This window comes from Elephas maximus, chromosome 8 (assembly GCF_024166365.1).
Source record: "Elephas maximus indicus isolate mEleMax1 chromosome 8, mEleMax1 primary haplotype, whole genome shotgun sequence".
Classification (NCBI taxonomy): domain Eukaryota; kingdom Metazoa; phylum Chordata; class Mammalia; order Proboscidea; family Elephantidae; genus Elephas; species Elephas maximus.
In genome coordinates this window covers 118,535,004-118,607,092 of record NC_064826.1, presented here as the reverse complement: position 1 = coordinate 118,607,092, position 72,089 = coordinate 118,535,004, and the positions used below count along the sequence as shown (strand labels likewise).

The following is a 72,089-nucleotide window of genomic DNA, read 5'->3' as shown; positions in this document are numbered from 1 at the left end:
CGTGGAATGTGGCTGTAACAGCTAGAGCTCCAGCAGCTGCTGTGGTACATGGGGAGCCCCTGAATGTACAGAAAGAGAGGTGCTTGGGCCCTTGGGGGTCCCATAGGAGAATGTGACTGCCTTCAGAATCCCTCCAGAATTCTTCCACTTGACAGAGAATTAAGCATCTGCCTTGCTGAGCCACTCATAGTTCAAGGTTTCTCTGAAAACAAGATTACTGATTGATACAGCCAGTTAGTTAATCCTTTAATGATTTTGTATACCAATAGCCAAAAGAAAATATCTATACAGAAACAAGCTAAGGGCATGCAAATAAAATTAAAAAAAAACATAAATTGTCAAAATATGAAAGGTGTTAATCCATTCATAACTAAAAAATTCAATTTAAAGCAAAATTGTTTTAAATTGAGTGTGCAAATTCATGTTTATGTAACAGGGCTATTATGGAGAAACTGTCCTGATGTAAATGCTCAAGAAGGCAGTTTTCAATACCAAACCACTCAAATTTGTTTCCCCTCTCATTTAATAATTTCATTTTTCTAGTAGTATATCCTAAGGATGTAATTTATAAATGTATTATGAGCACAATGCTCATATGTGGGGAAGAACTAAAAAAAAAAAAAAACAAAAACTGAAAAGGAAACAGCTACATGTTTGGTTTGCTCACTCAGTAAAATATTACGCAGGAATTACACATCTGTAGAGGGGCAATCAATGAAATAGGAAGACTTTTTTTTATTAGCAAGTATTTTTAATTTTTTTTTTGTACTTTAAGTGAAGGTTTACAGAACAAACTAGTTTCTCATTTAACAGTGTTTATTGACATTGGTTAACAACCCTAAGACATGTCAACTCTCTCCCTTCTCAACCTTGGGCTCCCTATCACCAGCTTTCCTGTCTCCTTCTGCCCTCTAGTCCCTGCCCCAGAGTTGGTGAGTCCCTTTAGTCATGTTTTGTTCCACGGGCCTGTTCAATCTTTGGCTGAAGGGTGAACCTCAGGATCGACCTCATTACTGAGCTGAAAGGGTGTCCAGGGGCCATACTCTCAGGGTTTCTCCAGTCTCTGTCAGGTCAGAAAGTATGATCTTTCTTTTTGAGTTACAGTTTTGTTCACATTTTTCCCCAGCTCTGTCCCATACCCTCTATTGTGATCCCTGTCCGAACAGTCAATGGTGGTAGCCTGGCACCATCTAGTTGTATTGGACTCAGCCTGGTCGAGGCCATGGTAGATGTAGTCTATTAGTCCTTTGGACTAATCTTTCCCTTGTGTCTTTAGTTTTCTTCCTTTTTCCTTGCTCCTGAAGGGGTGAGACCAGTGGAGTATCCTAGACGGCTGCTCACAGGCTTTTAAGACTCCAGACACTACTCATTAAAGTAGAATGTAGAACATTTTCTTTATAGGCTATGTTATTCCAATTGAGTTAGATGTTCACTGAGACCATGATCCCCACAGCCCTCAGCCCAGCTATTCAGTCCCTCAGGGAGTTTGGATGTACCTATGGAGCTTCTATGACTTTACCTTGTACTGAATTGTGCTGGCTTCACCAGTATTGTGTATTGTCTTACTCTCCAACAAACTTATCACTTATCTATGCAAGACATGTTTTGAAGGAGAAAAATGAAGGCTAAAAACATGAAGTTCTCATGTTTGTAACTTCTGTTTAAATAGAAAGATGATTAATCCCCCTTTTTGATACTACATGCCATGGTCTCTATGCCTGTCTCTCTCTTTTCATCCTTTTATAGACGAAGTTACTGAAATAATTTCCTATGCTCATTGTTTCTGTTTCCTTACATCTCGTTATACCTCAGGCTACTGCAATCTGAACTGTGTTCCCAACACTGCACTGAAAATGTCCCTGTCCTCAGGAATCTTCTGATAGATAGTTTCTCTTCCTATTTATCTTGATTGACCAACTGTCGTTTGAAATCTCTGGCCACTGATTCATCCTTGAGCTCTGACTGACCCTACTTGCCACTCACAGATCATCAAGCCTTGGATCAATTTGATCCTCTTCCTGGGATAACTTCCTATACCTCAACTTAATTCAAATAAAGATCACTTGTCTGGAAATACTTAGATCTGGAGGCTGCTCAGATGTGTGAGAGGAAGTTCAGCTTTCAGGCCAGTAACAGAAACAGGACCTGTAAGAAGGCAATGGGTTCAATTTTGGATGCATGTTTGATGGAGATCTAAGTAGAAACCTCCACAAGCAACTAGAGTTCAGATTCTTGAGCTCTGAGTAAAGGTTAAGATTGGAGATGTAAGTCAGATATAAGGTTTACATAAGTTACAGTAAACGGTGGGGATAAAGGTCCAAGAAAGATGAGGGCTAAGAACAGAACCTGGAGAGCACATCCGTCTAGGAATGAACTGAAAGAGGGATGGAGGGATGGAAAAAGAAAAATGCAGGAATGTAGTGTTGTGACAAAGGAAAAGAAGGAAAGCTATGGAGACAGAGAGTAGTTCATAGTAACAGTGGTTATGAACTCGAGGAGCAGAAAAGCTTGGAAGAAGACTTTGGGTGTGGTGATTTTCAAGAGCAGATGTAGGATGGTTCATATCGCTCAGGACCACATTGAATGTACTGAAAGGTGCATGCTGGTTGGCCCACCCTGTAGATGCTGAAAGGTTAAAATGCATAGTATAAGCATCTTATGAGACAATTGAAAAATCAATTTCATAAGTGTTTGGGAATGTCTGGCAAATGTTCCAACTATTTCATCCACCCATGTCCTACCACCAAATTTTTCCTATGTGATTGAAAACATCTGAGCCATAAATTCCAATGTAAAATAACAGGCATATAAAGCAAATGAGTAATTATAATAATTATACTCTTCTGTAGCCAAGAAAACTTACAGTGTTCATACGTTTTCTGGTTTTTTGTTTTGTTTTAAGTGGAAACCAAAAATTACCATCTTTAATCTAAATTGCCCCAAAATCAAACCCTTTATTGTCCAGTCAATTCCAACTCGTAACAACCTTATATGACAGAGTAGAACTGCCCCAGAAGGTTACCAAGGCTGTAATCTTTAAGGAAGAAGACTGTCACATCTTTCTCCCATGGACTGGCTAGCGGGTTCGAACTGTTCACTTTTCAGTTAGCAGCCGAATGCTTAACCATTGTGCCACAAGGGCTCTTTTTAATTTGCACCAGAGAAGGAAAATATCTAGTCATAGAGCCTGGGGGTCTGTGTCCCCAATCTGGCTCTAGTGTTTACAGAAAAAATTTTGATATACTGGGCAAACTACCTACAAAATCTGTTTTCCTGTGTATAAAATGGGGATATAAACAGACTCCTGCTTACTTAAATGGTTTTTTGTTATAATCGAATGAGCTAAGGAATATGAAAGAGCTTTGCAAACTGTTAAAATATTCTTCAGAAACTCTTGCAATCTAAGAAAATCAGGAAGGACCTTTCTAGTGCTGACATTTTTGATATTTTGGGGGAGGGATGGTTTAGGAGATATGAGGGAAGAGAACTTTCCTCAAATCATACAATGAATTATTTTTCTGCATTGAGATCTTGCTTGAATACCAATAGAACATGCATGAGGCATGGTTAGGACAGTGTTCCAGTTAGAGGACTCCTAAAAGGAAGCCAGTGGTAGAGAGGGAAGGTCCCAGTGGACTCCTGTGCTGGAGCCTGTCTGCCTGGTGCCAACTGTTTGTTCCCAGTGGCAAGAAAAGGTACAGAAATTGAAAGTGTTTAGAAATGTTCACAGCAAATTGACACAGTGTTTTATAAAAATATTAGCTTTCCTTAAACTGGAAATAAAAGAAGAACTGGTCTTTTGTTACAGATAATTTGTAAGCACTGTGTCAGGAAAGAAAGCTATATATATATATATATATATATATATATGAGATAGTATTTTATTGTGTTTTTGGTGGAAGCACACACAGCAAACAGGTTCCCATTCAACAATTTCTATACCTATTGTTCAGTGACATTGGTTACATTCTTCACATTGTATCAACATTCCCATTATTTCCATTCTAGTTGTTCTGTTCCCATTGGCTCACACCCCCCCACCCTTCTCATCTATGCTTCCGAGAATTTGTTGACTATTGGATCTCATATAGATGATTTTTCACAAGAGCACAGCACTCAAGAGTGATGTTCATTACTTTATCAATTAGCTTGCTATTTAGCTAAAAGGTGACTTGAGGGGATAGTTTTAGCTCAAGGCTTAAAGAATATTTCAGGGCAACAGTCTCAGGGATTCCTCTGGTCTTAGCAAATTCAGTTAAGTCTGGATTTTTTGAGAATTTGAAGTTCTGTCCCACATTTTTCTACGTTTCTATAAGGGTCCATCTATTGTAGTCCTGATGGGAAATTATGGTAGTTGTACCCACACACCATCTAGATATTCTGGTCTCATGGTAGAGAAGGCCGTGGTTCACATAGATAATTAGTCCTGTAGGCTGGTTCCTTCTCTAAATCTTGGTTTTCTTTCTCTTTTGCTCCAGAAGAGTAGATACCAATAGTTGTATCTTAGATGGCCACTCGCAAGCTTTTAAGACCTCAGGCTCTACTTATCAGAATATGATGTAGACCAGGCTTTATGAACTATATTATGCCAATTATCCAAGTTGTCCCATGACACTATGACCCTAAGTCTTCAAAAACGAGAAAACTAATTCCTTGAGGTGTTTGATTATGTCTAAGAAGCATCAAATTCTGTGACCCCTTTGTTTTATTTTATATGTACATATATTCATATATGTATATACACATATACATACAAAGGAAACCCTGGTGGCATAGTGGTTAAGTGCTACGGCTGCTAAGCAAAGGGTCGGCAGTTCGAATCCGACAGGTGCTCCGTGGAAACTTTATGGGGCAGTTCTACTCCATCCTATAGGGTCGCTATGAGTCAGAATCGACTCGAAGGCACTAGGTTTTACACATACAAACACATATACATACATAGATACACCTTCCTATATACACTCATTTCTATTGCCATCAAGTCGATTCTGACTCATGGTAGACCTGCCCCATGGGGTTTCCAAGGAGCGGCTGGTAGATTTGAACTGCCAGCCTTTTGGTTAGCAGCCGAGCTCTTAACCACTGAACCACCAGGGAACCTCCTACATATACACATGTATGTATTTTAGTTGTTATTGTTGCAAAATTGTATATAAACATTTACCAAAACATCCTTTATTTTAAATTTTTAAATTTTATTGTGTTTTAGGTGAAAGTTTACTGCTCAAATTAGTTTCTCATTCAAAAATTTATACACAAGTTGTTTTGTGAAATTGGTTGCAATCTCCGCAAATGTGTCAACACTCTCTCCCTTTCCCTTTACACACTGGATTCCCCCTGCCCATCTTCCAGTTTTCCTGTCCTTTCCTGCCATCTCCTCTTTGCTTTTGGGCAGGCATTGCTCATTTGGTCTTGTATACTGGATTGAACTAAGAAGCACGTTCCTCGTGTATATTATTGTTGTTTTATGGCCTGTCTAATCTTTTGCTAAAAGGTGGACTTCGGGAGTGGCTTCAGTTAGTAGGGTGTCTGGGGCCCATAGTCTTGGAGGTTTCTCTACTTTTTCAGACCTGTAAGTCTGGTCTTTTTTTGTAATAATTTTGTTCTACATTTTTCTCCCACTCTCTCCAAAACCCTCCATTGTGATCCCTGTCTGAGTGGTCAATGGTGATAGCCAGGCACCGTCCTGTTCTTCTGGGCTCATGCTGGTGGAGGCTGTGGTTCATGCAGTTCATGTAGTACATTTTCTTTATTATCCTTTGCTCTGGATGGAATGGGACCAACAGATGTATCTAAGATGGCCACTCAAAAGCTTTTAAGACCCCAGATGCTACTCACCAAAGTAGGGTGTAGAACATTTTCTTTATGAACTCTATTATGCCAATTGACCTAGAAGTCTCTGAGACCATGACCTCCAGGCCTCAGCCCCAGTAGCGTGGTCCCTCAAGGTACTTGGGTGAGTCTAGGCAGCATCTGTGACTTTGCTTTGGTCCAGTGTGTGCTGACTTCCCCCATACTGTGTGTTGTGTTTTCCTTCACCAAAATTAACACTTGACTAATCTCTAATTTGGAAACCCTAGTGGTGTAGTGGTTAAGAGCTGTGGCTGCTAACCAAAAGGGTGGCAGTTCAAATCCACCAGGCACTCCTTGGAAACTGTATGGAGCAGTTCTACTCTTTCCTATAGGGTCGTTATCAGTCAAAATCGACTCGAAGGCAATGGGTTTTTGGTTATTCTCTAATTAGCGATTTCCTCTTCCTATCCCTCCACTCCCTCATAACCATCAAATATATATATATATATATATTTTTTTTTTTCTCACCTGTGTGGAGACTTTTTCTTGGGTTTTATAATAATGGTCTCGTTGACATTTGTCCTGTTGTGATTGACTTATTTCATTCAACAGAAGGTCCTCCAGATTTATCCATGCTGTGAGAAGTTTCTCGGGTTCATCATTGTTCTTTATCATTGCTTAGTATGCCATTGTGTATATGCACCATAATTTATTTATCCATTCGTCTGCTGATGGGCACTTAGGTTGTTTCCATCTTTTTGCTATTGTGAAAAATGCTTCAATGAACATGGGTGTGCACATGTCTCTTTGGATAATGGCTCTTATTTCTCTAGTATGTATTCCTAGGAGTGGTATTGAAGGATCATATGGTATTTCGATTTCTAGTTTTCTTAAGGAGGTGCCATATTGTTTTCCATGGTGGTCGTACCATTTTCCATTCGTACCAGCAGTGTATAAGTGTTCCAAACTCCCCTCAACCTCTCCAACATTTGTTATTTTCTGTTTTTTTAATTCATGCCAGAAATGTTGGGATGAGATAGTCTCATTGCAGTTTTGATTTACATTTCTCTAATGGTGAGTGATCAAAGCATTTCCTCATGTGTTTGTTTGCTGCCTGAATGTCTTCTTTGGTGAAGTGTCTGTTCCTATGCTTTGCCCATTTCTTATTGGATTATTTGCCTTTTTTGTTATTGAGGGGCTGAAGTATTCTATAGATTTTAGCAGTGAGACTGTTGTGAGATAAATCATAGCCATAAATTTTTTCCCAGCCAGTAGGTTCTCTTTTCACTCTTTTGGTGAAGTCTTCTGATGAGCATAAGTTTTTAATTTTTAGGGGCTCACAGTTACCTAGTTTGTCATCTGGTGTTTGCGAGTTGTTAGTTGTGGTTCTTATTATGCCATGTATTCGGGCTTGTAGAGCTGTCCCTATTTTTTCTTCCATAACCTTTATCATGTTATTTAGGTCTTTGATCCATTTTGAGCTAGTTTTTGCATATGCTATGATGTATGGTTCCTGTTTCATTTTTTTTTTTTACCGATGAACATCCAGTTTTGCCAGCATAAATTGTTTAAAAGATTATCTTCTCTCTATTTAATGGACTTTGGCCCTTTGTCAAAGATCAGCTCACCATAAGTGGATGGATTTACATTGCAGTTCTCAATTCTGTTTCGCTGGTTTATGTGTCTGTCCTTGTACCAGTGCCAGGCCATTAGTGCAAGGCCTCCTACTTTGTTCTTTTTCTTCAATAATGCTTTATTTACCCCAGGCCTCTTTCCTTTCCATGAAAAGTTGGTGATCAGTTTTTCCATCCCATTAAAGAATGCCGTTGGTATTTGGATCAATACTAACAATCAATACCAATACCAAAAAAAGATTGCTTTGAGTGGAATTGATATTTTCACAATTTTGAGTCTACCTATCCACAAGCATGATATACATATTTTTTCCATTTATGTAGGTCTCTTGGTTTCTTGCAATAGTATTTTGTAGTTTTCTTTGCATAGGACTTTTATGTCCCTGCTTAGATTTATTCCTAAGTATTTTATCTTTGTAGGGGCTGTTATAAATGGTATTGTTTTGCTGGTTTCCTTTTCAAAGTTCTCATTGTTCGTGTATAGGAATCCAACTTATTTTTGTATGTGGATCTTGTACCCTGCTACTCTGTTGAATCCTTCTATTAGTTCCAATAGTATTTTTCTGGAATCTTTGGGGTCCTCAATGTAGAGGGTCATATCATCAATGAATAGGAATACTTTTACTTCTTCCTTTCCTATTTGGATGCCCTTTATTTCTTTTTCTTGTCTTGTTGCTCTAGCTAGGTCTTCCAGCACAATGTTAAATAAGAGTGGTGATAATGGGCCTCCTTGTCTTGCTTTCAGCTTCTCTCTCCATTAAGAATGATGTTGCTGTTGGTTTTGTATAGATGCTCTTTATTATGTGGAGGAGCTTCCTTTCTATTCCTATTTTATTGAGAGTTTTTGTTAGGAATGAGTGTTGTACTTTATCAAATGTCTTTTCTGCACTGATTGAGATGATCATGTGATTCTTTTCTTTTGATCTATTTATGTGGTGGATTATGCTGATTGATTTTCTAATGTTGAACCATCCTTGCATACCTGGTATGAATCCCACCTAATTGTGGTGTATTTTTTGTTGTTGTTGTATGATTCTGAATTCTAATGGCTAGAATTTTGTTGAGAATTTTTACATCTGTATTCATGAGAGCTATTGGTCTATTATTATTTTTTTTCTTTTTTGTAGTGTTTTTGCCTGGTTCCAGTATCAGGGCTATAATGGCCTCACAGAATGAATTGAAGAATATTCCTTCTATTTCTATGTTCTGAAATAGTTTAAGTAGTACTGTTGTGAGTGATTTTCTAAATGTTTGTAGAATTGTCCAGTGAAGCCATCAGGGCCAGGGCTTTTTTTGGGGGGAGGGCGGGGGAGTTTTTTTTTTTTTTTTTTTTTAACCTCTTCAGTTCCTTCTCTTCTTTTGGGTCTGTTCAGATTTTCTATCTCCTTCTGTGTTAGTTTAGGCAGGTAGTGTGTTTCTAGAAATTTCTCCATTTCCTCTTGGTTCTCGAATTTGTTGGAGTGTAATTTTTCATAGTATTTTATTATGATTCTTTTTATTTCAGTTGAGTGTGTTGTAATATCCCCCATAAATCATTATTATGTGGATTATTTGCCTGCTTTCCTGTTTTTCTTTTGTCAGTTTGGCTATTCGTTTGTCAATTTTGTTGATCTTTTCAAAGAACTAACTTTGATCCTGTTGATTTTTTTAAATTGTTTTTCTGTTCTCTATTTCATTTATTTCTGCTTTAACCTTTATTATTTCCTTTCTTCTGTGGTCGTGGGCTTCTTTTGTTGTTCTCTTTCTACGTGTTTGAGTTGTAGGGATAACATTTTGATTTGGGCCTGTTCTCTTTTGATAAGTGCATTTATTGTTATGAATTGACCTCTGAGTACTGCTTTTGCTGTGTTACAAAGGTTTTGGTATGATGTGGTTTCATTCTTATTTGATTCTAGGAATTTTTGGATTCTCTCTTTGATTTCTTCTATTACCCAGTTGTTTTTAATCAAGATGTTATTCAGTTTCCAAGTAACTGATTTTGTTTTTGCTTGATCTTCTTGTTACTGATTTCTACTTTTATGGTGTTGTGATTAGAGAGAATGCTTTGTATCATTTTGATGTTTTGGATTTTATTGAAAGTTGCTTTGTGACCTAAAGTGAACATAGGTGTATCATTTATATTAGGTCTCTAGGGTAGATACCTAGGAGTGGGATTACTGGATCATAAGTTAGCTCTATTTCTAATTTTTTGAGGAATCATCATACCATTTCTCATAGTGGTTTTACCATTTTACAATCTCGTCAACAATGGGTATGGATTCCAATCTTACCCCGTCTTCGCCAATATTTGTTATCTTTTTTTTTTTTTTTAATCAGTGCTATTTAAGCCAGGGTGTTGTGGTATCTCATTGTAGTTTTGATTCGCTCTGTCTAATGGCTAATGACAAAGAACATCTTTTCATGTGTTTGTTGGCTGCTTGAATGTCCTCTTTGGTGACTGTCTTTTTATGTCCTTTGCCCATTTTTAATTGGGTTATTTGCTTTTTTATTGTTGAGTTGTTAAAATTTTATATGTATTTTGAAAATTAGACCCATATTGGATATGTTGTTCCTGAAGACTTTTTTTCCAATCTTTAGGTTGTATTTTCACTCTTTTGATAAAGTGTTTTGATGAGCATAAGTATTTAGTTTTTATGAGTTCCCAGTTATCTAATTTGTCTTTTGGTGTTTGTGCGTTTGTAGTTGAGTTTGATAATCTGTCTTTATAAAAAAATTAGGTCTTTATGTTCTCTTACAAGAACTTATAGTTTTAACTTTAACATTTAGGCCTTTGATCCATCTTGAGTTAGTTTTTATGTATAGTCTGAGGTATGGGTCCTGTTTCATTTTTCAGCAAGTGGCTATCCAGTTTTCCCAGAACCATTTGTTGAAGAGACTGTTTCTTCCCCATTGAATGGAGTTCGATTCCTTGTCAAAAAACAGTTGTCCATAGGTGGATGGAGTTAGTTCTTAATTCTCAATTCTATTCCACCGGTCTGTGTGTCTATCATTGAACCAGTACCAGGCCATTTTGATTACTGTAGCTGTAGAATATGCTTTGAGATCAAGGAATGTGAGACATCTTAATTTGTTCTACTTCTTCAATATTTCTCTATTTGGCACCAATAATAAATGTTATTTTAAAATCCACCAGAAAATTAGAACATCTGTGTGACATACGTGCAGTAGAATTGTATATTTTTCAACATTGAAGCAATAAAAAATGGCATTTTTATTTTATGCATTTGACTCTACACACACACACAGAGAATTTTCCTTAGAATTTGTGGTTGAGGCTTCCTCTTGCTTACTTTGAAAAGACCAATCAGGAAAGACCAATTGCTAGAACAGGACATCATATCTGGTAAAGTAGAGGGTCAAAGGAAACTTTGTGTTGCTTACATTTGGAGAGACAATCAGGAAAACCAATTGCTAGAATAAGACGTAATGTTTGGTAAAGTAGAAGATCAGAGAAAATGAAGGAAACCCTCAATCAGGTGGATTGACACAATGGCAGCAACAACGGACTCAAACACTATTATGAAGTTGGTGTAGGACTCAGCAATGTTTTGTTCTGTTATACACAAGGTTACCACGAGTTGGAGCCAACTGATGGCAACTAGCAGCAATATATATTTTGTTAAATAAATATTAAACTGAAATATATAGGAAAACACCCTTGTATAAAGGATATTCTGATTAAAAAAAGACAAGTAGAATACAATTACAAAACTGAGTAGAGAATATTATAACTTCAAGAAACAGCCTGGCAAAGGCTATGGGTTGATTATTCTGACAAAGAAAGCACAGTTTATTTACACAAAATAATAAATTATTGATAAGATTTAAATAAACATAAATATATTAAAATATTGGCTTATACTTCAAAATGTAAAAAATAAAACAGTGTTGTGAAGCTGTGGTGAAGTTTGTAAACTTCAGAAAGGCTTAGCATTTTTAACTTATATGTCTTTTTGATTAAGTAAAAAACAAAACAAAACAAAAAACTCATTGTCTACCTTTAAATCTAATATATCCCTCCAACTATGTGGTAAGAAATGCTTTTAATGTTACCACTTTTTGAAAAAATATTTCCACCAAATAAGCAGTTTTAATTAAACTGTTTTTTCAAATTATATTAAAACTGTCATTTCTACACTCTAATCATAAATTACACTGTATCAAATATTATATTTTGAATTTCATTTTTCCTGACAAACATAAACACATACAAACACTGGATTCATTGTGAGATTTAGAAATGGGAAAGATATTTTGAAGAATAATCTATATAAGGAGTCCTAAAGGAGTTCCTGTGTTATACAAGCAGTCAAGGGCTAGATTACTAGCCAAAAGTTGGCTGTTTGAACCAGAGAAGCTTTGAAAGACAGGCCTGGCAACCTTCTTCTGATAGGTGACAACCTTGAGAACCTCATGGAGCAGTTCTACTCTGAACACATGGGTAGCCATGAGTAGGAGTCAACTCAGTGGCAACTAACAACAGCAAGTCCTGAAAGTATTAATACATTTTGATTCAAAAGACATTAATTTTATACAAATAATAGAAGATTTTTAAAAAGCTAATTGGAGGTGGATGTTTTTATCAGCAGCCTGAAACTGGAAATATTCTAAGCTCATTCTGAGCAAAGAATTGTATGTAAATTACTGTAAATATATTAATAGAATAGTATGCAGCACAAAACAATTATTTAAAAGTTCCTTCTTTTTTTTTCTGAATCTCCCCATTATTATTTCTTCATCAGACAAAACCCCAAAGCATATTGTAAGATCTATGACAAATGCCATTTCTATTTGGGAAGCCTTTCACAGGTTAGCTGTTTCTGACTCTGCAATTCCGTGTTGCTTAACCCTGGCTGCATAGTGGTTACGAGTTTGGCTGCTAATCAAAATGTTGGCAGTTTGACTCTACCAGGCACTCCTTAGAAACCCTATGGGGCAGTTCTACTCTTTCCTATACTGCCGCTATGATTCGGAGTTGACTCAATTGCAAAGGGTTTGGTTTTTTGGTGGCATGTACTTCTATTGTTAGTCACTGGAAGACTTATTTTGTCAGTATTGGTTGAACATGTATTAGCATCTTCCAATGCAGTGGTACCCAGAAAAAAAAAGTCACTAAATTTTGCTCCTTTTTTCTTTTCCCTTTATCCTTTCCTTTGCTTTCTTTCTTTCCTTTTAATCTCTTCCCACTCTCCCTTTGATTCTTCCTTCTTTTAATTTCCTTTTACTTCATGGTGACCAGTGGTCCCTTAAGATATTTTAAATACATGGTTCTGCACACATAGAGGACTTATATAAACAACCTTTTCAAGCTTCTTAGGGCTATATCAATATAAAACAAAGACAATGTCATAAAACTGATAATTATGCCAATAAAGGATTTAAACTACAGTGTTAAAATGATAAATTATATCTGGGCAATAGAGTTGTTAGTGACCTTTACTTTTTTTGTTTATCTGCATTTTCTAAAATTACTAAAACTAAGATTTTCTATTTTAGCCATAAGAAAATTGTTTATAAAAAATCACTCAAACACATTTACTGTGGCTGTTCGTTGTTGATTTTTGCTGAGACACACACCAAACATATTCCGTGTTACTAAAATAACAGTTGTGCTAACCTGGCATTTGGATGAGTGTAGACACAAAGTCAGTTGATGCATATTCTTAAAAAGAAGGCTGTGCTTGTTAAAAATCTACTACTTGAGCATAGCATGATATCTGGAACAATTACTTAGATGGTAGGATCCTTGACGTTCTCTAAAACAACGTGGGGTCTATTACCTCCTCTATGTAGCCTTATGGAAAGGCTGATGCATACACAAATTTGCTGCAGATAGCTGTGTAGTCCCTGACAATATTCATAGATACTAATCACTTTTCAAAGCAGAAAAAAGAGCCATCTTCTAAAGGCCTAGATGGGGGTGAAGGAGCAAAGGGCAGAAGAGCTCGGAACCAGTCAGTCTGGTTTTAGGTCTTTACATCTTAGTCCACCAACTGGAATATTGAGAGTAACTCTGAGCTATGAATCAGAATTGACTCGAAGGCACACAACAACAACAAGCTAAGTGGATACTTTCACCTCAATAAGAGTATGAGAATTTACTTATTAACACAGCAAATTACCTTAATTTGACTTCAAATCATCTTGGGAAATTTGCCTCCTCTTTTTATATTTGAAAACCATCCATTGGCTATTTTTTTTCCATTAAACAAAAATTGAGTTAGAAACTAATTTGTTCCTATAACTACAATCTTAATTTGTTCATTATACAATGTTTCATATGTAAAAAAAAAAAAAAAGTATCGCCTTCTAGTGTAGAGAGAGTTAGAGAACTGAAAAGAGTGTTATTCCCAGCTTTTACAACAGGAAAAAACTTGGAAAAACTGCAAACTAATGACTTTTCTTGAACCCGTGGAAGAACTGAGACCACAGGTCAACAATGAACATGAAATGTGGAGGGAGACAGTCATCTGTAGGGAGAAATAGGACCTGAACATTTGCTTACTTGGGTCACAAAACAAAATAAAACAAAACCCATTGCTGCTGGATTGATTCTGACCCAAAGCGATCCTAAAGGACAGAGTAGAACTGCCACATGGGGTTTTCAATGAATGCCTGGTGGATTTGAACTGCCAGCCTTTTGGTTAGAAGCCATAGCTCTTAACCACTAAGCCACCAGGGTTTCCTTGGATCAAAGGCTACCACATACCATATAAGACAGTTAGGAGGCTGAACTAGAATTTTTTAATGAAGTGCTAAATACGGAATATGGGATAGCATGAGAATGTTAAGTCCCTGGGAGTCTCTGATACCGGCGAGTTTACCCCCCTGCCCTGTATGCTTTTACTCCAGGCAACTAAAAAAAATGGTCAAGGGGAAGATCAAGGGAACCCTGAGAAAGGTGACCATGGGGTGCTCCCTAGTAGAGGAAGCCACAGCCACTGACAAACTCCACAAAGACCCATCTCTCCTATCTCCCTTCAGGACCACAGGAAAAGAGCAGCAGAACTGTAGTCTGTGGACACTGTTGGAAACACATTCATCTGGGGGTGAAGAACAGAAAAAGAAAGAAAGAAAAGAAACTCTGGATGTGGGTCAGGAATACAGGATAGGCCCAGCATCACATCTGGACTGGGCTACACGAGAGACTCAGGTACACAGTGCCTGCCTTACGCTGAGACTTAATCAGAGAATGCCCCCACTCTTCCCTAGCTCTAGTACTACACTAGCAAGCCCTGAGTGAAAATAACAGTGTAATAGAGCTGGGACTGTCGCAAGAGTCAACTTCTCCCTTGGTAGATGTGCAAAGGGGGACCCCAAAGCAAAGCAGCGATAAGACTTAAAATGCAGCCCAACTCGAATAGAATCATATAAATTTACACATGAGAAGCCTAGAAGTCTAGAAGATGAAAAAATTTGCTCATCTACAAGCACCAAAAATACTTATTTCCATATCTACTGTCCTAAACCCATATTATAGAGGATATATACAAAGCAAGAAAAAATAGCCTGAAGAAACAAAGCTGTCATTAGAACCAGACTAGAATGTAGAACTGTAAGAAGAGAAATTTAAAGTAACTGTAAGAAGAGAAATTTAAAATAACTGTAATTAGTATGTTACAGGTTCATAGAAAGTGGACTTCAAAGCAGAATGATTACCAGGGATAAAGAGGGACATTACATACTGATAACAAGTTAATTTCTCAAGAAGACATAGCAATTCTAAATGTGTATGCACTTGTGCTTCAAATTACATGAGACAAAATTGATGAAACAAAAAGGAGAAATATATACATCCACAATTATAGCTGGGGACCTCAACACTAATCTCTCAATAATTGATAGACCAAAACCAAACCAAAACCTCAACCTGTCACCCTCCAGTCGATTGGCAGAAAATCACTAAGGGTACAGATGACTTGAAGACTGCCATCAACCAAGATGATCTAATTGACTTTATTAAACAATAAGACTTTGACAATCAAAGATATTAACTATTTATTGAGAGTGGGAGAGAAAGAGAGACGTTTGCACATGGACAGTCTTTTAGAGATACAGGTCTTGATAAAAAGATATTTTAGGTTAAACATCTACCATCTGTTACTTCAAAGTGAGCTGGGTCCTTGGGAAAACAATAAGGGACATTACTGAGGGATTAAAGAGGCTGGCTTTCTGGGGTATATTTAATGCTAAGACACCCAGAAGCCTTGGAGCATTTTCCAGGTTTCTGGGGGGATGTTTAATTTTAAAAATCTTCTCCCTTTTGATCATGAACCTATCTAGGATCTGTGATCAACCTCATCATTGGTCCAGGCGCCACCTGGTTGTTCATGTCTCAATATATTGGAACAGTAATCTGATATGGCACATGCATCAGGGAGAAAAAAAAAAAAAAAAAGACCTAGATGCCTTACAGCAAAAGGCAAAGTAGAGAATAGAAAAGAGGCTCAGGCCAATTGTTTGGAACCCCTGTCAAAACCATATGCGTATATTATTTAATCAAGAAAAAGATCCTAATGAAGGTTAGGATTAAGTTAGGTGGCATCAGCTGTGGCCCTTGCATAGGCCTCAGCTAACAACATCTTGATACATTTCAGATTGAGTGTCACTGATATGCATATAACATTGATTATCAATCATGGCAAAGATAGAACTTTGAAAGAATCCAAAGCTTACCTGTAAAATCATTTCATGTAAAATTTGCAATTTTCAGATGGTCATCATAAAAAACCTGAAAAGGTCATCATAGCAAATGTTAATGGTTGTACTGAAACCCGTGCAGGAATACCAAAGAAGAATTGACGCCTTTGAATTATGATGCTGACGAAGAATATTGAATATACCACTGACTGCCAGAAAAAAGAACAAATTTGTTTTGGAAGAAGTATAGCCAGAATGCTCCTTCGAAGCAAGGATGGCAAGACTTTGTCTATGTACTATGGACTTGTTATCAGGAGGGATCAGTCCTGGAGAAGGATGTCATGTGTGGTAAAATAGATGGTCAACAAAAAAGAGGAAAACCCTCAAGGAGATGGATTGACATAGTAATTGCAACAGTGGGCTCAAACACAGAAAGGATTGTGAGCATGGCACAGGACCGGGCAGTGTTTTGTTCTATTGTACATGCGGTTGCTATGAGTTGGAACCAATTTGACAGCACCTAACAACAACTGAATCCTGTAATTCTAAATCAATTTTTTACCTAATAATTTTTCTAATACATGACGTATTAATAAAAAAAAAATAGTACCAGGTAAAAAAGAATGGATCTTACAATTGAGCATCCAAATAGGGTTTGTTCACTTAAGGGACCTTTAGCATTAAGGGCCAAAATCTACAGACAAAATAATGTCTTTTTAAAGCAAAGAAATGATTAATATTAAAGTTTGTAGAAAGAAAAATAGTTTGATACCATAATTCAGAATACATTCGAAATGGGGCTGTGACACCATCTAAATTTTAGAGGCTTTATCAATTTAGTTCCATTAAGTCAGCTGTTACCTTCATGGGAAGAAATGGCTTGAAGGGTTATTTGATCATTCCACATTAAAGTTAGAAAAGTATCTCTAAAGAGGAATAAACCCAGTATGCGGTGCTTATATTCTGAAAATAATAACTATTTTATATGTAAATTAGACACTGACTAGTCTGTATTTTATATTCATTAGTCTGATTGCAACTAAAACATTGATGTTCTTGAGTAGGTATATCTATGTCATAATATCAATCATTAGGAACCCTGAGTCTAAAAGAAGTATTCCAAAAAGGGGAGGCAAGTTGTAAAAGGCAAGGTCATGGAAGCTACATAGACACATCCAAATTCACTGAGGGACTGAACTGCTGGGCTGAGGGCTGTGGGGACCGTGGTCTCTGGGAACATCTAGTTCTACTTTGGTGAGTAGCATCCAGGGTCTTAAAAGCCTGTGAGTGGCCATCTAGGATACTCCACTGGTCTTATCCCTTCAGGAGCAAGGAATAATGAAGAAAACTAAAGACATAAAGAGAAAGATTGGTCCAAAAGACTAATGGACCACATCTACCATGGTCTCCACCAGACTGAGCCTAGTACAACTAGATGGTGCCTGGCTACCACCACTGACTGCTCTGACAGGGATCACTATAGAGGGTCCTGGACAGAGCTGGAGAAAAATGTAGAACAAAGTTCTAACTCAAAAAGAAAGGCCTGACGGAGTCTGGAGAATCCTTGAAAGTATGGCCCCTGGACACCCTTTCAGCTCAATAATGAAGTCACTTCTGAGGTTCACACTTAAGCCAAAGATTGGACAGGCCCATAAAACAAAATAAGACTAAAGGGGCACACCAGCCTTGGGGCAAGTACTAGAATGCAGGAGGGGACAGGAAAGCTGATAATAGGGAACCCAAGGTTTAGAAAGGAGAGTGTTGACTTGTCATGGGGTTTTTAACCAATGCCATAAAACAATATGTGTACTAAATATTTAATAAGAAAATAGTTTGTTCGGTAAACCTTCATTTAAAGTACAATTTAAAAAAAAAAAAAAGGGAGGTATGGAGACCACCTGAATGAATATATTGTATGGTAATGGTCTTTTTTTTTTCTTCTAATGTCAAGGGAAAACTTGCAAAGAAATTCCAGTTTGAGGACTAAGTAAAGTCTTAACATATACATAACAATTAGTCTGATCTGTTTGCTTAGGCATATAATAAGTTAAAGAAGTAAAAGTATTTAGTTATGAAGTAAAATAAGTCTAAGAGTCTGGTGGGGCCCTTTATAGTTGAGAAATAGAGACCCAGGTTCAATTCCTTGAAGCTTGATTGCTTGGTATGCTGAGGAAAACTTGGAATGGTCCTTTTCAATAAGGTTCAAGTGTATGTTTGCTAAAATGCCTATCATGGATTGAATTGTGCCCCCTAAAAATATGTGTCAACTTGGCTAGGCTATGATTCCCAGTGTTGTGTGATTGTCCTCCATTTTGTGATGTGATGTAATCTTCCTATGTATTATAAATCCTAATCTCTGCCTGTGGTTAACGAGGCAATTTTTGGTTATGTTAAGGAAGATTAGGGTGGGATGCAACATCCTTACTCAAGTTACATACCTGATTTCAATATAAGGAGAGTTTTCCTGGAGTGTGGCCTGCATCACCTTTTATCTTACAAGAGATAAAAGCCTGTAGAGAGATAGACACCTCACGCCACCAAGAAAGAAGAGCCAGGAGTCCTTTGGACTCAGGGTCTCTGTGATGAGAAGCTCCTAGACTCAGGGGAAGATCGATGGCAAGGACCTTCCCCCAGAGCCGACAGACAGAGAAAGGTTTCCCTTGAGGTGACACCCTGAATTCAGACTTCTAGCCTCCTAGACTGTGAAAGAATAAATTTCTGTTTGTTAAAGTCATCCGTTTGTGGTATTTCTGTTATAATAGCACTAGATAACTAAGATAGTGCCTCTTTTAGCAAAGCCAGTTTCTTGATTCTAATTTATGGCCTGAGAAGGGATGGAGGGTGTCAGCAAAGGTGTCTTGAATCTGTAAAAGTTATCTTCTTGTATATATCATTAGAGGTTTACAACATAGAAATATATCATGATTTTTAATAGTATAATTTCTAGAAGACTGATCAAGTAATGGCATAGGCCTTTTGGTCCCACCCTTATGTGTGTCCTCAATTATTTTTGGAACCATGCCTTTACTGTTCAAGCAACACAGTCCCTCCCATTTTTACTTTTTTCACCCTGTCTTTATTATTGCAGCTGTGACTATGTTGTTGCTCAGGTATTTTGGCAAGGTGGTTATGAGCGCATTTTAGAGAGGGACTTTAAGGTCTCTTCCAGGTCACTCAGCAAAAGCACTCCTGCGGGGCTTATTTATTTATTTCTTTTGTAGTTTTAATTCTTTTTTGCGCTGGTTGTTACAAGGTATTTTTAGCTCTGCCTAGTGGCTGGGGATTGCTCCCTTAGAACTTGAATTCCTTAGTTTTGGTAACTAAAATCCTTTTGCTTTGCACGTTGATCCCACTTCTTTTTTTTGTTTGTTTACCCTTTTGGCCTTTTGGGTGAGGATTCCCATTGCTGGGTTTCCATTCCTCCAGGCCTGTGTCAGTAGAAATGTCTGACACCATCTTGCTTTTTCTATTCCAAGGTGAAACTTTGCAGTGGAGTTTTTTTATTGCCTCTCTCATTGTCAGACCAGGAGCTAACGACAATGACATGGAGATTTTCTACTGAGGAGGGTCCTGCCCTCTAGTTCTGTCTGTAACAGAATAATATCAACATCACCAGATGGTGCAACAGGGCCAAATGCCAGGTGTCTATGGCCTTTACCTAGAGTGCCCTGATGGCTTTTCAATCTGTTTGGAACACAGTTCTCAGGTCTTCAACAATCTAAACAAAGAGCAGCTGAGAAACTCTCACATTAAACAAAGGCACCAGCAGGTTGCAGGAGATTCCCCCGACTTCTGCTCACACCTGTCCTTCAGTTTAGACCCCATTCAGTAGTTTTATTTTTTAGCGTCATTGAGTCTGCAAATAGCCTGGTCTGAATGGAGCTCCCTGCATGGTAGCTCCATATTCCCCTAAGTGTCATCTCTGAGACCTGATACATCCTGAGAAAAGGTGGGAAGTACGGGAGCATGAGAGTAGCCCTTGTCTTTAACCACCTTACCAGTTCATCCTTGCTAGAGAGAGATTATTGTCATTCCATTTATTCCCATTTTGCCGGAGGGAAGCCAGTGCTATTCCCAGTTTATCTCTCCTAGGAGAGCTGGCATCATCCTGGAATGAGTAAACCTACCAGCCCTGTATTTCCATCATGCCATAGTGTCTTTCTGGTGACCCTGTTTACTAGTTGTTTTCCCCTCTAAGGATAGGGGCCTTTCTGGTGAACATTCATATAAGAAACAAAAGCTTAACTGGAGCAAACTAATTTTTATCCAGATGTCTCAACCCTGTAGGGGCTTGCTTTGTATTCTAGCCTGAAGCTTGTAAGTGGCCAGATCAAATGGCCAGGCTGTTAGCTATAGCGCAAGTCACAGTTCCCCATGAGCCCCATTACAAATGGCCCTAACTATAGCGATTACCATCAGGGCTTGGAAACAAAGGTTTAAAGAGGTGTATGTTAGTATATCAACATCATAAATACATACAATAGAGATTTGTAGGGGCCCCAAAAGGACTTCTCCATAGCTCGGCTTGGGCAAGGCTACCAGTGGCAGTGATCTCAGACCCAAAAGAAAGCAGAAAGCATTATCTGTTTTTTCCTCATCTTGGCATCAGGTGTAAAAGAGATCACAGCTACCTGTCCACCAATATCTAAAAGCCCAAGAAATTCCATTCTTTCTATTTCCTCACTGAACTTTAATTTGGGAATAGTCAAACATCTTAACACAAAACTGTTTTTTCATAAAAACTTATTACCAGTTAATTTGCCTTTCTTTTGCCTTTTAGATAATGCTAACATATTTTCTTTTCAACATATTTAATAAAATTTTTAAAAGATATTTTCTTTTAGTACTTTAAAATATCCTGTGTCAGTTTTGCAGTTGTCTTTAATAATTTGGTGTTTTTTGGCTGCAATTGACTCATGTTTATTTTTATGTTTGCTTTTCTTTTTTAAAAGATTATTATAATTTGGGAGCCACAAATAGCATAAAACCTGCTTTGAATTAAAAATGTTTTCTTGTTCCTGCTGTCAGACCAATGTGCCAAGATGAAGAAATTCATAGGAGAGGCACTGTTAACAGAATAATTTGGCCCTCAGAATGTGCAATGTACGAACATGTTTTCTTAAAGATGTGCAAGCATCAACAAGAAAGCTTAAAAATGTCAGTATTTTGGTATAACAGAATGGACAATGCATTAGAAAGGTGTCTTAAATATTTTATCACCTATTTCCATAGCTGTTGTTCTGTCTCTAGTAATCACACTGCTCAGAGTCACCCTGAGTTTAACAGCATAAACAATCTGAAGCTGCTAACCTTACTAGGTTTTAACTTCATGTTGTAGACATTTATTTTGTGAGGCAGAATCTGGGTCCTGATTTTCGTGTGTTATTAAATCTTTCACTTTAATAACTGCATTCTGACTCCGATTCTGCCACTTTCATGGCTCTTCTCTTTCATTCTTTATCAATTTATTTTAACTCTTTTGATTAATTTTTACTTTAGCTATATTTCATCTTTTCTTTATTCATGCAGACCTTCTTTCAAGTTATCTGCTCTGTCAGCTATTTATATAGAGCTTCCTTTATTTATAATCTCCTTTTTGCCTCTCTGTCTCCAGTTCTCCCTGAAATGTAAAAACAATTTTTTCCTGTTTCTCCTTAAATTTTTCTTCTTCTCTTTTTTTGACCTTGAATATAAGTTTGGAAAAACTAGAGTTTAGCAGGAGTTAGCAAATAATCCTAAAACTTTGGAGACTGTCTTATCTTCTAGCCTGTCAGCCCTGGAGTTTACAGACTCTTCATTTGATTTATTTTTACTTTTCTTGGAAACCCTGGTGGCGTAGTGGTTAAGTGCTGCGGCTGCTAACCAAGAGGTCAGCAGTTCAAATCTGCCAGGTGCTCCTTGGAAACTCTATGGGGCAGTTGTACTCTGTCCTATAGGGTTGCTATGAGTCAGAATCGACTCAATGGCAGTGGGTTTGGTTTTTTGGCTTTTGTCTATGTTTTTACATTTTATTTATTAGGAAATTAAACAATTTTAAAATAAGGTAACTTTTAAAGCTGAATGCTTTTAACTAGTTTGTAAACAAATATAACTTTTCATTTTATTATACCTTTTTTTAAAGCCTTCTTTTTTCAGCTCTCAGTTTCTTTTTCTCACCTTTAAAGGTCTGCTCAAAATGTTAGCTAGCTGAAGTGTTCCCTTTAAGTTTATCTTTGTTTTTATAAATGGGCTGTTAGATCTTTTTCATAACCCAAAACTGTTTCATTTTCATTTTTTTGTTGTTGAAAAGATTAGATATTTAGCTGCTAATATTTCAGTTTTTCATTTGCTTTCTGTAAATAGTCTTTTTTAAGGAGGCTATTTTAATTTTTTTAATTTTAAATTTATTAAATTTTTGTGATCTCGGAATACCATTTGAAATAAGCCTCCCAATGGGGCTGTTTAGTTTTAGTACTGTGATTTTTTTTTTTCTGATTTGCCCATAAATAAACATCCTTATCTAAAAAGAAAGAGCTTTACTGAGGCTGTTGCAGTTCCAAATCTTTCTTAATGAAGTCAGTCCAGAGATTTTTAAAGAAACTGTGGGCCTGAGGACCACATATATTTGCAGGTGTCCCAGTTAAAAGGATGGGGGAAGCTTCTAATCATGGTCTCTAAGACAAGGACCAACCCATTTAATTAACCTGCTGGAGGGACAAGTAGCCACTCATTCTTAGAATTCATGGATCCCATTATCTTGAGTAGTTCAAATTTTGAAATTGGGACTGGTGAAATCTAGTTCCACTTTTGACTGATTACAATAACCCCAGTGCCAGACCTGGTCTGGGAAAAAGACTCCCAAGACCTAGTCTGGGAGAAAAAGTTCATCTCTGGACCCAGTCTGGGAGAAAGACCTCAGTTGGATGTGGTTCAGGAGAAAGAGTTTTTGCTGGACCTAGTCCAGGAGAAAGACAGTGTAAACAATTGATCCCCAGTGAGCTGCAACATGAAAAGAGCAGAGCTCAGCCCTGAAGTTCACTTACCACAAGGACCCCAGATATCTGGGGAAAACAACTGAAAATAGTTCACAGAATCCTTGCCTGTTACCAATGGGCTGGGGTCTTCAAGGCAAGGAACTCCAAATCCCACTCTGATGCCAACACTGTTAAAAAAAAAATAAAACTTTGACAATTAAAGAGATCAACTATTTATTAAGAGTTAGAAAGAGGGAGAGGTTTGCAAATTGTTAGTGAGTTCTAGAGATCTTCTGTGACTGTTGCAAAGCAGTGTTTTGCTTACATGCCACCTACAATTTGGTGATAAAAGAATGTACAACTGTTTCTTTGAAAGTTATACAGTAGTGTGGAAGAACAAGTCACATGGAATACAAAAATCCTAGAAACACAGATCTTGGGAAAAAGAAGCTTTTAGGTTAAACCTCTACCATCTGTTACTTCAAAGTGAGCAAAGCCTTTGGAAAACAAGAAGGGACATTCTTGAGGGACTAATGAGGTTGGTTTGCAGGGGTATATTCAATGAAGAGATACCGAGATGCCTCAGACCATTGTCCAGGTTTCTGGGGAATTGTTTAATTTTAACTACTTTTACAAAACACGTCATTGAACAGCAGTGTAATAGACATTCTTCTCAATTATCCGTGGAACATTTACCAAGATAGAGCACATTCTGGGCCATAAAACACACCGTAACAAATTTAAAAGAATAAAAATTATGTAAAGTATGTCCTCAGGCCACAAGAGAATTAAACTGTAAATCAATAACAAAAAGATATCTGGAATATCCCAATTACCTTAAAAATGAGAAATACACTTCCAAATTACCCATGTGTCAAAGAAGAAGGCTCAAGAGAAATTTTTAAAAATTACATGAAAATGAAGATATTCAATACCAAAATACTGATGAAAGATGTCAAAGAAAAGCTAGATAAATTGAAAACATACTATGTTCATGAACTGGAAGGCTCAACATTATTAAGATGTTATTTTCCCCCAATATGCTCTACAGATTCAATGTTATACAAAAATTTTTCTAGTAAGTTATTATGTATAAATTGATAAGTTGAGTCTAAAATTTATATAAAAAGACAAAGAAAGGATAACAGTCAAAACAATTCTGAAAAAGAAATAACACATTTGAAGAACTCACAGAACCCATTTTCGAGGCTTACTTTAAAGATGCAGCAATCAAAACAATGTGGTAATTGCAAAAAGATGGAGACATAAATCAGTGAAAGAGAACAGAGCATCCAGAATATACACACACAGATATAATCAACTGACTTTTCCCCATATACCAGTAAAACAAAATAAAATAACCTTGATGCATGCCTCACATCTTACACAAAAAGTAACTCAAAATGCATTATTAACTTAGATGTTAAAGTTACGAAATATCTACAAGAAAACAGGAGAAAATATACATGAACTTGGGTTTGGTAATGAGTTTTTAGATATGACATCAGAAACACAATCCATAAAAAATAATAACGTGTACTTTCTTAAAATTAAAAATATTTGTTCCTAAAAATAAGCTACTGAAAGAATGAAAAGAGAAACTGAAGACTGGGAGAAAATATCTGCAAACAACATATGTGATAATGAACGTGTTTCCTGAAAATATAAAGAACACTTAAAACTCAGTAAGTAAACAAACAAAAAAACAGACAGTAAGAAATGGGAAAAAGATCTTAACACACACTTTAACACAGAGGATATACAGATGGCATATCAGTGTAGGAAAAGATGCTCAACATCATTAGTTATTGAGGAAATTCAAATTAATGCCACATTAAAATAACACTACATAAAGTAATGCTACAAACTTTCAAGACCTTCATTTGCTCATGTGGCATGACTCAAAATGGGAAGAAAAAACTGAAAACTTCCATTAATAATAGGAATGTGGAATGTACAAAATATGAGCCTAGAAATATTGGAAACCATCAAAAATGAAATGGATCACACAAACATGGGTATCCTAGACATTAGTGAGCTGAAATGGACAGGTATTGACCATTTTGAATTGGGCAATCATATAGTCTACAAGATATCTCCTTAAAGACTAAGGTGCATGTGACCCAAGCCATGCTGTTTTCAATCGCTTCATATGCATGTGAAAACTAGACAATGAATAAGGAAGACCAAGGAAGAATTGACAGCTTTGAATTTTGGTGTTGGCGAAGAATATTGAATATGCCACGGACTGCCAAAAGAACAAACAAATCTGTCTTGGAAGAAGTATAACCAGCAAGCCCCTTAAAAGTAAAGATGATGAGACTGTGTCTCACATACTTTGGACATGTAATCAGGAAGGGTCAGTCCCTGGAGAAGAACATCATGCTTGGTAAAGTAAAGGGTCAGCAAAAAAACGGAAAACCCTCAACTAGATCGATTCACACAATGGCTGCAACAATGGGCTCAAGCATAACAACAATTGTGAAGATGAGGCAGGACAGAAAGTGTTTCCTTCTGTTGCACATAGGGTTGCTGTGGGTCGGAACAAACTCAACAGTACTTAACAACAACAACAACATGGTCTACTATGCCAGGAATAACAAATTGAAGAGTAACGGCATCACATTCTTCATCAAAAACAGGATTTCAAGATCTAACCTGATGTACAATGCTGTTAGGGATAATATCCATATGTCTACAAAGAAAACCAGTTAATACGACTATTATTCAATTTGAGACACCAACCACTGAGGCCAAAGATGAAGAAACTGAATATTTTACCAAGTTCTGCAGTCTGAAATTGATCAAACATGCACTCAAGATGCATTGATAGATAATTACTGGTGATTGGAATGTGAAAGTTAGAAACAAATAAGAAGGGTTGGTGTTTGGAAAATACGGCCTTGGTGATAGAAATGATGCCTGAGATCACATGATAGAATTTGGCAAGACCAATGACTTCTTCATTGCATAGACCCTTTTTCATCAACATAAATGGCGACTACTTGGACTTCGCTGGATGGGATACACAGGAATCAAATTGACTACATCTGTGCAAAGATATGATGGTAAAGGTCAATGTCATCAGTCAGAACCAGGTTAAGGGCCGACTGCGGAACAGACTATCAATTGTTCATATGAAAGTTCAAGTTGAAGTTCATGAAAATTAGAACAAGTCCACGAGAGCTAAAGTACATGCTTGAGTATATACCTCTTGAGTTTAGAGACCGTCTCAAGAATAGATTTGTATTGAACACTAATGACTGAAGACCAGACAATTTATGGAATGAAATCAAGGACATCAAACATGATGAAAGCAAGAGGTCATTAAAAAGACAGGAAAGAAAGAAAGGATCAAAATGTATATCAGAAGAGACTCTGAAACTTGATCTCGAATGTTATTGTTGTTGTTGTTAGGTGTCATTGAATCAGTTCTGACTCATAGAGACCCTACACACAACGGAAAGAAACACTGTCCAGTCCTGAGCCATCCTTACAATCGTTGCTGTGCTTGTGCTCATTGTTGCAGACACTGCGTCGATCCACCTCGTTGAGGGCCTTCCTCTTTTCTGCTGACTGTGTACTCTGCCAAGCATGTTGTCCTTCTCCAGGGACTGATCCCTCCTGACAACATGTCCAAAGTATGTAAGACACAGTCTCGCCATCCTTGCTTTAAGGAGCATTCTGGTTGTACTTCTTCTAAGACAGATTTGTTTGTTCTTTTGGCAGTCCATGGTATATTCAATACTCTTCGCCAACACCACAATTCAAAGGCATCAATTCTTCTTCGGTTTTCCTTATTCATTGTCCAGCTTTCACATGCATGTGATGCAATTAAAAATACCATGGCTTGGATCAGGAGCACCTTAGTCTTCAAGGTGACATCTTTGCTTTTTAACACCTTAAAGAGGTCCTTTGCAGCAGATTTACCTAATGGGAAGTATCTTTTGATTTCTTGACTGCTGCTTCCATGGCTGTTGATTGTGGATCCAAGTAAAATGACATCCTTGACAACTTCATTCTTTTCTCCATTTATCATGATATTGCTCATTGGTCCACTTGTGAGGACTTTTGTTTTCCTTATGTTGAGGTGCAGTCCAAACTGAAGGCTGTGGTCTTTGATCTTCATTAGTAAGTGCTTCAATCCTCTTCACTTTCAGCAAGCAAGGTTGTGACATCTGCATAACGCAGGTTGTTAACGAGTCTTCCTTCAATCCTGATGCCCCGTTCTTCTTCATATAGTCCAGCTTCTCGGATTATTTGCTCAGCACAAAGATTGAATAGGTATGGTGAAAGAATACAACCCTGACGCACACCTTTCCTGACTTTAAACCAATCAGTATCCCCTTGTTCTGTGCGAACAGCCGCCTCTTGATCTATGTAAAGGTTCCTCATGAGCACAATTAAGTGTTCTGGAATTCCCATTCTTCACAGTGTTATCCATAATTTGTTATGATCCACACAGTCGAATGCCTTTGCCTAGTTGATGAAACAGAGGTAAACATCCTTCTGGTATTCTCTGCTTTCAGCTAGGATCCATCTGACATCAGCAATGATATCCCTGGTTCCATGTCCTCTTCTGAAACCAGCCTGAATTTCTGACAGTTCCCAGTCAATACACTGCTGCAGCCATTTTGGAATGATCTTCAGCAAAATTTTGCTTGTGTGCAATATTAATGATATTGTCCTATAATTTCCACGTTCGGTTGGATCACCTTGCTTGGGAATAGGCATAAATATGGATCTCTTCCAGTCAGTTGGCCAGGAAGCTGTCTTCCATATTTCTTGGCATAGATGACTGAGCACCTCCAGCATTACATCTGTTTGTTGAAACATCTCAATTGATATTCCATCAATTCCTGGAGGCTTGTTTTTTGCCAGTGCCTTCAGAGCAGCTTGGACTTCCTCCTTCAGTACCATCGATTCCTGATCATATGCCACCACTTGAAATGGTTGAACATCGACTAATTCTTTTTGTTATAATGACTCTGTGTATTCCTTCCATCTTCTTTTGATGCTTCCTGCATCATTTAATATTTTCCCCGTGGAATCCTTCACTATTGCAACTAGGGGCTTGAATTTTTCCTTCAATTCTTTCAGTTTGAGAAACGCCGAGCATGTTCTTCCGTTTTGGTTTTCCATCTCCAGCTCTTTGCACGTGTCATTATAATACTTTACTTTGTCTTCTTGAGATGCCCTTTGAAATCTTCTGTTCAATTCCCCTACTTCATCAATTCTTCCTTTTGCTTTAGCTGCTTGACGTTCGAGAGCAAGTTTCAGAGTCTCCTCTGACATCCATCTTGGTCTTTTCTTTCTTTCCTGTCTTTTCAGTGACCTCTTGCTTTCTTCATGGATGATGTACTTGATGTCATTCCACAACTCGTCTGGTCTGAGCTTACTAGTGTTCAATGTGTCAAGTCCATTCTTCAAATGGTCTCTAAATTCAGGTGGCATATATTCAAGGTCATGTTTTGGCTCTCGTGGACTTGCTCTGATCTTCTTCAGTTTCAGCTTGAACTTGGATATGAGAAATTGATGGTCTGTTCCACAGTTGGCCCCTGGCCTTGTTCTGCTGATGATATTGAGCTTTTCCATTATCTCTTTCCACAGATGTAGTCAATTTGATTTCTGTGCATTCCATCTGGTGAGGTCCATGTGTATATTCACTGTGTATGTTGGTGAAAGAAGATATTTGCAATGAAGAAGTCGTTGGTCTTGCAAAATTCTATCATTCGATCTCCGGCATTGTTTCTAGCACCAAGGCCGTATTTTCCAACTACTGATCCTTCTTCTTTGTTTCCAACTTTTGCATTCCAATTACCAGTAACTATCACTGCATCTTGATTGCATGTTTGATCAATTTCACACTGCAGCAACTGATAAAAATCTTCTATTTCTTCATCTTTGGCTCTAGTGGTTGGTGCTTAAATTTGAATAATAGTCATATTAACTGGTCTTCCTTGTAGGCGTGTGGATATTATCCTATCACTGACAGCGTTATACTTCAGGATACATCTTGAAACGTTCTTTTTGACGATGAATGTAACACCATTCCTCTTCAAGTTGTCATTCCCAGCATAGTAGACTGTATGATTGTCCGATTTAAAATGGCCAATACCAGTCCATTTCAGCTCACTAATCCCTAGGGTATTGATGTTTATGTGTTCTACTTCATTTTTGACGATTTCCAATTTTCCTAGATTCATACATTGTACATTCCAGGTTCCGATTATTAATGGATGTTTGCAGCTGTTTCTTCTCATTTTGAGTCGTGCCACATCAGCAAATGAAGGTCCCGAAAGCTTTACTTCATCCACTTCATTATGGATGACTCTACTTTGAGGAGGCAGCTCTTCCCCTGTCATCTTTTGATTGCCTTCCCACCTGGGGGGCTCATCTTCCAGCACTATATCAGACAATGTTCTGCTGCTATTCATAAAGTTTTCACTGGCTAATGCTTTTCAGAAGTAGACTGCTGGGTCCTTCTTCCTAGTCTGTCTTAGCCTGGAAGCTCAGCTGAAACCTGTCGTCCATGGGTGACCCTGCTGGTATCTGAATACTGGTGGCATAGCTACTAGCTTCACAGCAACACACAAGCCCCCACAGTATGATGAACTGGCAGACACGTGGAGGATCTTGAATGTAGAGTAGCTAAAGTGAATGGAAGAAATGATGAAGTAAAAGAGCTAAACAAGATATCAAAGGGTGGCTTGAGAAGACAAAGTAAAAAAATTATAATGAAATGTACAATGTCTTGAAGTTAGAAAACCAAAAGGGAAGAACACAATTGGCATTTATCAAGCTGAAAGAAATGAAAAAAAAAAAATCCAAGCTCTGATGCAATATTGAAGAATTCTACGGGGAAAATATTAAACAATGCAGGAAGTATCAAATAGATAAATAAAGATGGAAGGTATACACGAGTCACTGTACCAAGTAGGATTGTTCAATGCTCAGCCATTTCAGGGAGGCAGTATACGATCGTAAATCCTGGTGGCATAGTGGTTAAGTGCTATAGCTGCTAACCAAGACGTTGGCAGTTCAAATCCACCAGGCGCTCCTTGGAAACTCTATTGGGCAATTCTACTCTGTCCTATAGGGTCACTATGAGTGGAAATCAACTTGACGGCAGTGGGTGGGTGGGTATATGATCAAGAACTGATGGTGCTGAAGGAAGAAGTACAAGCTGCACTGAAGGGAATGGAGAACAACAAGTTTCCAGAAATTGACAGAATACCAATTGCGATGTTTCAACAGATGGATGCAGCACTTTGCCAAGAAACTTGGAAGACAGCTATCTGACCAACTGACTGGAAGTGATCCATGGTTGTACCTATTCCAGAGAAAGGTGACCCAACAGAATGTGGAAATTATGAAATAATATCATTAATATCACATACAAGTAAAATTATACTGAAGATCATTCAAAAGTGGCTGCAGCAGTACATCGACAGGGAACTGCCAGAAATTCAAGCCTGATTCGGAAGAGGACATGGAACAAGGGATATCATTGCTGAAGATGGATGTGTCTTGGCTGAAAGCAGACAATAGCAGAAAGATGTGTGCCTGTGTTTTATTGACTGTGCAAAAACATTGAACTGTGTGGATCATAACAAATTATGGATAACATTGCAAAGAATGAGAATTCCAGAACACTTAGTCATGCTCATGAGGAATCTGTACATAGACCAAGAGGGAGTTGTTTGGCCAGAAGAAGGGGACAATGTGTGGGTTAAAGTCAAGAAAAGTGTGCAACAGGGTTGTATCCTTTCATCATATTTATTCAATTTGTATGCTGAGCAAATAATCCGAGAAGCTGGACTATATGAAGAAGAACACGACATTAGGATTGGAGAAAGGCTCATTAACAACCTGCAATATGCAGATGACACACCTTGCTTGCTGAAAGTGAAGAGAACTTGAAGCACTTACTAATGATCAAACATGACAGCCTTCAGTATGGATTATACTGCATCATAAAAGAAACAAAAACCCTCACAGCTGGACCAATAGGCAACATCATGATAAATATATAAAAGAGTGAAGTTGTCAAGCGTTTCATTTTACTTGGATCCACAAGCAATGCTCATGGAAGCAGCAGTCAAGATATCAAATGATGCATTGCATTGGGCAAATCTGCTACAAAAGACCTCTTTGCAGTGTTAAAAAGCAAAGATGTCACTTTAAGGACTAAGGTGTGCCTGATCCAAACCATGGCGTTTTCAATTCCCTCACATGCACGTGAAAGCTGGACAATGATTATGGAAGACTGAAGAATTAATGTCTTTGAATTACTGTGTTGGCAAAGAAAGAACAAATCCATTTTGGAAGAAATACAGCCAGAATGGCCCTTTGAAGCAAGGATGGCTAGACTTTGTCTCACATACTTTGGACATGGTATCAGAATGGGCTAGTCCTGGAGAAGGACATCATGTTTGGTAAAGTAGGCATTCATTGAAAAAGAGGAAGACCTTTGATGAAATAGAATGACACAGTCACTACAACAATGGGCTCAAGCATAACAATGATTGTGAGAACGGCGCTGGACTGGGCAATGTTTCTTTCTGTAGTACATAGGGTCACTATGAGTCGCAACCAGCTCTATGGCACCTAACACCAACAACACATATCTATTAGATTTGCTAAAATAATTAAAAAAAAAATGACAGTGTCACATGTTGACAAGGTTATAGAGCAACAGGAATTTTCATTCTTTGCTAGAATGAATGCAATGTGGTACAGCCACTTTGCGAAACTATTTTTCAGTTTCTTGTAAATTTAAGCACACATTCATTGTATAGCCCAACACCTAGGTATTTATCCAGAAGAAACAAAAACTTATCCTTTGCACAAAAACTTGTACCTAAATATGTGTAAAAGCTTTATTTACAATCAACAAAAACTGGAAAAAATCTAAATATCCTCTGACAAGTGATTGAATAAATAAACTTGGTGTATACATAGAATAATATTCAACAGTAAGGAACAGCTATTATTTCATGCAACAACGTGGATGAATTTTAAGCGCTAAGTGAAAGAATCCAGGTGCAAAGGCTGTGTGTTGTATGATTCCACTTGCATGGCATTCTGAAAAGTATCTCCAAGTATCCACAGATCTAAACATTCATTTAATGATTGCATATGATATTATTTGACTAATGACATATGTCTTAATTTGTTAACTTCTATTGAAAGAAATTTAGACTTAAAAAAAAATTTAAGCTATTAGCACACATCACTGCAAGAAACATTTTTGGATCTTTATCTCTGTACTCATGCTATTATTTCCAGAGGCTAGATATATAGGTGTGAATAAGGTGTTCTCATGGTTTCTATGGGCTCAAGCATAACAACTACTGTAAGGATGGTGCAGGACCAGGCAGTGTTTCCTTCTGTTGTGCATAGAGTTGCTATGAGTTGGAACCGGTGGCACCTAACAACAACAACATGGTTTCTACATTTTACATATTAATCCTGAATGAAAATTATTCTCCAATTCATAAATTCAGTTAGCACCAAAGTGTAACAATTACTGTGTTTTTCCAATTCATTTATGGTACTATTACAAGTCTTGCTCATTTCGTCCAATATAGTAGGTAGTGAATGGAATTTATTTCTATAGTTAGTGAAGTCGAGTATCTTTTAAAGTGTTTTTTCAGCCATTTGCATTTCTGTCCTGTGCATTGTTTATTTGCATCTTTCCCAGTTTAATAGAGTTTTGTACGTCAAGAAAGGCTAGAGTATTCTGTAGTAACAAAGAACCCCAAATTCTTGTGTCTTAACCTTGCTTTTTTCTTTCTTTTTTTTTTAACATCAACTCACTTTCCATTGTCCAAAGTAAGTCACACATTCATATCTAACTACAAAGAGTGAAAAATAGGAAATGATATCTGAAGCTTAGAAAATGAAAAGTTAAAAATATCAAGTGAACTGACAAATTATTATTACAGGATATCTGGTGGATTCGAACTGCTGAACTTTTGGTGAGCAGCCAAGCAAGGTCCTAACCACTACATCACAAGGGCTCTACTTGATTTTAGATACATTAAACTTTTGTTTTATGCATTACACATGTGTATATATGTGCTGTGTGTGTGTACATTTTATACTTATGTATGTATATATACATATATAAACCGTTGCATAAATTGACTTGCCTATCATCTTAACTTTTTTTTATATTGGTATTATTTAATTTTTTATACCTTTATAACTTTTACATTTTGATATAGGTGCTGTGTTCATGAGGTTTTACATGGTTCTATATTTTCTTTGGAGCCCTGATGGTGCAAAGGTTAAGCATTAGGCTGCTAACCGAAAGATCAGCAGTTAGAATCACCAGCCATTCCTTGGAAACCCTGTGGAGCAGTTCTACTCTGTCCTATAGGGTCACTATGAGTGGGTTTTATATTTACTTTTTTAAGTTGAGCTTTATATACATTGTTTAACAGAATATGTTGTATATCTTGTGTCATGAAGGAAAATAACTTCTTTTTCCAAATGTATAGTCAAGTGTTGTGGCACATTTATTAAATAACCCATCCCTTTTTACCTTATTTGGAATATTATCTTTATTATTATCTATATTATTTATATATATTTATTATTATCTATATTTTTTAATGTATTTCTGTACTTTCTATATTGTTATTGTGTTCAAGATCTCACTTCTTGTGTAAAAAACACATTGAATTTATGGTAATGTTATTTGGCAAGTATCCTCTTATTATTCTTTATTTTATAAAAACTCGTTAATTTTGGACTTTGAATTTTTCATGTGAAGGTTAGAGTTAACTCATCTAATTTCAAAAATTGACACTTTTGGAATTTTTAATCAATTGAATTATATTTATGTTATCATGTGGAAAAGTTACCAATTGATGAGACATACCTTCCTACTGAAGGAATGATTTTCATTTATTCAGATTTTCTATGTCCTTTAGTTCTTTTTTTTTTTTTTTTAGTTCTAAAACAAAACCAAAAAAAAAGTGTTCTCATAGTAGTATGAGAAGCATTGTCCCCACACAGGGCTAATCACGCTGGTCCTACATGCCTAGGGATGAACAAATAAATGTAGATTACAGGATCCAGGATTCTCATTGTCAGATATATGTTACAAATAAGCCATGAGGAAGGGCTAGAATGAAAACTATCTTGCTGGTTTAGAGTCAGAAACATCAGTATAAGCTAATAATTAATATATATCTTACATTAATATATTTATAAATATATTTCATATTAATATATGTATATATTAATTATATATGTGCATATATACATATGGAGACCCTGGTGGAGTAGTGGTTAAGTGCTATGGCTGCTAACCAAAAGCTTGGCAGTTCGAATCCACCAGGCACTCCTTGGAAACTCTATGGGGCAGTCCTACTCTGTCCTATAAGGTGACTATGAGTCGGAATCCACTCGATGGCAATGGGTTTGGTTTTTGGTTACATATACATACACACAGAAGTAAAATCAAACATAAATAGATGTCTAAACATGGGTTTGAATACATGTATATGTCTCCTAGCTCTGTCCACTGAGGTGGCCTAGAAACAATAATATCACATTCGCAATGAGAACACCGAAGACTATACCTTACCTTCTATTGACATCTTGGAAACCCTGGCGGCATACTGCTTAAGTGCTACAGTTGCTAATCAAAGGGTCGGCAGTTGGAATCCGCCAGGATCTTAAACTCTGTAGGGCAGTTCTACTCTGTTCTTTAGGGCTGCTATGAGTCGGAATGGACTCGACTTGGCACTGGGTTTGGGTTTGGTTTTTACTGGCATCTTGCTTTTTTATATATATATTTTCCAATCAGCTTTCCCCTCTATAGATGTGTTTTTGAGTTTGATATATTTAAATGTACTTTTATTCATAAGCATTTTATATTTCTTCATTTTTTCATGTTTACCATCTGTGACAATGCTTTATGATAGTCTAACAAATGTACTGCAAATCTTTCAAAAATGTATCCCTAGGTATGGCTTTTTTTGTTTGCTATTCTAGTTAGTATATGACTGTTATTTTTTGTTCATGACTTGCTGGGGTACAGAAATGTATTTTACTTTTGTATATAAAATATCTATTAGCAACCGCGTTAAATACTCTCATAAAACTATAATTATGCTATATAAACTATTTTGCATTTCCTGTGTAGACTATCATATCATGTGCAAATAATGGCAGTGTTGTTTCTTCCTTTCTAACCCTTATATATTTATTATCTTATTTCACTGGCTAAAACCATTATTAAAATGTTGAATAACAGTGGTAATAATAGAATAAATTGTACTATATTTGGGAAAAATATGAGACAATTTTTTTTGACAAAACTCCAAAATTTCTAGTCAGTTAACTAAAATATTTTTCATGTAATCATATCGATATTGTTTAAAGCTATTTTAAAATTTACTCTCTGGAAGACTTCTGTATCATATTCTTAATATTATTAAGATAGAAATTGTCCCCAAATTTATTTATACATTCAATGTGGTCCCTATGAAAACACAAACTGGCTTTTTTGCTGAGATTTGCAAGCTGATCACAATAATCTTGAGTCTTTAGATCAATAAGTATGGACTGTCTATTTAGATAGTTTTAAATTTCTTTCAGCAATTTTTTAAAATAGTTTTTAAATTGTTAATTGTTAATATAAAGAATCACAACTGATTTTATACACAGTTATTTTGTCTTGGGACCTTGTGGAAATTATTTATTAGTTCTACTAGTATATTTTATAGATTTCTCAGGATTTAATACATACAGGATCATGCTATTGGTGAATAAAGACAGTTTTAAGTCTTCTTAATTTTAATTGTGCTTTAAGTGAAAGTTTACAAATCAAGTCAGTGTCTCACATAAAAACTTATATACACCTTGCTAAAAAAAACAAACAAAAAAATATACACCTTGCTACATACTCCCAATTATCCTCCCCCTAATGAGGCAGTCCTCTCCCTCCCTCCACTCTCTTTTTGTATCCATTTTGCCAGCTTCTAACCCCCTCTACCTTCTCATTTGTCAAATGCCTTTTCTGCATCAATTGATAAGATCATGTGGTTTTTGTCTTTTGTTTTATTTATGTGGTGGATTACATTAATGGTTTTTCTGATATTAAACCAGCCTTGCATACCTGGTATAAATCCTACTTGATCGTGGTGAATTATTTTTTTGATATGTTGTTGAATTCTATTGGCTAGAATTTTGTTGAGGATTTTTGCATCTATGTTCATGAGGGATATAGGTCTGTAATATTCTTCTTTTGTAATGTCTTTACCTGGTTTTGGTATCAGGGAGATGGTGGCTTCATAGAATGAGTTGGGTAGTATTCCGTCATTTTCTATGCTTTGAAATACCTTTAGTAGTAGTGGTGTTAACTCTTCTCTCAAAGTTTGGTAGAACTCTGCAGTGAAGCCATCCGGGCCAGGGCCTTTTTTTTGGTGGGGGGGGAGTTTTTTGATTGCCGTTTCAATCTCTTTTTTTGTTATGGGTCTATTTAGTTGTTCTACTTCTGAATGTGTTAGTTTAGGTAGGTAGTGTTTTTCCAGGAATTCATCCATTTCTTCTAGGTTTGCAAATTTGTTAGAGTACAATTTTTCGTAATAATCTGATATGATTCTTTTAATTTCAGTTGGGTCTGTTGTGATGTGGCCCTTCTCATTTCTTATTCGGGTTATTTGTTTCCTTTCCTGTATTTCTTTAGTCAGTCTAGCCAATTGTTTATCAATTTTGTTAATTTTTTCAAAGAACCAGCTTTTGGCTTTGTTAATTCTTTCAATTGTTTTTCTGTTCTCTAATTCATTTAGTTTAGCTCTAATTTTTAGTATTTGTTTTCTTCTGGTGCCTGATGGATTCTTTTGTTGCTCACTTTCTATTTGTTCAAGTTGTAGGGACAGTTCTCTGCTTTTGGCTCTTTCTTCTTTTCATATGTGTGCATTTATCGATATAAATTGGCCTCTGAGTACTGCTTTTGCTGTGTCCCAGAGGTTTTGATAGGAAGTATTTTCCTTGTCGTTGCATTCTACGAATTTCTTTATTCCCTCCTTGATATCTTCTATAACCCAGTCTTTTTTCAGGAGGGTATTGTTCAGTTTCCAAGTATTTGATTTCTTTTCCCTAGTTTTTCTGTTATTGATTTCTACTTTTATTGCCTTGTGGTCTGAGAAGATGCTTTGTAATATTTCGATGTTTTGGATTCTGCAAAGGTTTGTTTTATGACCTAATATGTGATCTATTCTAGAGAATGTTCCATGTGCACTAGAAAAAAAGGTATACTTTTTAGCAGTTGGATGGAGAGTTCTGTTTACGTCAATGAGGTCAAGTTGGTTGATTGTTGTAAGTAGGTCTTCCGTGTCTCTATTGAGCTTCTTACTGGATGTCCTGTCCTTCTCCGAAAGTGGTGTGTTGAAGTCTCCTACTATAATTGTGGAGGTGTCTATCTCACTTTTCAGTTCTGTTAAAATTTGATTTATGTATCTTGCAGCCCTGTCATTGGGTGCATAAATATTTAATATGGTTATGTTTTCCTGATCAATTGTCCCTTTTATCATTATATAGTGTCCTTCTTTATCCTTTGTGGTGGATTTAAGTCTAAAGTCTATTTTGTCAGAAATTAATATTGCTACTCCTCTTCTTTTTTGCTTATTGTTTGCTTGATGTATTTTTTCCATCCTTTGAGTTTTAGTTTGTTTGTGTCTCTAAGTCTAAGGTGTGTCTCTTGTAGGCAGCATAGAGACGGATCGTGTTTCTTTATCCAGTCCGAGACTCTCTGTCTCTTTATTGGTGCATTTAGTCCATTTACATTCAGCGTAATTATAGATAAATAAGTGTTTAGTGTTGTCATTTTGATGCCTTTTTATGTGTGTTGTTGACAATTTCATTTTTCCACTTACTGTTTTGTTCTGAGACGGTTTTCTTAGTAAATTGTGAGATCCTCATTTTCGTAGTGTTAGACTTTATGTTTGTTGAGTCGTTATGTTTTTCTTGGCTTTTATCTTGAGTTATGGAGTTGCTATACCTCTTTGTGGTTACCTTAATATTTACCCCTATTTTTCTAAGTAAAAACCTAACTTGTATTGTCCTATATCGCCTTGTATCACTCTCCATATGGCAGTTCTATGCCACCTGTATTTAGTCCCTCTTTTTGATTATTGTGATCTTTTACGTATTGACTTCAATGATTCCGTGTTATGAGCATTTTTTTTTAATTAATCTTAATTTGTTTTTGTGATTTCCCTATATGAGTTAATATCAGGATGTTCTGTTTTGTGACCTTGTGTTGTGCTGGTATCTGATATTATGGGTTTTCTGACCAAATAATTTCCTTTAGTATTTCTTGTAGCTTTAGTTTGGTTTTTGCAAATTCTCTAAACTTGTGTTTATGTGTAAATATCTTAATTTCGCCTTCATATTTCAGAGAGAGTTTTGCTGGATATATGATCCTTGGCTGGCAGTTTTTCTCCTTCAGTGCTCTGTATATGTCATCCCATTGCCTTCTTGCCTGCATGGTTTCTGCTGAGTAGTCTGAACTTATTGATTCTCCCTTGAAGGAGACCTTTCTTTTCTCCCTGGCTGCTTTTAAAATTTTCTCTTTATCTTTGGTTTTGGCAAGTTTGATGATAATATGTCTTCGTGTTTTTCTTTTTGGATCAATCTTAAATGGGGTTCAATGGGCATCTTGGATAGATATCCTTTCGTCTTTCATGATGTCAGGGAAGTTTTCTGTCAGGAGATCTTCAACTATTTTCTCTGTGTTTTCTGTCCTCCCTCCCTGTTCTGGGACTCCAATCACACGCAAGTTATCCTTCTTGATAGAGTCCCACATGATTCTTAGGGTTTCTTCATTTTTCTTAATTCTTTTATCTGATTTTTTTTCAGCTATGTTGGTGTTAATTCCCTGGTCCTCCAGATTTCCCAGTCTGCATTCTAATTGCTTGAGTCTGCTCCTCTGACTTCCTATTGCGTTGTCTAATTCTGTAATTTTATTGTTAATCTTTTGGATTTCTACATGCTGTCTCTCTATGGATTCTTGCAACTTATTAATTTTTCCACTATGTTCTTGAATAATCTTTTTGAGTTCTTCAACTGTTTTATCAGTGTGTTCCTTGGCTTTTTCTGCAGTTTGCCTTATTTCATTTCTGAGGTCATCCCTGATGTCTTGAAGCATTCTGTAAATTAGTTTTTTATATTCTGTACCTGATAATTCCAGGATTGTATCTTCATTTGGGAAAGATTTTGATTCTTTTGTTTGGGGGGTTGTAGAAGCTGTCATGGTCTGCTTCTTTATGTGGTTTGATATCGACTGCTGTCTCCGAGCCATCACTAAGATATAATAGTGGTTTATGCTATAATTGCTCGCTAAGTCTTATCTTGTTTTGTTTTCTTTCAATATACGTGGATGGGCTACTAGATTGTGCTGTCTTGTTTATTGTAGCCCTTGACCTACTTATGACCTATTACCAGCTGGTTTGGGCTGTTGCCAGATACATATGCCTGAGTCTATTCACTGTTCTTGAGTGGAATCTGATTTGGCGTCATCAAGTGTGTGCTGCACCCTAACACCTATCCACCTCGAGAAGTCGTGGTGATAGTTGTGTGCACCAGATTCTATTAGTAGCTGGGGTTCACACTCCAGGGGGGCAGGATGCTGACAGGCTTCCCCCAAGTGTCAGTGAGGTAGGTGTGTCTCTGTTCCTTTAGCACCTTGGTGGAGGGCACTGCACCTGTACCTTAGGCCCCCAATGCAAGTACCTCTACTGATTGGTAGGTGTCACCCTCCTTAGACCCCTAAGGCAAGAGGCTAGGTGGTCTTGGGGGAGCTCAGCCCTCAGTTCCCTGTTGTGGATCAGTTAGGGCTCTGTTGAATAAGCAGAGATATCAGACCTGGGAAACTTGTTTTTCCAGAAAATCCGCTAAAAAAAAAAAGCAGTCAGATCCCTATCAGAACTGCCTTTGGATTATAACCGCCACCTTGTTCCCTGTAAGGATGAAAGTCCGAGATTTGGATCATATATGCTTGGCTGTAGCTGGTTCTGTGTTTTTAGTCCAATTAGGGATGGATTTTTGGTTCCTGGGTTTTTTGTGGTTGCTTCTCTCAGGCCAGAAGAATGGGTTAGGAAAAGACGAAAAAAAAAAAAAGGAAAAGCAAAGCTGCAGTGGAGCCGATGCCGTTCTCCCTCTGGCTCAGGAAATTCCAATGTTAATGAAGCTGCCTGGGAAGGGTGGGGGAGGGTTCAGAGAAATGGGAGGGTACCACCTCGGAATATAGCCAAAGTTGCTTGTCTTGCTTGTAATGACTATTTTATCTGAGATTCCCGAGGGGCGTGTCACCTATGTGTGCTGGCTGTGTGGAGATTGCCCCTGAGGGTCTGGCCCGCTGAAGCTGCGGTCAGATCCTCCACTGCCAATCCAAAGCCCAGCGTCAAGGTTCCCCTGCTGGGACGCTGCACTCCTGGCTCCAAAATCAGTCGCTGTCTCCCGGGGACTTCTCATCCCGCCAGCTGCATCGCCGAACCGCCACCGCGGACTGGCTGGGCCCCCTCCCGGGGTTAGTTCAGGGGAGTAGGGCTGCGCCCTGTGCTTGCGCCATGACAGAGCCCAGTCAAAAGCCCAGCGTCAAGGTTCCCCTGCTGGGACGCTGCACTCCCGGCTCCCAAACCAGTCACTGCCTCCCGGGGACTTCTCCCACCAGCCGCGTCACCACGCCGCCCTCGAGGACTGTCTGGGCCCCCTCCTGGGGTCAGTTCAGGGGGGTAGGGCTGTGCCCCTTGTTTGCGCCATCACAAGATTTTGAGTTCAGCTCCCCTGCGCCCAGACCTAAGCCCGGCGCCAAGGTTACCTGACTGGGACGCTGGCTCCAGGCTCTGAAAACAGTCGCTCGTTCCCCGTGTTTGTTCGTTCTCCATCTCTAAATCTGTGTTTGTTGTTCAGGGTTCGTAGATTGTTATGTATGTGATCGATTCACTTGTTTTTCCAAGTCTTTGTTGCAAGAGGGATCCAAGGTAACGTCTACCTAGTCCGCCATCTTGACCCCACCTCCATGTTATTGGATTTTTGTTGTTTTCAACAATGTCCTTGGTCATGGATATTCCTATAAAATCAAATAAAATCAGCTACCTCTGGTACAGCAGAGCAGCCAGTCCTCACAGCCTGTCCTGCCTGCCTGGCAGTGGTGGGGGAGACTGAGAAGCTCCTGGCCAAAATGACACCGCTCTCCCACTGCTTTGAGTGATATCCAGTGGATTTTCTTGAATTAATGCTTCTCAATGTATTGTTATGCCCTTTGGTCAATTTCCAGAGGTTTTAAGTGGCCATTTTTTTTTTTTTTTTAAATATCTTTCTCCAATTTCATCATTCCTTTTGTGGGGAGGATTTGGCAGTTGTCTAACTGGGCTGCTTGAGAAGTCCCAACCCTGGAAAAAGTTTTGAAATTTCCTTTGGCTAATAAACCCAGTGAATATATTTTTAAAATTTAAGATCAATAACAGAAACTGTGTTTAAATTTTCTTTATGCAATGTAAATTTACAGAAGCCCATGCATTAATGTTTGCTAATGGTTATATACATGCATACTCAAACAGAGTAAGAAGAATGTGAAGAATATGAATAACCTTTCTGCTCTATCGCTGAACTTACTGATGGATCTCCTCTGTAGAGCTGAGCAATGTAGAGGTTTGCTTTCTCTATACAGACTATTTTATAAATATTACACACCCCCACTCACATTTAGTTTTCCAAGGTATTAGTACCTTAAGATACTAATTCATCTAATAAATTGCTCTAGAGAGTGTTTCTAGAAGGATATTGAAACATTCTATGGGGAAAATATTAAATGACACATGAAGCATCAAAGGAAGATGGAAGAAATACACAGAGTGAGTCACTATACCAAAAAGAATTGGTCGACACTCAACTGTTTCAAGAGGTAGCATATGATTAGGAACCAATGGTTGCTGAAGGAAGAAGTCCAAGCTGCAATGAAGGCATTGGTGAAAAACAAGGCGCCAGGAATTGACAGAATATCAATTGAGATGTTTCAACAAACGGATGCAGCACTGGAACTGTTCACTCATCCATGCCAAGAAATTTGGAAGACAGCTACCTGGCCACTAGAAGAGATCCATATTTATGCCTATTCCAAAGAAAGATGATCTAACAGAATGTGGAAATTATTGAACAGTATCATTAATATCACATGCAAGTATAATTTTCTGAAGACCATTAAAAAATCAGGTACAGCAGCATATCCACAGGGAACTGCCAGAAATTCAAGCCAGATTCAGAAGAGAGCTTGGAACCAGGGATATCATTGCTGATGTCAGATGCATCCTGGCTGAAAGCAGAGAATGCTGGAAAGATGTTTACCTGTGTTTTATTGGCTATGCAATGGCATTCTGCTGTGTGCATCATAAATTATGGATAACATTGCAAAGAATGGAAATTCCAGAACACATAATTGTGTTCATGAGGAACTTGTACGTAGATTAAGAGGCAGTTGTTCAAACAGAACAAGAGGATACTGCATGGTTTAAAGTCAGGAAAGGTGTGTGCCAGGGTTGTGTCTTTTCACCATATTTATTCAATCTGTATGCTCAGCAAATAATCTGAGAAGCTGGACTATAAGAGGGAGAATGGGCATCAGGATTGAAGGAAGACTCATTAACAACCTGCATTATGCAGATGACACAACCTTCCTTGTTCAAAGTGAAGAGGACTTGAAGCACTTACTGATGAAGATCAAAGACCACAGCCTCAGTATGGATTATTCCTCAACATAAAGAAAACAAAAATCCTCACAGCTGGATCAATAAGTAACATCATGATAGACAAAAGATTGAAGTTGTCAAGGATTTCATTTTACTTGGATTCACAATGAATACCCATGGAAGCGGCAGGCAAGAAATGAAACGACACATTGCATTGGGCAAATATGCTCTAAAAGGCCTCTTTAAAGTGTTGAAAAGCAAAGATGTCACTTTGAGGACTAAGGTGCACCTGACTAAAGCATTGGTGTTTTCAATCACTTCATATGTGTGTGAAAGCTGGACATTGAATAAGGAAAACAAAAGAGGAATTGATGCCTCTGATTTATGGTGTTGGCAAAGAATATTGAATATACTGTGGTCTGCCAAAATAATGAACAAATCTGACTTGGAATAAGTACAGCCAGAATGCTCCTTAAAAGCAAGGATAGAATGACTTCATCTCACATGCTTTGGACTTGTTATTAGGAAGAATCAGTCCCTGGAGAAGGACATCATGCTTGGTTAAGCAGAGGGTCGGCAAAGAAGAGGAAGACACTCATTGAGATGGATTGACACAATGGTTGCAACAACGGGTTCAAGCATAACAATGATTGTGAGGATGGCGCAGGACCTGGCAGTGTTTCATTCTGTTGTGCATGGGGTTTCTAAGAGTCAGAACCAACTAGAGGGCACCTAACAACAACAACGGAGAGTGTTTCTACTTTATGTTATGACAAAGCACTGTAATGATACTGTTATACACAATTTTGTGTGTCTGCAAGATAAAGGATAAAATGATGAATCAAAACGTGTGCTATTTTATTTAAACTTATATAAACATTTGCACACTATGTTTATATAGTGTGCAAATGTTTATATGGAGAGGACCTGTGCCTCTGAGAAAGGCACTGGTCCTCTCCACCTTCACTGACCATACCTGCTGAGGCGGTCTCCTGTCACCCTTACATGAGTGGGATAAATATTCACGTATGATTGCCAGTTGTTTTTTGTTTTGTTTTGTTTTTGTAACTGGCAGAGTTAAACTTAGACTAATGCGACGGGTATAAAAAGCTATATTCTCCTTTTATTTATTTATTTTTTTAAGTTTCTTGAATGGTTCCAATTTGTATCATCTCAACCAGTGGGTAAATCAAAAACTTCTAAGAGGGGTTCTTTTTGAGAACCACAGGTTTGTTACGCCTCTGTAAGTCTAAGAGTCCATGATATATGTGCATGTGGAGCTTTAGCCAAACAATGTTTTCCTTTTGTTAAATACTTATAAATATGTATCTTGAGTAGGAAAAATGCAATCACCATTTTTTGATTTTATAAATGCCCTGCAGGCCCCAACAGAGCCACCGGGTAATTATCATTGTGACTGATAAATATCATATCAGGACCAGTGAAACCTCCTCACCCTGTGGGGAGCTATATGACTCTGACTGACACGATGATTCATTACACACAAATACCATGAGTTTTCACAGCTCTTAGGCCCGATTTTCCTTTTCCCAGAAGCACTGAAAGCAGGTGAAATATTAGGGTGTGAAACTTTTAGTGGTGATTCAACCACTGACATAATCGCCTCTGACTTCTGAAGAGAGCTCTTCTAAATTATTCATACCACTTGCTTGGCATATGCAGTTCCCTTGGGAGACATGCCGTTTCTAATGCATATTCGTTTAGAGCTATTTTAGTGGAATTGTTGATAATCAGGTTCTTTTGCTGTTTGAGGAGAGCATTTATTGAAAAGGTGCTATAGAAAAGAAACTATCCCATAGTTATAAAGATTAAAAAACAAGTGCATTCCTCAAGGTCTGGAGGTGGAGACAAATACTTGACAATTACTTATATTATGTAATAAACACCTAATACTTACACAATGCTATGAGAAAAGAGAGGTTGGATCATTAATTATGTCTTGGGAATATGAGTATGGAGATGAGAGTTATTAATAAAATGGAAATGAAATTGGATTTGATTCTTTAGAAATAACTATAATTTTCAGTCATACATGGAAAACAAATGTCATTACAAGTATCATTGAAGAATAAAAACAAAACACAAAAGAAACAAAAAGGCTTTGGGGAAGTCCAAGCCTTACTGTGGCTCTAGAATAAGGTTCTTAGAGTAGGGGTGTGATAGGCAGGCTTCTAAGATGGTCCCCAGTGATCTTCACCTCCTGGTATTAATACCAGTGTGTAATTGCCTCCCCTTGAGAGTACACTAAACATAGTGACTTGCTTCTAACCAACATAATATGGCAAAGTATTACTTTGTAATTCTTGCTAATAGACTCACACTTTAGCTTTCTTGTTTTGCTTGCCTTAATAAAGCAATCTGTCATGTTGGAGGAGCCCAGATGGCTCCAAAAGCCAGAAAGAAACCAAGACTCTCAATCCAACAGACTGTAAGGAAATGAACCTTGCCAGCAACCACGTGATCTTGGAAGTAGATGTTTCAGTCAAGCTTTTAGATGATACAGCTCAGCCAACACCTTGACTATAGGCTGTGGTAGAACAACCATCTCAGTTTCCCTGGGACTAAGGGATTTCCTGGGGTAAGGATTTTCAGTGCTAAAATAGTTTAGAAAATCCTTAATAAATTTGGGTAAGTAGGTCATCCTACACAGAAGATGGGATTGAGTTGCGTCTAGATTACTGATCCACAGAAATTGGGAGATAATAAATGTATGCTGTTTTAAGCTGGTGATTTTTGTGGTAATTTGTTTCCTAGCAATAAATAAGCAAAAAAGGATGAGTCTGAAAATAATGAACAGGTTGAAGTTGCAAAGGGTTTTGTTTTATTTGACAGACCAGGGAATACAGAATATTCAGGGGACAATTGAATGCCAACATGAGTTTTGAGCAGAAGAGTGTTTGGTGAATTCTTTGCAAAGTTCTTGCTGGTGGCAGGGTGGTATGGGTTCCATCAATGATATTTATAATAGCAATTTAATAACAATAATGCAAACACTGAGTAAGCTATTGCTACATATTTACAAATATTATTTAATTTTCCCCAAAGGTCTATACATTTTCAGTCTGCATTTCAGAAATGGAGGAACATGTCTAATGTCAGCAGCCTGTACTTGGGAGTCAAGATTTGAACCTCCATCTGTGAACACTGATCAGAGACATATAACCCACTTTAAACAAAATTCACTGCTATGGAGTTCATTCCAACTCATAGCGACCCTATAGGACAAAGTAGAACTGCCCCATAGGGCTTCGAAGGCTGTAAATCCTGTGGAAGCCAACTACCACATCTTTCTCCTGTGGAGTGGCTAGTCGGTTAGAACCACCGATCTTTCCGTTAGCAGCCAAGTGCTTAACCACTGCACCACCAGGACTCCTTCAGAAAGATATAGTAAATATTTAGGACACATTTAATTTTCAGGTATTGAGCAATGAATCAAATTTTTAGAGTATGAATGTTCTAATTGTAGAGATGTCAAATGAATATGGTATTCACCTTTTTTATTGGCTGAAGTTTGAAAGTACTTATATCTTCATACAAAAAAACAATGCATTAGTTGCTGAATTGAAGATAAAAAAAATGCATGCCTGAATGTCGTTCACGAAAGTTAACTGAGCATGTCCTTTGTGATGATCATGTATTGGCAAAAGGGAGAAGGCTGAGGCATGGATGTTTCTTCAAGGAACCAAGTTCACCATTGTGGATGACAGTAAGAACAGATAAGCCTAAGGGAAACAACAGTATTAAAGAAGTTAAGCTGGAGTTAATTAAGAAAATAAGAGGAGGATGTCAAGTACACAGAGGTGGAAGTGAGTAGGACAAACAATAGCTCCAGGGGAAGTTAAATATTTGTAGGCATTGCTATGTGTAAATAAACGTGAAAATCCTAGTGATTCTAGGGCAGTGGACTCATAAACACCAATGGTTATGAAGATGGTACAGGGCCACTTCCTTCTGTTATACACAAGGTCGCCATGAGTCAGAGCCGACTTGACGGCAACTAACAACAACATAAATGTTCAAAATGACCCCGGCTGAGAGAAATAAAACATAAATAGGACATTAATCACAGAAGAAATTGAAAAAAACTTTCAAATATACTCCCAAATAAGAAATAGGTGAGGTAGTTCCACTGATGGATTCTACAAAAGAATGAAGTTTATGTGAACTGATGCTTACACCATAAAAAAAAAAAAAGAAGAAAATTTCAGATGTTGATGTAATGACATATTTTGCCTTTCACACCAGCATAGATTAAGTTTTCCATACTAAGTGTCAAATGCTAACAAAATCTGAAAACTATCATGACATGGCAACTGGACTTCTTTCAATTTATTCTACAAATTTCATGGGCAACTTTGCACTTACAAAGCTTTGTAATAGCAAACAAAACAAAATAAAAACCTACTAATCGCCTAATTACAATTACAGTAAAGTCCTGTAAAAGTAATTCTGACCTATGCATTCCATGAAAATCAATGCAAATACTAGAAAGAATGAACTGGGTTGGCATGTGCTGACATGGAAAACCTTGAGAGAATATTATTAAATATTTTTAAAAGCAGGGTATAGAACCAGGATCTTCAATACGCTATTTAAAATACAGGTGAAAAGGCAGAGAAAGAACTACAGAAAGAGCTAGAACTAAAGAGACAGGTAGAGATAGAGGGAGATGACAGAGACAGAGAGAGCGAGATAGAGCCACCCCAGTGTGTATGTTCAAGGAAAATTTCTGGAAGTGTTTATAGGAAGCTGTAGATAATTTTTCTCTAGGGAATAGAATTGTGGATTTAGTAAAAGCTGAAAACTGGCTTTTGTTTCTTTTTTATTATGAACTATTTCATATTCACACCCATATAAAGTATAATATAAATATCATTACTTCCCCAACAACCAATTAAAAAATGAAATATTACAAATACATCACCCCACGTGGCCTTCAATGTTCACAATCCCCTCTCTCCTTTCAGAGGTAAAATATATGAGTGGCTTTGCATATTTTTACATTTGCAAAATATAGAAGAGTAATACATGTATCCTATTATAACTTTTTTCTACTCTAATTGTTATTATTCTTGTAGTTGTTGTTGTTGTATTTTGTCATGTTAATACCCCCACAATATATCGTTATTCTATAGCTCTTTATTTCTTTAGGACCTGAGGGAGGTAACTTGCATAGTCTATTTACACACTTCTTTTTATTTTTTTACATTCTAACTCTCATTTTTGAGTTTAGCCTGATATGAAAATCTATATAATAATTATTTTCCATCAGTATTTTGACATTGCCACTCCATTTGCTCCTGGCCTGTTTTATTGCTGAGGGGAAATCTCTTGTCACTTTCATTCCTTTCAAGGTAATCTTTTCTCCTTTGTAATGGCATCTTTAAAAAAGAAAGAAAAATTTCCCTCCCCAATAAATGTAGATCTGTAGGAACTTGCAAACAGTACAGGGAGGTTCTATGTATCCTTCACCTAGTTCCTTCCAATGGCTTAATCTTAAGTAACTACAATGAGTAATTTGACATTGATACAATGTACACGTATAATCAAAAACCAAACCCATTGCCGTCGAGTCAATTCTGACTCATTGTGACACTAAAGGACAGAGTAGAACTGCCCCATATGGTTTCCAAGAAGCTCCTGGTAGATTTGAACTGCTGACCTTTCGATTAGCAATTATAGCTCTTAACCACTATACCACCAGGGTTTCCATGTGTGTGATAGTTCTGTATAATATTATCACTTGTGTAAACTAAGGTGAGCACCATCATCTAGATACAGAGACAGCGCTCCCTTATGCTACCCCTTTGAGGTCATACTCCCCCATTGACCCCCGCACCATCCCTAACCTCATCTCTATAATGTCATTTCAAGAATGTTATATACATGCAATCGTACAGCACGTAACATTTTGATATTGGCTTTTCTCTCTCAGCATAATGTCCTTGAGGTTCACTCAAGTTGTGGCATACGTCAACAGTTTCGCTGAGCAGGATTCCATGTGGGTGTTTGTTTAACCAAAGGACATATACTGGCTGTTTCTATGTTTTTGCTATAAATAAAGCTGCTATGAACAACTGTGTACAGGTTTTGTGTGGACAGAAGTTTTCATTTCTCTGGAATATGTCCAAGAGTGCAGTTAGTTGCTGGATCGTACGGTAACAGTGCGTGTAATTTTGTAAGGAACGGCCTAACTATTTTTCAGAGGGGCTGTAAAATTTTAAATTCACACCAGCAATGTTTGAGAGATCTAGTTTCTGCATTCTCACCAGCATTTGGTGTTGTTGCTATTTTTTATTTTAGCTGTTTTGATGGGTGTGTAAGACTATGTCATTGTGGTCTTAGTTTGCATTTCTCTGATGGCTAGTGATGTTGCTTATCAGTGCTTACTCACCCTCTACATAACCTCTTCAGTGAAGGATCTCTGCATGTCTTTTACCCTTGTTCTAACTGGATTGTTTGTCTTTTTGCTGTTGAGTTTTGAGAGCTATTTATATAGACTAGGTATGAGTCCTCTGTCAGATATGTGGTTTACAAATATTTTCTTGCCATCTGTTGTGGATATTTTTTATCCTCTTATTAGGGTCTTTTGCAGAGCAAAAGTTTTTAAATTTATGAATCCCATTTTATGTTATTCTCTTTTATGGATGGTGTTTTTATTATTATTATTATTGTACTTCAGTTGAAGGTTTACACAATAAACTAGTTTCTCATTAAAAAATTAGCAACCACATTGTTTTGTGACATTAGTTACCAACCCCAAGACACCTCAACACTCTCCCTTCTCGACCTTGGGTTCCCCATTACCAGCTTTCCTGTCCCCTTCTGCTTCTAGTCCTTGCCCCCAAGCTATTGTTCCACTTTAGTCTTGTTTTATATAATGGGCCTGTTTAATCTTTGGCTGAAGGGTAAACCTCAAGAGTGATTTCATTACTGAACTAAAAGGGTGTCCAGCAACCATATTCCTGGGTTTTCTCCAGTCTCTGTCAGGCCAGTAAGCCTGGTCTTTTTTGTGAGCTAGAATTTTGTTCTACATTTTTCTCCAGCTCTGTCCAGGATCCTCTATTGTGATGCCTGTCAGGGCAGTCAGCGGTGGTAGCTGGGCACTATTTAGTTGTGCTGGACTGTCTGGTGCAGGCTGTGGTAGTTTTGGTCCTTTAATCTTTTGGACTAATCTTTCCCTTTTGTCTTTGATTTTCTTTATTCTCCCTTGCTCCTGATGGGGTGAGACCAGCGGAGTATCTTAGATGGCTGCTCACAAGCTTTTAAGATCCCAGATGCTATTCACCAAAGTAGAATGTAGAACATTTTCTTTATAAACTATGTCATTTGAGCTAGATGTTCCCCCAAGACCATGGTCCCCACAGCCCTTACCCTAGTAATTTGGGCCCTCAGGGAGTTTGGATGTGTCTATGGAGTCTCCACGACCTTGCCTTGTACAAGTTGTGCTGGCTTCCCCCGTATTGTGTACTGTCTTACCCTTCACTTAAGTTACTGCTTATCTATTGTCTTTTTAGTGTTTTTCCATCCCCATTCCTCCCCCACCCCTCTATAGTTCTTCTCCTAACTTTTTAATATTTCCTTACTTTTTAATACTTTTTATATTTATACATGTATTTCTAAGGCTCTTGTTTTCACTGCTTATAATATCCTATGGAATGAAGAAAAACCATTTGGTTTAGGCCTTTTCCTGTTGCTAGACATGTAGAACATCCATTTTCTCCCATGGTATCTAGGAAAGGTGTCAGGAACTTTCTTGAGCACGTCTTTTTATCTTCATGTTTGTCTCTCTAGGATTGATACATAGGAGTGGAATGATTGGGTTATATGATAAGTACAATTTCTAATTTACTCAGTACTTCCAAATTTCCAAAATTCAAATTACACAAATACTTGCAAAGTATTAATGTTCCCCTTGCTCCACATTTGCACCAATATTTTATTTTGTCAAAGTTTTTTTTAATTTTGGCTTATGTTTGTGAAACAGTAACACATGTTCTTAATTCCCATTTCCCAATTATTACTAAGCTTGGCCATATGAGACATAAATTCCAGTTGCCTATTTATATGCAGTTTCCTTCTGTATCTAGGCATATGGGAGACTTCATTTTGTAGCCTCATTATTTTTCCTTTCTGTGGAGGAAGGGATTACAGAAATATCATTAGCTGTATTCTTTAACAAATCTGTGTGTGATTTAGGACCTCTGCTAGAATGCAGCATCTTTTCATGTTGATGTCTTAATATGATTTTCAGTGTAACATGCAAGTTCCTAACGTTTGTATATCAAATGCTTTTTCACATGATCTGTAAAAGTCATGAGGCCTTTCTGTTTAATCTTTAAAATAGTGAATCACATAGACTGTCTAATCTTGAATCAGCCTTGCATTCCTGGGAGGGACCCAACCTGGAATTATCTCTTATATACATTGCTGACTTAGGTTTGCTAAAAATTCTGTTAGAAGTGTAACCTCCATGTTCATAAATAAGCTTGATCTATAATTATTCTTTTCTATATATCTGAATTTGGGTTTTGATATTACAATTGTACTAGCCTTTTAAAATTAATTTGGAAATATTCATTACATCCCATTATTTGGAATATTTGATAGAACTCACTTAATTAAATGCACCTTTTTTTTTTCTGTGAATATCTTAAATCCTGTTTCAATTACTCCAATGGTTACAGGTCCATTGAGGTTTTCTACATCATCTCAAGTCAGATTCGTAAAGTTACGCTGCTCTAGGAAATTGTCCAATCTATTTATTTAAAAAATTATGGGCAGGCTACTACTGGTCCAAACAAGATAGCGAGAACTATGCTTCTTCCCTGTTCTTCTCTGCTAAATAAGACGATCAGCAGTTGCCGCGGAGCCAGTTCTGACTCATGGCCGCCCCATGTATGTCAGAGCGGAACTGTGTTCCATGTGGTTTTCAGGGGCTGATTTTTTAGAAGTAAATCACCAGGCCTTTCTCGCAAGGTAGCTCTGGGTGGACTTGAACCTCTGAACTTTTGGTTAGCAGCTGAGTGCATTAACTGTTTGCACCACCCATCACAACTGTAAATCCTGGAAATAATGGAAGAGACAAGCAACAGAGAACTCTAAAATGTACTAAGAAGAAGGCAAACTGGTTAGGAACTCCAGGATAGGTGGAGCAATACAGTGACTTAGTTCTCCAACCGAATAAAGAAGGCTAACTGAACCCTGCATTTATTGATCCCCAAACTAGCAAGAGAAGGCAATTCATGTAGGTTCATTCCTCCCCTGGACTGAACAAGACATCTTTTGACAATACCAGTGAGTCCAGCAAGTCCAGCAAGGGGAATCAATTTGGAGCTTGGCTAACAAAAGCAGACAGGGAAAATGCTTGCCTTCTTTTCTGCTAGCTAGAGATACTGAGTCACCTTGCAAAGCTCGCAAGAGGGACCCCACAACACAAGAACTTGGGCCAAGGAGTATCATTATCCCCAAGGCCTGAGACTATCCTCCCTGCCCAGAAATACCAGGACACCCAGCAGCCTGGGGACACTGGTGGGGAGTCTTGCCACAACAAGTGTCTGGCCTGGGAAGTTGTTCCTTCCCCTTCTAGATTCCACCACAACTGCAGTGTGCCTGGGAAGTCTCCATCCCCTTGTGATTGAGACTCCAGGCCCTGCTTAGCAGAAGAGAGGGATGGCTGGGTGGAACTGGCAAGAGGGACCCACAACGGATCTCTTCCAGTTAGTTGGCTAGGAAATTGCCCTCCAAATTTCTTGGCATAGACGAAGGAGCACCTCATCATTTTCATCATGAGTTTTATAAATCATACTTAACGATTGAAAGAAAATTATAACACCATTAGTTGTATCAAAAAATGATACTTAAAAGTGGGAAAGGTAAAGAGACATAAAAAGAAGTGAAGTTTCCATACTCAATATGATAAAATGTTGATATCAGTAGATAGTGGTTAGTCACACATGTATATTTGAACACCCAAAGCAACAACCATGAAAACTATACAAAGAGATATACTCTAAATCACTATAAATAAACACAGATCATGAAAATATGTTTAAGAAACTCACAGGGAGGTAGGAAACGAGAAACAGAGGGATGAGAATCAGAGAAAACAAACAAAAAACTTACAAAACTTCAGCTTAAATGCTAGCATATCAATAATTATTTTAATATGAATGGTCTAAATATACCAATTAAAAATAGATTAAAAAAACCTCAATCCAGCTATATACTGTTTATAAGAAACTCAGTTCAAATATAGAAAATAGAAAATTACACACCAATATCTCTGTCATGGATTGAATTGTGTCCCCAAAAAATATGTCAACTTGGTTAGGCCATGATTCTCAGTATTGTGTGATTATCCTCCATTTTATGATTGTAATTTTATGTTAAAGAGGATTAGTGTGGGATTGTAACATCCTTACTAAAATCACATCCCTGATCATGTAAAGGGAGTTTGCCTGGGGTGTGGCCTGCACCAACTTTTATCTAACAAGAGATAAAAGGAAAGAGAAGCAAGCAGAGAGTTGGGCACCTCACACCACCAAAAAAGCAGGGCCGGGAACAGAGCACATCCTTTGGACTTGGGGTCCCTGTGCTGAGATGCTCCCGGACCAAGGAAAGACTGATGACAAGGACCTTCTTTCATAGTCGACAAAGACAGAAAGCCTTTCCCTGGAGCCAGAGCCCTGAATTTGGACTTCCAGCCTGCTGGACTATGAGAGAATACACTTCGCTTTTTTAAAGCCATCTACTTGTGGTATTTCTGCTATAGCAGCACTAGGTGACTAAGACAGTCTCTGATGAACTAAGGTGCAAAAAATCGTCAGCAAAACACCAGCACTTTTCCTTCGGCACACCGTAAAGATCCTGGTGTCACCATGGGCAGCCCCCCTGACCATTGTTACTGGTAATATAAGAACAAGCTCTACCCGAAGTCCCACTTCTCCTGAGGTATCCCTGATGGCAAGATTGGCATCTTTGACCTGGGTCAGAAGAAGGCAAAAGTGGATGGGTTCCCACTCTGTGGCCACGTGGTGCCTGATGGGTATGAGCAGCTCTGCTCAGAAGCCCTGGGGACTGCCTGTATTTGTGCCAACAAGTGCATGGTGAAAAGTTGTGGCAAAGATGGCTTTCACATCCGAGTGTGGCTCTATTCCTTTCATGTCATCCACATCAAGAGGCTGTTGTCCTGTTCTGGGGCTGACAGGCTCTAGACCGGTGTGTGAGGTGCCTTTGGAAAAGTCCATGGTACATTGGCCAGGGTCCATGTTGGCCAAGTCACCATTTCATCTGCACCAAGCTACAAAACAAGGAGCATGTGATTGAGGCCCAATGCAGGGCCAAGTTAAAGTTTCCTGGGTGCCAGAAGACCCCTATCTCCAAAAAGTGGGGCTTTACCAAGCTTAATGCTGATGAGTTTGAAGACATGGTGGCTGAAAAGTGCCTCATCCTGGATGGTTGTGGAGTCAAATACAGTCCCAGTCATGACCTCTTGGAAAAGTGGAGGGCCCTGCATTCCTGAAGGCTTTGGCAGCACTGCCCTGCCTGACCAGTAAAAAACCCAAAAACCAAACCCATTGCTGTCAAGTTGATTCCGACTCAAAGGGACCCTCTAGGACAGAGCAGAACTGCCCCATAGAGTTTCCAAGGAGCACCTGGTGGATTTGAACTGCTGATCTTTTGGTTAGCAGAGGTAGCACTTAACCACTACACCACCAGAGTTTCCACCTGACCAGTGCCCACCAGTAAACTGACCTTCCCGTCTCTATGTTGCCCACCAATAAATTGAACTTCCTGTCAAAAAAATACACGTGTATTATATATATATGTGTATATATGTGTATATATATGTATACATATGTATGTGTGTGTATATACATATGTATGTGTGTGTGTATATATATATATGCTGCCAAACAGAATCCCACAATGTATAAAAAGAATTACATATTTTCCCAACGTGGGTTTTATTCCACATATGTAAGACTAGATCAGCACTAGAAAATTGATCAATGTAACCCACCATATCAACAAGCTGAAGAAGAAAAATCACATACTAATTAAGAAAATACATTTGACAAAATTCAATACCAACTCAAGATAAAACAAATTTCATAAAACTAGAGAGAGAAGCTTCATTTTGATAAAGAGCATCTGCAAAAACCTACAGCTAACATCATACTAGACACTTCAATATGTAATAAAGGAAATTAAAGGCATAGAGTTTGGAAAAGAAGGAATAAAACCGTTCCTATTTTTAGATGACATGATTGTTTTGTAGAAAATTCCAAGGAATCTACAAAAGAACTTCTATAAATGAGTTACACTATACAAAATCAACACAAAAATATCAATCACAGTTATGTATATTAACAATGAACCTGTGGATACCGAAATTGACAATCCAATTCCATTTTCAGTCACTCCAGGGAAAATGAAATATGTAAGTATACACTTGAAAAGTCATGTACAGCGTCTGGATGTAAAAGAAAAATTCAAAATTGATGTGACATCAGAGAAGACCTAGGTAAATTCAAGGGCATATTTTATCCCTAGATTGAAAGACTCAGTATAGCAAAGATGTGAATTCTCCCAAATTATTCTACAAGCTTAATGAAATTGCTATCAAGATTCCAACAAGGTTTTTTTTTTTTTTTTTTTAATAAACATAAACCCATCATGGTGCAGTTGGATTCTGACTGATAGTGACATTATAGGACAGAGTAAAACTGTCCCATAGGGTTTCCAAGAAGCAGCTGGTGGATTTGAACTGCCAAATTTTGCTTAGCAACTGAACTCTTAACAACTTTGCCACCAGGGCTCCTTTTATAGACATAGATCAGCTTATTATAAAATTTATATAGAAAATCCCTAAAGAGCTGAAACAATCTTGAGAAAGAATAAAATGAAAGGGATACCCACTTTATTACCCAGATCAAATCTTATAGCTACTGTAATGCAGACAGTGTGGTACTGGCAGTGGGATGGACGCACAGATCAATGAAACAAACTGGAGGACCAAGAAGTAGGCTCACGCTAAGATGCTCAACTGATTTTTGATAAAGATGCAAAAGTAATTCAATGAAATAAAGATAACGTTGACAACCTTTTTAACAAATGGTGCTGGAGTGCTCGGACATTCATACGCCAAAAAATAAACCTCCACCTAAGACTCACACCTTATACAAAACTTAACTGAAAATAAATCACAGATTTAAATGTAAGCTATAAAACTTCCTGGGAAAAGTAGAAGAAAATCTTCAGTATGTAGGACTAGGCAGAGTTCTTAAACTTGGCATCAAAGACACAATCCATAAAAGAAAAAATGGACAAATTGGACCTCATCAAAAGTAAATACTTTGGCCTTAAGAAAGTCCATGTGAAGAAAATGGGAAGGCAATCTACAGAATGTACAAAAATATTTGCTAACCACATATATGACAAATAACTTATTTAGAATATATAAAAAATCTCAAAAGTCGACGGTAAAAAATCAGTCAAATAAAAAATGGGCAAAACACATTAAGACATTTCACTGAAGAGGTTATAAACAGATAAACATATTAAAAGATGCTCACTATCATTCTTTGTAGGGAAATGCAAGTTAAAACCGCAATGAGATATCACTGCTTGCTAACAAAAATGGTCACAACGAGATCTAGTGAAGACACCAAATGCTGGTGAGGTTGGGGAGAAGCTGGATCACTTATACATTGTTGGTGGAAATGTAAAATGGTATGGCCACTCTGGAAAAAAATTGGCAAATGCTTATAAAATTAAATTTACACTTACTCTACAATCCAGGAATTGCACATTTGGGCATTTGCCACAGAGAAATGAAAACTTATGGTCTCATAAAAACCTGGACAGGAATGTTCATAGCAGCTTTATTCATTGCAGCCCAAAGGTGGAAACAGTCCAGACGTCCTTCAACAGGTGAACGGTTAAACAAACTGTGGTATATTCATACCATGAAATACTGCTGAGTAGTAAAAAGAATCAGCAATTGATCTAAACAACAAATTGTATAATCTTCAGAGTATTACGCTTAATAAAAAAAAAAAACACTCAAATACTATATGATCAAATTTATATAACATTTTTGCGAAGACAATATTTTTGAAATGGAAAAAAGATTAGTGGTTGCAGGGAGTGGCACGATCTAGGGGTGAGGGAGGAGGAAGGTTAGGTAGGGCTGGAGGAGAGTGTGGTTAAAAACGGCAACGTCGGGAATCTTGGTGGTGACGGAACCCTTTATTTTAGTTGATGCACGCACACCCACATACACACACAGAGAGACACACACAAATGATTGCAATTAAAACTGGGAAAATCTGATTAAGATCGGTGGATTGGATCAAAGTCAATATCCTAGTTGTGCTATATACTATAACAAAAATATACTATAGTTTTGAAAAATCGTATTATTGGGAAGAAACATGGGATGTCTCTGTTTTATTGCTTACAACTGTATGCGATTGCACTATAATTCACAGAAAATGTTAATATAAAATTTATTAGCATAAACATTTTCATAGTATTCTTATTAAAAATATTTTGCTCTGTAATTATGTTTCCTTTTTAGTTATATTTTAGTATTTCATTTTTATATTTATGTTATTATAGCTGTTTAAAGGAACTAACTTTGGCTTTGCAGTACTTTAAGTACTTTAAAAATATTTTTGAATAATATTTTGTCTTTCCAGCATCTTTCATACAAATTCTATAAATTTCTATTCTCACTCTTGTCGTTTCCCTCCTTACATATTCTTCGGGTTATTCTGTGCTTCATTTTTTTAACTTCTTATAGCCTTCTTTTTTTAAAAAAAAAAAAATTATTTTATTTTGTTTTTGATGAAAATTTACACAGCGAGCTAGGTTCCCATATGACAATTTCCACGCAAGTAGTTCAGTGACATTAGATACATTCATCACAATGTGTCAACATTCTCTTTAATTGTGCTCAGTTTGTTCCCTTTCTAGTACTCTAGTTTCCCTGCCCCTTATCTTCTCATCTTTGCTTTTGAGTAATTGTTGACCTTTTGGTTTCCTACTTACAGTTTTTAAGTAGGGCACCGATCTTATGGGTAAGGGTAATATCCTTTATTTTGGGTGCCACTCTGCTATTTTGCTGAAGAGTAATCTCAGGGGATAGATCTGGGTTCTAGGTTTAGAGTGTCTCAGGGTGACAATCTTAGGAAGCCCTTTGTTCTTTACAGTTTTAGTTTGTCTGGCTTTTTGTTTTTTAATAAGAATTTGAGTTCTGCTCTGTATTTTTCTCCCATTCTATTCAGGACCAACCATTTTGACCCCAGTCAGAACTGTCAGTAATGGTAGCCGGGTATCATTCAGTTTTCTGGTTTCAGGGTAGATGAGGTTGTGGCTTATGTAGACTTCTTTTGTCTCTGAGCTTTTGGTTACCTTCTTACTGTTTCTTTCCTGGCAAGTAGAGATCTTTGTTGTATCTTAGATGGCTGCTCACAAGCTTTTAATACCCCAGATGCTACTCACTTTACTAGGATGCAGGTAATGATTTTGTGAACTATTTTACATCAATTGACTGAGTTGTCCCATTAAACTATGGTCCTAAGCCTTCAAACCCAGAAAGCCAATGTTGGAAGGTGTTTGGTTATGTCTGAGGAGTATCAGTATTTGTGTCTTCAATGAATAGGTATGCCCACACCGACATAATTTATTTGCACATATCTCTTTGTTCTATTTTTTTTTCAATATTGCTTTGGCTATTTGGGGTTTCTTTCCTTTCTATATGAACTTGGTCATTAGTTTTTCCATTTCAGTAAGGAATATTGTTGAGGTTCATATCGGAATTGCAATGCATCTGTAGATCACTTTAGGTAATATTGACATTTTCACTATATTAAGCCTTCTGATCCATGAGCATGGAATATCTTTCCATTTTTGTAGATCTCTTTTAGACTCTTGCAGTAATTTTAAAAATTTTTCACTGTATAAGTCTTTTATGTGCCTGATTAGGTTTACCCCTAGGTATTATTTTATTGATTTAGGGGCTATGGTATATGGTATTGTTGTCTTGATTTCTTTTTCGGAGTAGTCTTTGTTAACGTAGAGGAACCCAACTGATTTTTGTGTGTTGATCTTGTACCCAGCAACACTACTATATTCTTTTATTGGTTTCAGAAGTTTTCTTGTGGGATCTTTAGGGTCTTCTATGTACAGGACCATGTCATCTGCAAATAGATTTGGATAGCTTTTATTTCCATTTGGGTTAGCTTTTATTTCTCTTTCTTGTCTTCTTGCTCTGGCTAGGACTTCCAGTACAATGTTGAATAGGAGTGGTGATAATAGGCCATCCTTATCTAGATCCTTTTCTCATAGAGAAGGATCTCAGCCTTTCTCTGTTTGGCGTAATGTTGGCTGCTGATTTGGCATATATGCCCTGAATTATTTTGAGAAATTTTCCTTCTATTCCTATTTTGATGGGTGTTTTCATTGGAAAAGCTCATGGATTTTTTTCAAATGCCTTTTTGCATCATATGGTTCTTTTCCTTTATTTGTGTGGTGGATTATATTGATTGATTTTCTAATGTTGAACCACCCTTGTAATCCTGGTATGAATCTCACTTGATCATGGTATATGATTTTTTTTTGAAATGTTGGCTGAAGTCTGTTGGCTATAATTTTGCTAAAAATTTTTACATCTATGTTCACAAGGGATATTGGCCTGCACTTTTCTTTCTTTCTTTTCATTTTTCTTTTTTGTGATATCTTTGCCTGATTAAGGTATCAGGGTTGTGCTGGCATTATAGAAAGGGTTCGATAGTGCTCCATCTATTCTACATTTTTGAAGTGCTTGAGTAGGATTGGTGTCAACTCTTCTATGAGTGTCTGGTAGAATTCTCCAGTGTAGCCATCTGGTTCTGGACTTTTTGTTTGTTTGTTTTTGTTGACAGTCAGTGTTTTGATGACATCTTTTTTTTTTTTAATTTTATTGTGCTGTAAGTGAAAGTTTACAGATCAAGTCAGTCTCTCACACAAAAACTTATCTATACCTTGCTACATACTCCCAGTTGCTCTCCCACTATGAGACAGCCCGCTCTCTCCCTCTACTCTCTCTTTTCGTGTCCATTTTGCCAGCTTCTAACCCCCTCCACCTCCTCATGTCCCCTCCAGGCAGGAGGTGCCAACATAGTCTCAAGTATCTACCTGATTCAAGAAGCTCATTGCTCACCAGTATCCCTTTCCAACCCATGGTCCAGTCCAATCTCTGTCTGAAGAGTTGGCTTTGGGAATGGTTCCTGTCCAGGGCCAACAGAAGGTCTGGGGGCCATGACCACAGGGGTTCTTCCAGTCTCAGTCAGACCATTAAGTCTGGTCTTTTTACAAGAATTTGGGGTCTGTATCCCACTGCTCTATTGCTCCCTCGGGGGTTCTCTGTTGTGTTCCCTGTCAGGGCAGTCATCAGTTGTAGCCAAGCACCATCTACCTCTTCTGGTCTCAGGCTGATGTAGTCTCTGGTTCACGTGGCCCTTTCTGTCTCTTGGGCTCGTAATTACCTTGTGTCCTTGGTGTTCATCATTGTCCTTTGATCCAGGTGGGTTGAGACCAAATGATGCATCTTAGATGGCCACTTGCTAGCATTTCAGGCTCCAGATGCCACTCTCCAAAGTGGGATGTAGAATGTTTTCCCAATAGATTTTATATATTATGCCAATTGACTTAGATGTCCCCTGAAACCATGGTCCCCAAACCCCTGCCCCTGCTACACGGCCCTTTGAAGCATTCAGTTTATTCAGGAAACTTCTTTGCTCTTGGTTTAGTCCAGTTGCGCTGACCTTGCCTATATTGTGTGTTGTCTTTCCCATCACCTAAAGTAGTTCTTATCTACTATCTAATTAGTGGATACCCCTCTCCCACCCTCCCTCCCTCCCCCCTCTGTAACCATCAAAGGATATTTTCTTCTCTGTTTAAACTATTTCTCGAGCTCTTATAATAGTGGTCTTATACAATATTTGTCCTTTTGCAACTGACTAATTTCACTCAGCTCAATGCCTACCAGGCTTCTCCATGTTATGAAATGTTTCACAGATTCATCACTGTTCTTTACCGATGAGTAGTATTCCTTTGTGTGAATATGCCAGAACTTATCCATTCATCCACTGATGGGCACCTTGGTTGCTTCCATCTTTTTGCTATTGTAAGCAATGCTGCAATGAACATGGGTGTGTATATATCTGTTCAAGTAAAGGCTCTTATTTGTCTAGGATATATTTCAAGGAGTGGGATTGCTGGAGCCTATGGTAGTTCTATTTCTAGCTTTTTAAAGAAGCACCAAATCTATGGTTGTACCATTTGACATTCCTACTAGCAGTATGGAAGTGTTCCAATATCTCCACAGCCTCTCCAACATTTATTGTTTTGTGTTTTTTGGATTAATGCCGGCCTTGTTGGAGTGAGATGAAATCTCATTGTAGTTTTGATTTGCATTTCTCTAAAGGCTAATGATCTTGAGCATTTCCTCATGTATCTGTTAGCTACCTGAATGTCTTCTTTAGTGAAGTGCCTGTTCGTATCTTTTGCTCGTTTTTTAATTGGGTTGTCTTTTTGTGGTTGAGTTTTTGCAGTATCATGTAGATTTTAGAGATCAGGTGCTGATCAGAAATGTCATAGCTAAAAACTTTTTCCCAGTCTGTAGGTAGTTTTTTACCCTTTTGGTGAAGTCTTTGGATGAGCATAGGTGTTTGATTTTTAGGAGCTCCCAGTTATCTAGTTTTTCTTCTGCATTCTTAATAATGTTTTGTATACTGTTTATGCCATGTATTAGGGCTCCTAACATTGTCCCTATTTTTTCTTCCACGGTCTTTATCAGTTTAGATTTTATATTTAGGTCTTTGATCCCTTTTGAGCTCATTTTTGTGCATGGAGTGAGGTATGGGTCTTGTTTCATTTTTTGCAGATGGATATCCAGTTATGCCAGCACCATTTGTTTAAAAGACTATCTTTCCCCCAATTAACTGGACTGGGGTTTTGTCAAATATCAGCTGCTCATATGTGGATGGCTTTTTATCTGGATTCTCCATTCTGTTCCATTGGTCTATGTGTCTGTTGTTGTGCCAGTACCAGGCTGTTTTGACTACTGTGGCAGTATAATAGATTCTAAAATCAGGTAGAGTAATGCCTCCCACTTTGTTCTCCTTTTTCAGTAATGTTTTACTTATCTAGGGCCTCTTTCCCTTTCATATGAAGTTGGTGATTTTTTTTCTCCATCTCATTAAAGAATGTTGTTGGAATTTGGATCGGAATTGCTTTAAGTCTATAGATCACTTTTTGTAGAATAGACATTTTTATAATGTTAAGCCTTTCTTTCCGTGAGCAAGTATATTTTTCCACTAATGTAGGTCTCTTTTGGTTTCTTGCAAAAATGTTTTGTAGTTTTCTTTGTATAAGACTTTTAAATCTCTGGTAAGATTTATTCCTAAGTATTTTATCTTCTTCGGGGCTACTGTAAATGGTATTGATTTCGTGATTTCCTCTTCAATGTTCTTTTTATTGGCGTAGGGGAATCCAACTGATTTTTGTATGTTTATCTTGTATCCTGATACTCCGCTCAACTCTTCTATTAGTTTCAGTCGTTTTCTTAGGGTTTTCTGTGTATAAGATCATGTTATCTGCAAGTAGAAATAATTTTACTTCTTTCTTGCCAATCTGGATGCACTTTATTTCTTTATCTAGGCTAATTGCTCTGGCCAGGACCTCCAGCACAATGTTGAATAAGAGTGGTGATATAGGGCATCCTTGTCTGATTCTCGATCTCAAGTGGAATGCTTTCAGGCTCTCTCCATTTAGGATGATGTTAGCTATTGGCTTTGTATAAATGTCCTTTATTACGTTGATGAATTTTCCTTCTATTCCTATTTTGCTAAGATTTTTTTTTATCATGAATGGATGTTGAACTTTGTCAAATGACTTTTCTGCATCAATTGACAAAATCATGTGATTATTGTCTTTTGTTTTATCTATGTGTTGGATTACATGAATTATTGTCTAATGTTGAACCATTCCTGTATACCTGGTATGAATCCCACTTTGTCATGGTGAATTTTTTTTTTTTTTAATATGTTGTTGAATTCTATTGGCTAGAATTTTGTTGAGGATTTTTGCATCTACATTCATGAGGGATATAGGTTTGTAACTTTCTTTTTTAGTGGTATCTTTACCTGGTTTTGGTATCAGGGATATGCTGGCTTCATAGAATGAGTTTGGGAGTATTTCTCCCTTTTCTATGCTCTGAAATACCTTCAGTAGTTCTCTGAAAGTTTGGTAGAACTCTGCAGTGAAGCCATCCGGGCCAGTGCTTTCTTTTTTGTTTGGAGTTTTTTGATTACCTTTGCAATCTCTTTTGTTAAGGGTCTGTTTTGTTGTTCTACCTCTGTTTGTGTTAGTTTAGGTAGGTAGTGTGTTTCTAGGAATTCATTGATTTCTTCGAGGTTTTCAAATTTGCAGAGTACAATTTTTCCTAATAATCTGGTATGTTTCTTTTAATTTCAGTTGGGTCTGTTGTAATATTGCCTGTCTCATTTCTTATTTGTGTTACTTGCTTCCCCTCCTGTTTTTCTTTTGTCGGTTTGGCCAATGGTTTTTCAATTTTGTTGATTTTTTCAAAGAACCAGCTTTTGGTCTTGTTAATTCTTTCAATTGTTTTTCTGTTTTCTATTTCATTTAGTTCTTTGATGACATCTTTAATCTCTTTGTTTGTAATGGGTGTGTTTAAATTTTTTACCTCTTTGTCTGGATAGGTAGTGTGTTTCATCTAGGTTTTCAAGTTTGTTGGATTATAATTTTTCATAGGAATTAGTTATAATCTTATCTCTCTTGGACTGGTTGCAATGTTACCCATTTCTTTTCTTAATTTGGTTATTTGCCTCTTTTGGTTTTTTCTTTTGTCAATCTAACCAGTGGTTTGTCTTTTTTATTTACCGTTTCAAAGAATCAACTTACAATTTTGTTAATTCTTTCAATTATTTTTCTGTTTCATTAATTTTTGCCCCAATTTTTATTATTTCTTTTTCTTCTTCTTCTTCTTTTTTTTTTTTTTTCTGATGGCTTTCGGTTCATTTTGCTTTTCTCTTTTTGTTCAAGTTGTCAGTTTAAGGTAATAATTTTGAATCTTCCGTTTTATAGTAGTCATTTATTGCTATAAATTTCCCTCTGAGTACTGTGTCCTAAACGTTTTGATATGTTGTGTTTTCATTTTGAATTGATTCTAGGAATTATTTGAATTTCACTTTTGATTTCTTCTATAGTTTTTTAGTAGTATATTATTTAATTTCCTTGTATTTATTCTTTCCTTATTTATCCTGTCATTGAATTCTAGCTTCACACTGTTATGGTGAGAGAAGATGCTTTGTATGATTTCAGTCTTTTTAAATTTGTTCAGACATGTTTTGTGTCTATTCTGGGGAATGACCTATGTGCACTGGAGAAGAATGTATATTGTTCTGATGTTGGGATTTTTTCAGTGTTGGTTCAGGAGTTCTAGATGCTTGGTCTCTGGGATTTAGTGTGCATTCTCAGGATGGGAGGATTGGGTGATCGCAGTTGCTGACATAACTGGTTGGGGTCAAATTTCCTTGGTGACAGTGGAGGGTTCCTTATGTCTTTCCCTCACTGGTGCCACTACATAGGCACTCCCACAGTGTCCCACTGTGGGCTGCCTTCTGTGTAGCCTAGTCTGAGGTATGCCCCCTTCCTGCTTCACTTGCAGTTCCAGCTGGGCTAGTGCCTGTCCTTCTTGGACCTCAGCAAGATTCAATAGCATTCATATGCAGTGCCACATTCTCCCTTTCTGCCCTCCCAATTATGCAACCCACATACTCCCGCAGCCAATTTGCACCACCTTAAAGAATTTATGCTAGAACTTCCTCAGATTAGATTCTTTTCTGTGTTCCCTGCTTTGGGTGTTACCCAGCCTCATCCCAAAATGTCTGCAATGAGTGAACACTCCCAGTGTTAGTGGGAAGGATCTCCCAGTTTCTGTGCCAACCCCATTCTTCCTCTTCCCCTCTTCTGGACTTACCTTTTCTCTCTAATATTATTTGTTGTTAAGTGAGATTGTTGTTGGTGGAGTAAATAGGAGCATCTGCACACTTAGGCATCTTGCTCCACCTCCTTTATAGCCTTCTAATACCAGAATTTAAGGTTATAACTTTCCTTTAAAATATTATCTCAGTTGCATCTAATTTGTTTTGATGTATTTAGTAATTCCATTATTTTAGTTTTAAACATTTTGTACTTTTCTTTTATTGTGGTTGGAACCCACCAGTTGCTCCCAAGGAGAAAAGGCCTGGTGATCTGCTTCTGTAAAAATTTTAGCCTATGCAGCCTATGCAGCTGTTCTACTCTGCCCTGTAGGGTCACTGTGAAGTGGAATTGACTCAACAGCACACACAACCACAATTTTATTTGTTGATTGTGTTAACCAGGTTACCTATTTATTTTTGAATGTCTCTATTTATTATGGAAGAAATATATTAAATTCTCCCAAAATGATGTTATAACTTCCGTTCTTCATAATTCTTTCAATTTTTATTTACATATTTACAGACTTAACCAGATCTCCTATAATTAAGCTTATTAATATTCTATTAAGTTTAGAATTGTTACGTTTTCTTAATGAATGTACCTTTTGTTATTTTGACCACATTTATTTGTGTTGCCTTCTATTCTGAAATCTATTGATATTGATGCTCCAAATTTCAATTACAATTTTATACTACAGTTAAAAAACAGCAGCATCAAGGATTCTTTGACCATCATTTAACTTACCTTTTTTTTTTGGATATTTCATTTATACATAACACAGAGTTAAAAGTACTTTAACAAATATTTTCTAATAGTATTTTTTCTTTAGCAGATTTCTTCGATGTGTTTATAATGCTTACTGATATATTCATGTCCACTTGCTTGTGTTTTTTATTAAGACTGCATGATAAATATGAAGATAGATAGACGATAGATAGATAGATGGGTAGGTAGATGATAGATAGATAGACAGATGATGGATAGATAGCTATTTATTGTTAGATGCTGTAAAGATGGTTCCAACTTGTAGTGACTCCCATGCACAACAGAACAAAACTCTGCCTAGTCTGGCACCATTCTCACAATCATTGTCATGCTTGAGCCCACCTTTGTTCACAAGCGCTTCCGAAGTATGAAAATATTGAAGAAAGGTTAAGACAAATAATAAATGTGAATCTTATTAATAACTCCAGAATAGGGATTAGAATAAATGGGTAGACACAATATTCCAAGAGATAAGAATGAAAATTCTCCTGAAGTTTTGAAAAATTTAAAATTCAGAATTTCTCTATTTGAAAATTTCTCCCTTTGTATTGAGATTTTGCAGCTTCCTGACAACGTGTTTACTATAAAATTTGGAAGAAAATATACTGGGCAAACTGCACTGCTTATTATTGCTGCTTTAGCCAGTGGTTTTAAAAGTGCTCTTTGTTGTTCTGTAGAAGTGCCTCAACTCTCATAGACCATGCTAAACTGAATGCTAAACTGTTGCTGCTTAGCTTGGTAATAGAGGACATGTCCCGTAATGAACACTGAATTAAAACTGATGTGCTCTTCTCTGGTCTATTGGGAATGAAATAAATCATCATTAATTGATCCTAATAATGAACATTTTGACCCATAGTACGCAGCTGTTAATTTTATTATCCTTCAGAAAACACACTTTTTGATGCTGTTGTGTTTTTGAAACATACTACTGTAGCCATGATGAGTTCTCACACTCAAAAAAAATTACTTGGTGAGTGTCATATGTTTCCATTACTCTCGATGTCAAACCCTCATTTACTCATCTTTGCAGGAAGGCATTATTGCAGTGATCATGAGTTATTCATCTCCACCACCAATATGGTCTATGAAAAAACGATCACAACAAAGCAATAGTCACACAGTATTCTGTATATACAGTCTGTATATCCTGTGATAAAGGAAAATATGTAGCAAAAATAATTCATTAGAAACACAAGTAAGGTTGGTATCAGCTAGCCTTAAATTGATTATAATTTTAACATTGTTATTCAGTTACAAGATTTGTTGAAACAATTCTCTTGCATTTTGGAAAGAAATGTGGAAGCTTACTGAAAAGCACAAAGTGAAATAAAAAAATATAATGAGAGTTAATGTTTCTTGTGCAATAATCTTATGCATTGAATACTAACTTTCAGTTCATTTTGCTTTTGTTCAATTAAAAATAAGTCTGTCTTCACTCAATGAGTAGCAACTGAGTGCCCATGGCTTGTAAAGTCAAGAATATCTCAGCAGGGATCATTCTTCACTCTTCGCCACTGAACTAATTTATTGCTGTTATTGGGTGCCATTAAGTTGATTCCAACTCATAGCAACCCCATGTGACAGAGTAGAACTGCCCCATAAGGTTTTCTTGGCTATAACCCTTATGGAAAGTGGATCATCAGATCTTTTTCCTGCAGCGCCCTTGGGTGGGTTTGAACTGCCAACCTTTCGATTAGTAGCTGAGCTCTTAACTGTTGTGCTACAAGGGGTCCTTAAACTAATTTAATACAGCCTAATATGCGCCTGTACTTCCTTTTACATAACCTTTTTGTCCATTGGATTTTTTTTGTGTGATAATATCACACATGTACCAACATAAATATGTTTGTTTAGTGACTAGATTTTGCCTTTCTACGTTATTTTTAAAGTCACCATTTTCAAAAATGTTAAGCATATAAAAGTGGGGACCACATGTACTTTTTGAGGGTCATTTTGGTAGACCAACACTGGCACCTAGTGGCACGTGTTGTTGAAGGAAATGCCTTCCAATGGAAGCTGAGGCATGAATGCAAGTCTCAGTAAACTCTGCAGATTGGTTCTCAGGGCTTGGACTTACTGGTCCCTAATAATATATTTTGTAATTGCACAAATTGCAGAGTTTTAGTTCTCAAAAAAAAAAAAAAGATATATGTATATACACACATCTGTAAAGGAAATATATATATAAAGAAGAATAAAAATACTGTGCTGCCTGTTAAGAACACAAGTACTAGTTTATAAAATTTTTACAAGCTCTAGTTCATAAATTTTATCTTTTGAGGTTTTTGACCATAAGAAAAAAGGTAAAGATTCTGTAAACTATCAACCTAGTCTTGTCTAATGTATTAAATAAAATAGGGAAAGCCAAAAATCCAAACCATTTTTCATGATCTGGAGAAATTTAGAACCTAAAAACATTTATGGGAAATTTATAGATTTAGACATTCAAAAATATTTATAGATCACTTCCCTTGGTACAGTGTGAGGTGCTCTACATGGTCGATAAAAAAATACACAGGACTTGAGATCATGAGATCATCTTCCTAGTTTCTTAGGAGAGGTAGACAAAGAATCTAAATAACTATCCCACAAGATGTAAAAGGATAAATATGACTGAGGATTATAGGAATAAAGTTCTGATGGTCAGAGGGAGAAATGGCTTTTAGCTGAATGAGACAGAGTTTCAGGGATGTGGTAACATCCCAGGTGGTCTTGAATGGTGGAAAGAATTAAGCAATGTAGACATGAGAATTTTTTTTTTTTTTAGACATGAGAAAGGAGGAGAAGAACATACCTGAAAGAGGAAGTATCTTGATCACAGGCAAGGAGGCAGGCAGCCGTGAGGTACATATGAAAAGAGTTCAAAATAGATTTTATTGAACTATGTAGTACAGAGGCATTATGCTGGACATATGGGTGGGTGAGCTGTAGGAAGGGTACACTGTCAGTTCAGTGGGTTGTAGCCATTCCATGAGTAGGCTCTTTGGAACTTTCACAAGTCCCTTGACCTTTCTGGGCCAGCTGAGCTCCAAGGTCTTCAAGACTTTTTCTAGCCTCCTCCAATCCATCTTCTATGGCTCTCATAGCAGTTCACTCTCAGTTTTGCTGAGTTATTGTAATTTCCAACATATGCCCCATCATCAGATTATATGAATGAAAGTCTGATTAAAAGAAAAAAAAATCATTGTCACTACAAAGAATTTTGTTTGTTTTTGAGAGGGTATGTAACCTGATCGAGTTGTTTACTTTAGTTCCAAGAAGCAGAGAGTCTGGCTTCAAAAAATAGTGCACTCATCTGGGCAAGAGGCAGTGAGCACTCCGAGCATGGCCAAGAGTTGGAGAATAGATTAGAGACAGAGAGTACTGAGCTAACTTTAAGATATGCTAGAAGTAGTGGGTTAATGTTAATTGGGAGCAGGTGATTTGCTACATTCAAGTTTTAAGTACATTGTGAACAGCAGATGATGATTTAAAAAATAGGAGGAAAAAGAAATCTTTAATAGAGGACATAAAAACTAAATAAAAGATATAACTAGCATGGCATCCATAGTGGTGTCGTGTGTGGTGGTGGGGAAAATACTCTGTGTGCCTTAAAACCATGGGACAAGACAAACATGGAGTCCACTGTCAGAAGATATACTGTTTGTGGACAGATTCTCAGGTCCCACGGCATAAAGAGGAACAGATATCACCCCTCCTAAAAGAAGTGATAAATACATGGGCTCTGGTCACTTCCTTAGGAGGGCTTAGGGGTATTTGGTCTGTCCTGAGACACTGCTTGAAGATGTGTGGAGAAAAATCAGGTAAGTGTGGTTCACACACCTTCTGCTTCAACCCCTGGTCGCTTATCCAAAGCATTTTTCAAGAGAGTCAGGAAAAATGAAATTCACTTTCATCCTCAGGCACAGGATGGATACAGGGGGTAGAGGAGAAAGGGTGTTTTGGGGTCAGTGGGGTGGTAAATGAAGAGCTTTAGCACTTATAAGTAAAATCCTTTTCTTCTTTCACCAGACTGGCTTCAAATTCCAGATATGATAGCTACAAAAATGGCCCTAGGGAATCATTCTGTAACACTGGGAATATATTTCCTTACTGCTATGACCTCCAGCATAGGTAAATTACAGAGTATACTGGAGGTAAGTCAGTGCCAGAAAGCACAATGAAGGGAAAAGACAGTTTTGACCTGGTTGTTGTTAGGTGCCGTCAAGTCGGTTCTGACTCATAGCCACCCTATGGACAACAGAAAGAAACACTGTCCAGTCCTGTGCCATCCTCACAATTGTTGTTACACTTGAGACCATTGTTGCACTCAATGTGTCAATCCATCTCATAAAGTGTCTTTTTTCTTCTCTGACCCTCTGATCTGGTACCAGTTTGGAAAGTGCTATGGTTCACAGTTGCCAGGGTTAGGCCACACTAGGTGTGCCAGACTAGTCCATGTGGGGATGCTGATAACAGGGATGGCAAGTGGTGACATACAGCTGTATCAGCAAAGCACACAGGCACATCCTATTCTTATCTGTTATTGATTACTGACTTTTCCTTAAGTTCCGTAGTTAATCTATCATCATGTACCATCTGTTCTGTCTCCAAAATACATCTCGAACACATTCCTGCTCTTCATCTCCACGCCACAGCCTTCCCTAAGGCACGTCTTAGTGACTTGGGATACCGCAACAGCCTCTCAGTTGGCTTTTCTGATCGAGTTGATAGGGTTATGGTTTGAAAACATCATTCATAAACTCCCCTGCAAAAACCCTCTGATGTCTTCTTTTTTACACTTAGAATGAAATCCAAAGATTTCCCCATGCCTCCCAGAGTTCTTGTGATGTGGTGCTTGTCTTCTCTACCCCTCCAATTTTCTTTATTTATTTTTTCTTTTTTTCTACACTCCCACTTGCTCATTATGCTCTGATCTCCTTGCATGTGAAGATGCATTTCCCCCTTGCTGTATACTCATGTGCTGTTTCTTCTCATAGATGAAGCCTTTCCCTGCTTTTTCTATGACTTGTTCCTTGTCAATCTTTAGTACTCTGTTAGTATGTCATGTCCTAAGAAAGCCTTCCTATGCCACTTCCTAAGGGCATTGTTTTGTTCTGTAGTACATACGGCCATTATGAGGTGGAGCTGACTCGATGGCACCTAACAACAACAACAACAACAAGACAAGGAGATGTGAAAGAGAAGGCAAGAGTGAGAGCAGTTTGACTGCTAAAGATGAGGGAGCACAAGTTATAAGGGGACAGCTGGAAAAAGTATGATTAAAAAAGATCACCAACAGCCTTTTATTCCATGTTGGGAAGAATTCCCCTCATGAGAGATTAGTTTTGGGCTCCGGGGAATTTCTTAAACTTTTAAAGTACAACAGGGATGAATGTATTGTTTGTTGTCCAAACCAAAACAATGTTGAGAGTGAAAGGCAGCATTATCAATAATTATTCTGAGACAGCACACATAAATTCAACTTACTGTGGCAAACTAGTGCAGAGTCTTTCAGTAAACCACACACTGGGAAAGTACAAAGTTTGGAGGTTCCTTCCCAAAGATAACCACTTTTCTGACTTCTAAAGACATAAGTCACTTTTGTCTATTTTAAAACTTTCCATGAAGAGAATTTGGTATGTATTCTTTTGTGCCTGGCTTCCTTCACCCAATGTTATGGCCATACCATGTTGTATATAACTCTAGTTCATTCATTTTTATTCCTGAAAAAATAATCCAATATACTACAATTTATTTTTTCACCAGCTTTTGATGGGCATTTGGATTGTTTTAACTCTGGGGATGGTATAAACATTCTGGTAATATATCTTTTGGTCCACAGAAATGTGCATTTCTTTTGGGTACAAAACTAGTAATGGAATTGCTGGACCACAGGGTTTATATATATTCAACTTAAATAGAGGGTTTCAAAGTTTGTACCAATTTACATTCCAAGCAGTGGTGTACAAGGGTCATTATTGCTCTGTACCTTCAACAACACTTGGTATTCTTTCTTTTTATTTTAGTTAAACAGTTGAGTTTATAGTCATTTCTTTTTGTGATTTTAATTTATATTTCTTTTATGACTAAATAATGTGCTTTTTAATATTGTCTATTTGCATTTCCTCTTGACTCTCAAACCATTCTTGTCTCAAAAGATTCTTCCAGTGAAGAAAAAACCAAATCCTACCTTAGGGAGACTGGCGTGAGGAAGGAAAGACTGAATCTGCCAAGATCTTAATATAGTGGCTGAGAAAGCTGTTGCCACAACCAGGAAAAAGAAATCTTTATGTTTTCTGGTGGAAACATCCACTGGATATCTCATGACCCACAGAGACACACATTATCTTGTAAGAAAAAATCTGGTAGGTCCCAATGTGTAGGACAGGAGGTTTTCCACAGCATGTAACTTGTCCCAGGGCAAAGAACCATTTTAGAGAGCTCCCCAACAAATCCACCTCCCACCACCCCCCTCCACCACCACTTCCACAGAGAGTTTATGCAGCAACTGGTTCATGTTAAGTTTA

The 72,089-nt window shown here is 37.4% G+C and overlaps 1 pseudogene; it reads left to right on the top strand.

Moving 5' to 3' along the window:
- Positions 1-14,334: 14,334 nt before the first annotated feature.
- Positions 14,335-54,274, top strand: LOC126081605 (60S ribosomal protein L10-like; annotated as a pseudogene).
- The last annotated feature ends 17,815 nt before the right edge of the window (positions 54,275-72,089 follow it).